At 41.1% G+C, this 72,089-nt stretch overlaps 1 protein-coding gene and 1 long non-coding RNA gene across 3 annotated transcripts in view; both read left to right on the top strand.

The window, feature by feature from the left end:
• Positions 1-28,769: 28,769 nt before the first annotated feature.
• On the top strand, positions 28,770-44,088 carry LOC116256407 (uncharacterized). Of its 2 annotated transcripts, none has more exons than XR_004173107.2 (6): positions 28,770-29,039; positions 31,394-31,455; positions 36,167-36,390; positions 36,477-36,653; positions 43,354-43,576; positions 43,676-44,088. It is a non-coding gene; the product is annotated as an uncharacterized LOC116256407 (long non-coding RNA). The 2 variants fall into 2 exon arrangements; XR_007573672.1 differs by having other exon boundaries at positions 43,354-43,504.
• A 25,566-nt stretch (positions 44,089-69,654) lies between these two features.
• LOC116256045 (sulfite reductase [ferredoxin], chloroplastic) overlaps positions 69,655-72,089 on the top strand; it is an 8,594-nt gene continuing 6,159 nt past the window's right edge. The window contains exons 1-2 of the mRNA XM_031632185.2: positions 69,655-70,108; positions 72,032-72,089. The exon at positions 72,032-72,089 is cut by the window's right edge and continues 725 nt beyond it. Of these exons, the coding sequence (XP_031488045.1) occupies positions 69,938-70,108; positions 72,032-72,089 (229 nt within the window). The 5' untranslated portion in view covers positions 69,655-69,937. The remainder of the gene's footprint in view (positions 70,109-72,031) is intronic.

A 72,089-nucleotide genomic window follows, 5' to 3' on the forward strand; every position in this document is an offset into this window, starting at 1 on the left:
ACGGCGTTGAGAGAGTTTAGGGAAGAGTTCGGCCAAGGGGAGTTCTTGCTGGAATCACAGCCAGCAAGCTAGCCTTTTCCCACGGTGTAAATCCTCCTTAAACTCGATTTTACGAGTCACGCACCTTCTTCTTGTTATTGTCGTTTAATTCTATGAGTTTCGTTCGATTGTTTGAGTTCGTTTGAGCAAAGAAAGACCAGATTTATCCACTGCCTTGTCCTCCCTCTTGCTGGCCAAAATCAGAAAGAAAAACAGAAAAGAAGGGCGAGAAAAATCAGAAAGAAAACAAAGAAAAAAGAAAGACGCCCGAATGAAAAATTGAAGCAAAAGAAAGAGAGAATTGGCAAGAGGAATAGGCGCGGTCAGTTCTGGAAATTGGCCGGAATTGTCCAATTCCGGCCACTGCTGCATTGTTTCCGGCATCACTCCAGCCAGGGCAGCAAGTGTTCGAGTTATTCGTGTGTGCATTTGGGAGATTCCGGCCTCAATTGGGGAAAATCCGGTCACATTTGGGGAAAGCACTCTTGCGTCGTCACATTTGGGGATTCCGCATTTGTCTCACCCAAATCGGTAAGTGATTGCTTGACTTGGGCCCTTCGCCATCTCCACCACACATCTGTACACGTGGCATGATCTGGAGCACTTGAGAGAGAACCTTGGAGTGAAATCCTCCACATCCCTAGCTTGTAGCTAGTTGATCACATTTGGAAGGGGCGAGTTCTCTTTTGAGAGATCTTCTCCTACTTCGTAGGTGGCTGCTCACCTTGTGATCTGCCACCTCATATCCCACTTTAGCTAGGATCATTCTCAGCCACACACCTCATCAGCCAAATTGCCACCTCACCCAGACACCTCACCAAGATCCCTAGCCTCTCTCCTACGAATTAGGGAGATAGCCCTTCTAGAACGCCACCTAGCCTAGAATCTTGGAGGACAATTCCATCAAGGAATATCCTCCACATTCTTAGCCAACTCTATCCCTACCCAATTACCCCAAGCTTACCCGAACTTACCTAGTTACCACTTGCATTTCCCATTTCCATTTTCTCATCTACCCTAAACCGAGCTACTCAAACCTACCCTAGCTACTTTGTAGGAACCCTCGCTTGAGACCCTTCCCTACACCCGGTCGACCTAAGACTTTGACCATAGGACCTACCTAGCCTACTCTACCAATGACCTAGCTCGCTGGCCGAACCTAGCCCGGGCCCACCTGGTCCCACCTGGTCCGAACCCACTCAGTCCAAGTCCCGCGCCTAGTTGGTTTCAACCTTAGCGCCAAGGAAGACCGCGGCGTTTCTAGCCGCATCCTTGAAGTCTTTGGAACCGGCGGGCCTTGTCCCAGCATATTCCGGCGACCGCCGGCCACCTCTGCTCTTTTTACGGTGACTCTCCGGCAAGGATTCCAGAAGGTCCCCCAGACATCCAGCAAGGCGTTGAAGTGCTCCTAGGCGATTCCGGCGAGGTGATCCTACTTCACGCGTCTCTTGGAGTGGCTTGTCTTCACGCCCGGCCTCTTCCTTTTGGAGTTCCAGCCCAGCGCCAGCCTTGTTCTCCGTGTTGCTGATAGTCCTCGAGTGTGGAATCTCACCTCGAGGCTTGTGATTGCTTAGCCAAGCTAGCCTTGGCCGGTACACTCTACTCCTCTCTTTAGACACGCGGGAGGTAGCACTTATTTCTGCATTTTGCTTTCAGCCCGACCGTGAGGTCGTAGTTGTGCATAGAGGGACCTCCGCGGCACTGCGCCAAGGACACGACCTCATGCCGGCACTAGCCTCATACGGGTGGGTGTGGTTTGTGCGTTTAGGCGTGGTTTGCGTGGTTTGTTTGAGTGAGTTTGAGTGATTTTTATCAAATGTATCGCTTCCGCTTGTATTAGCCTCACATCTCTTAGATTTGTGTAGTAGGTTTTGCTTGGGTTTGGGAATAACTTCTCTTGTATTCCGCTACCTATCCGGGATTTTTCTAAGTCAGGGTCATGTCCGACTGGGTAGTGTCTTTGTTTTATTTGTCCTAGGAAAGTCTTCTGGTTGGTCCAAGGTGATCGTGGGGGTAGGCACGGCCGTTGGTTTCAGACTTAGGTCGGCCACGGGCAAGACCCTACCAATTTGGTATCAGAGCCTCCTTGGAGCAGCAGTAAGCAAGTACAGTATCAGCATTTGGTTTTATACAGGGCAGAATACAGTTGGAATTCTCGTCAGTGTCAGTGTCAGAGTCAGTGGTTTTCAGCTAGTCGTGTGATTCTTTTAGACGTTTTTGGATTTCTGTTTTTGGACTTAACCATCTCAATGGTTAAGAAGAAGCAAGTCGTGCCCGAGGCACCAGATGTTGAGGCGGAGACCTCAGCCAATGAGGAATAGCCATCTACTGAGATAGAGGTATACGCGGTGGAAAGAATGGTTCACATCGAAAATGAGGTTTTGAAAATCCGCCACGAGATGAGCGATTACAAGAAACAACTTTCTAAGCTCAACGAGTTAGATGAGATCAAGGAAATGATGAGAGTCATGACGGCCAATCAAGAGGCCCTTAGAAGAAACAACCCGGATCCCCCACAGCCCCACGTTGATAAGGGCAAGGGCATACTCAATGGACCGCCCAATGTAGGTCCTAATCCCTTCCACTCGCAAGCCGGCCCTAGTAGACCACCACCGGGGGGGAATAACAGCAATAACGGAGGTTTCCAAGCCCAACCCACCAATCACAACAACTATCACGGTGGGCATCATAACTCCTCACCTGAGTGGGAAAACCGAGAGCCATATGGACCTCAGGCCAGCCAGTATAGGTCCAGATTTGGAGGCACACAGTGGGAGAATATTAATTCAGATCGAAGATGGGGTGATAGAGGAGATCGAGAACCACCTTCGTGGGAGCCATATAGAGAGCGTCAGGCAGCGCCAAGAAACCAACCGAGGATTCTTATGGTTCGCATTGACTTCCCTAGATTCAATGGCAAGGAACCCTTAGATTGGATTTTCCAAGTGGAAGAGTACTTCACATGTCAGATGATTCCAGATGAAGAATGGCTTCAAACGTCCATTCTACACTTCGATGGCGAAGCTAGGAGATGGTATCGTTGGCTCAAGCTCAAGGAGCCAGTCAATACGTGGGGAGAGTTCAAAGAAGCTCTCGTGCTCAGATTTGGCGAATCTTCCTATGTAGATTACGACATCGAGTTGCGTAATCTAAGACAAACCGCATCCGTTCAAGAGTACCAAGCCAAGTTTGAGAATTTAGCAAGCATGGTTGATTGGACACCCAAGTCCCTAATTGCCGCGTTTGTAGGAGGTTTGAAGGAGGAAATTCAGATTGATATCCGGGCTGAGCCTAACACCGAGTTAAGGAAGTGCTTTGCCAAGGCACGATCCATCGAGGATAGGCAAAGAAAGAAACAAGCCTTGTACCGCCAATGGAGAAACCCCGGAACCGTCCGTGTGAGGGAGATCCCTCAAACGCAAAAGCTCCTTCCAGCCCCTCCACGTAAAGAAGAACCTAAGCCAGCCTTCAAGGGCCGAGCACCTCCTCTACTAACTCGGGAAGAAAGGGAAGAGCTAATCAAGAACAAGCAGTGTTTCTGGTGTAAAGAGAAGTGGGACCCTACGCACAAGTGCAAGCACATTCGAGTCTACACGGTTTTGGATAGTGACGCCGACGAAGAAGGGGAAGAAGATCAATCCCCTATGATCGAAGAAATAGAGGAATTGGAGGCCCGAGAAGAGCCTCAAGAGCAGGAAGGACCACCTCCTGAGGGCGCTTGTCACACCATGACAGACCCTAACCGACCGGATGCTATGAGAGTTATAGGGCAAATTGGAAAGAGACGTGTTCTTGTTCTTTTAGATTCGGGGGCTACTCACAACTTCGTGGGTGACCACCTTGCTAAGGAATTAAAGTGTATCATCGAAGAGCACCCAACTCTTAAAGTACCTGTGGCCAATGATGAGTGCCTCCCTTGCACTCGCAAGTGTGCAAACGTAGAGCTCGTGCTTCAGAAGGTCCCTTATACAGTCGACTTACTAGTTGTCCCTCTACCCAGCGTGGATATCATTCTTGGAGTCAAATGGCTCAAGACCTTAGGGCGGATTTGGTGGGACTTCTCTACCATGGAGATGTGCCTGCCTAAGGAGGGTGGAGGAGAGGAAGTAGTGCTAAGGACAGTCGATCCTAGTTTGGCACCCAAAGCAGCGCTGAAGGCTATAGCAGTCCAGAGGCCAGCAGCTTGGTTAGTTTCAGTGGCAGAGGAAGTTGTCACTCAAGAAGGGTCAGAAGAGGAAGTACCCGAGCAGATTCAGGAAGTGTTGGATGAGTTCAAGGATATATTCGAGGAACCTAAAGGACTCCCTCCACCTTGAACATATGACCACAGGATAGTGTTGACCAACGGCACAGAGCCGGTTAACGTACGCCCATACCGCTATGGGTACACCCAAAAATCTGAAATTGAGCGATTGGTCAAAGAAATGCGAGAGAGCAATATTATTCGGCCTAGTTCTAGTCCCTTCTCATCGCCAGTCCTTCTCGTCAAGAAAAAGGACAACACATGGAGATTCTGTGTGGATTACAGGGCCTTGAACGAAGCTATAGTTAAGGATAGACATCCAATTCCTGTTATTGATGAACTCCTGGATGAACTATTTGGAGCTCGCATATTCTCCAAGTTGGATCTCAGGTCAGGGTACCACCAAATTAGAATGTATGAGGAAGACATCTCAAAGACATCATTTCGTACCCATGACGGCCATTATGAGTTTTTGGTCATGCCGTTTGGACTTACGAACACGCCCGCGACATTCCAACGATGTATGAATGACGTGTTTCGTCAGTTCCTGCGTGACTTCGTGTTAGTCTTCTTCGATGACATTCTTGTGTACAGCCAGAGCATTGACAGCATGTCGAGCACCTTCGTACACTATTGAGAGTATTAAGGGAGAATACCCTATTCGTGAAAATGTCCAAATGCAGCTTTGGGCAGACTTCTATTGGGTATTTGGGTCACATCGTGTCACATGAGGGGGTCAGAGCCGACCCTGAAAAACTCCAGGCCATGGAGCAATGGCCCTTGCCGAAGGACCCACGAGGCATGCGGGGATTTTTAGGCCTCACGGGATACTATCGCAGATTTATCAAGGGCTATGGTTTGATCGCTTCTCCCTTAACGCACATGTTAAAGAAAGAGGAGTTTACATGGTCTGAGAAAGCGAGAGAGGCCTTTGTCAAACTCAAGGCCGCTATGATGAGTGCCCCAGTACTTGCTCTCCCTGATTTCTCTAAGGATTTCGTGATTGAGACAGATGCTAGTGACGTTGGCGTCGGTGCAGTTCTGAGCCAAGAGGGTCATCCAATCGCGTTTATGTCGAAAGCCCTCACGGAGCGGGCCAAACCCTTTTCCACATATGAAAAGGAGCTTTTGGCAATAGTCTTGGCAGTAGACAAGTGGAGGCCCTATCTAATTGGGCGAAGATTTGTGGTGAGGACGGACCACAGCAGTTTGAGGTACATGGTGATGCAACGTGTCTTGACTCCTATCCAGCAGAGATGGTTAGCCAAACTCCTTGGCTACGATTTCACGATAGAGTACAAGAAGGGAACCGAAAACTCTGCTGCGGACTCCTTGTCACGCATGCCAGAGCAACTGAAAACTCTTTCTGTGATTGAGACCGACCTGTGGAATAGACTAACTCAGGAGCAAGATCAAGATCTAACTCTTAGGCTCCTCAAGCAGTCCATACGCCAGAATCCAGAGTCTATTCCCCACTATTCGTTAAGAGGAGAGATACTCTGCAAGAAGAGACGAGCCTTGGTACCTAAGAACTCGCCTCTCAAGGATGAACTACTCAAACATTTTCATGACTCGAGCATTGCTGGTCACGAAGGCGTGGCTAAAACTATGGGGCGCATTAAGACACAGTTTTGGTGGGAGGGAATGAAAGCAGACGTGAGGAGTTACGTGAAAGCATGCCCTACCTGCCAACGTGAAAAGTATGAGGCCATCAAGCCTCCAGGGCACTTGAACCCCTTGCCCATACCGGACAAGCCATGGGAAGATGTATCAATGGACTTCATTGATGCAATGCCCCGGGCCGAAGGGAAAGAGGCGGTGTTGGTCGTGGTAGATCGCTTAACCAAATACAGCCATTTTGTGGCCCTACCTAGAAACTACCATGGACCTATGGTTGCTAATGTTTACCAAGATCACGTTGGAAAGCTGCATGGTATGCCCAAGACCATTGTCTGCAATCGGGACTCGATCTTCCTCAGTGCTTTTTGGAGGGAGTATATGAAAATGGCGGGTACAGTGATCAACTTTAGCACCGCCCATCATCCTCAAACAGATGGGCAGAGTGAAGTAGTCAACAGGACACTGGAGACCTATATGAGGTGTTACGCCGGAGAGAGACCCAACACATGGGTCAAATATTTATCTTGGGCTGAGTGGTCCTATAACACCAGCCTCCATTCAGGAACCGGCATGACCCCCTATGAAGCCCTGTATGGTTACCCACCGAGTTATGTCCCGAGGTATGAGGTAGACACAACGAGAGAAGATGAGGTCGATGTTGCCTTGAGAAACAGGGATGACATTCTAGCCACGCTCAAACGAAACATCCAGAGGGCCCAGGCTAGAATGAAAAAGGCGCATGATAAGGGGCGTAGAGACAGAGAATTTGAGGTAGGCGACATGGTATGGTTAAAGAGGCTGCCCATGAAGCAGAAATCGTTGCTAGGACAGCCCTATTCGAAGCTTCTGCCAAGATACTATGGGCCGTTTCGAGTTCTCGAGAAGATTGGCAAGGCAGCCTATCGCATAGCTTTACCACCTACAGCCCTTGTCCATCCAGTATTTCATGTTTCTCGATTGAAGCCGCATCATGGGCCAGTACCAGAGCGAGAGGAACCGTTACCCGATGTTAGCCACCGCCCCTATCGAATCCTAAAGCACCGATGGGTCACAAGAGATGGAAGAGCCCGTCACGAGGTTTTGATTGAATGGGAAGGAATCGATGGTGGTACCTCCTGGGAGTTGTTTGACAAGATAAAACTCCAATTCCCTACAGGAGCTTGGGGACAAGCTCCATCTCAGGAGGGTGGATCTGATACGGGTTAACCTGCATAGTGGCCTAGGGTAGCCACAGATGTCGCTGAGAGCAGCCAAAGGGCGCGGGGCAAAGCCGCCCTTCATGCAATTAAGGCCCTTCAAGGCCAAGATGACTCAAGGCTGGGTCGAAAGGGAGGAGAGGGAGGCGTAGTGCAGCAGGTGCAGACCTTACAAACTGAACATATTCAGCTTAGAATCGATGCCGAGAGAGGAGCGGGAGGAGAGGCAACGGCTCTAAGCGAGGCTCTTGAGGACCAAGGCGAAAGGGGTCAAGTCCGAGTCCGGTCTAGTCCAGCCTAGGTCTTCGCTATACCCATGCACTTAGGGTCAGCCTAGGGCGAGCCTAGGCGAATCTCTGGTCTGAACCAAGGCCCACAGCGTGCGGGCTAAGGAGAGGACGAGTTAGGGTCGAGACACTGAGTCTCGAGTTTGAGTTTGCTTGCGTTTTCTTTGATTTTAGAGTGCGCATTTGCTTTGGTATTCAATTCCGTTTTGGATTTTGATTTTTGGGTTGGATCAATTGTTTGGATCCGCTTTTTAATTCAGTACTATAAATATTTAGAGTTCATTTGGATCTGTATGCAAAAATCGAGAAATAGAAGTCATTTGTGTGATTCGACTGTCTCTCTTCTCCTCTACTCGAGTTCTCTCCCTCTCACGCGCGCCTCCTCTCCAAGCCACGTTCTTCTTCCTCCGTCTTACATTTGGGGATTTTCGGTGGCCATTGCTGGATTTCCTCAAGCAGCAGCAGCTATACCCGACGGTATTCTTCTCTCTTAGCCTTGATTTCTTCTTCTCTTCTTCCCTAATCACTCAGCCGAAGGGTTAGCCAAATGACGAGCTTCCAAGCGTCCGGCGCAAGGTGCTTCTTTCCACGGATTTGTTCCCCACGTCTTCATCAACGATAGCGGTGCAGCCTCCACGTCTCCACCCGTGAAGGTTAGAGGCCTCTTCGTACTGGGAAGACTTCATCCTCTAGGCGACTAGAAGGGTGAAGTATCCACTCCATATTTGCGCTCTTAGAGGTAAGCGTCCATAACTCGATTGTAGGGGCGTGCAACGGCGTTGAGAGAGTTTAGGGAAGAGTTCGGCGAAGGGGAGTTCTTGCTGGAATCACAGCCAGCAAGCTAGCCTTTTCCCACGGTGTAAATCCTCCTTAAACTCGATTTTACGAGTCACGCACCTTCTTCTTGTTATTGTCGTTTAATTCTATGAGTTTCGTTCGATTGTTTGAGTTCGTTTGAGCAAAGAAAGACCAGATTTATCCACTGCCTTGTCCTCCCTCTTGCTGGCCGAAATCAGAAAGAAAAACAGAAAAGAAGGGCGAGAAAAATCAGAAAGAAAACAAAGAAAAAAGAAAGACGCCCGAATGAAAAATTGAAGCAAAAGAAAGAGAGAATCGGCAACAGGAATAGGCGCGGTCAGTTCTGGAAATTGGCCGGAATTGTCCAATTCCGGCCACTGCTGCATTGTTTCCGGCATCACTCCAGCCAGGGCAGCAAGTGTTCGAGTTATTCGTGTGTGCATTTGGGAGATTCCGGCCTCAATTGGGGAAAATCCGGTCACATTTGGGGAAAGCACTATTGCGTCGTCACATTTGGGGATTCCGCATTTGTCTCACCCAAATCGGTAAGTGATTGCTTGACTTGGGCCCTTCGCCATCTCCACCACACATCTGTACACGTGGCATGATCTGGAGCACTTGAGAGAGAACCTTGGAGTGAAATCCTCCACATCCCTAGCTTGTAGCTAGTTGATCACATTTGGAAGGGGCGAGTTCTCTTTTGAGAGATCTTCTCCTACTTCGTAGGTGGCTGCTCACCTTGTGATCTGCCACCTCATATCCCACTTTAGCTAGGATCATTCTCAGCCACACACCTCATCAGCCAAATTGCCACCTCACCCAGACACCTCACCAAGATCCCTAGCCTCTCTCCTACGAATTAGGGAGATAGCCCTTCTAGAACGCCACCTAGCCTAGAATCTTGGAGGACAATTCCATCAAGGAATATCCTCCACATTCTTAGCCAACTCTATCCCTACCCAATTACCCCAAGCTTACCCGAACTTACCTAGTTACCACTTGCATTTCCCATTTCCATTTTCTCATCTACCCTAAACCGAGCTACTCAAACCTACCCTAGCTACTTTGTAGGAACCCTCGCTTGAGACCCTTCCCTACACCCGGTCGACCTAAGACTTTGACAATAGGACCTACCTAGCCTACTCTACCAATGACCTAGCTCGCTGGCCGAACCTAGCCCGGGCCCACCTGGTCACACCTGGTCCGAACCCACTCAGTCCAAGTCCCGCGCCTAGTTGGTTTCAACCTTAGCGCCAAGGAAGACCGCGGCGTTTCTAGCCGCATCCTTGAAGTCTTTGGAACCGGCGGGCCTTGTCCCAGCATATTCCGGCGACCTCCGGCCACCGCCGGCCACCTCTGCTCTTTTTACGGCGACTCTCCGGCAAGGATTCCAGAAGGTCCCCCAGACATCCAGCAAGGCGTTGAAGTGCACCTAGGCAATTCCGGCGAGGTGATCCTACTTCACGCGTCTCTTGGAGTGGCTTGTCTTCATGCCCGGCCTCTTCCTTTTGGAGTTCCAGCCCAGCGCCAGCCTTGTTCTCCGTGTTGCTGATAGTCCTCGAGTGTGGAATCTCACCTCGAGGCTTGTGATTGCTTAGCCAAGCTAGCCTTGGCCGGTACACTCTACTCCTCTCTTTAGACACGCGGGAGGTAGCACTTATTTCTGCATTTTGCTTTCAGCCCGACCGTGAGGTCGTAGTTGTGCATAGAGGGACCTCTGCGGCACTGCGCCAAGGACACGACCTCGTGCCGGCACTAGCCTCCTACGGGTGGGTGTGGTTTGTGCGTTTAGGCGTGGTTTGCGTGGTTTGCTTGAGTGAGTTTGAGTGATTTTTATCAAATGTATCGCTTCCGCTTGTATTAGCCTCACATCTCTTAGATTTGTGTAGTAGGTTTTGCTTGGGTTTGGGAATAACCTCTCTTGTATTCCGCTACCTATCTGGGATTTTTCTAAGTCGGGGTCCTGTCCGACTGGGTAGTGTCTTTGTTTTATTTGTCCTAGGAAAGTCTTCTGGTTGGTCCAAGGTGATCGTGGGGGTAGGCACGGCCGTTGGTTTCAGACTTAGGTCGGCCACGGGCAAGACCCTACCAATTTGGTATATGAGAGCAGCCAAAGGGCGCGGGGCAAAGCCGCCCTTCATGCAATTAAGGCCCTTCAAGGCCAAGATGACTCAAGGCTGGGTCGAAAGGGAGGAGAGGGAGGCGTAGTGCAGCAGGTGCAGACCTTACAAACTGAACATATTCAGCTTAGAATCGATGCCGAGGGAGGAGCGGGAGGAGAGGCAACGGCTCTAAGCGAGGCTCTTGAGGACCAAGGCGAAAGGGGTCAAGTCCGAGTCCGGTCTAGTCCAGCCTAGGTCTTCGCTATACCCATGCACTTGTGGCCAATGGTGAGTGCCTCCCTTGCACTCGCAAGTGTGCAAACGTAGAGCTCGTGCTTCAGAAGATCCCTTATACAGTCGACTTACTAGTTGTCCCTCTACCCAGCGTGGATATCATTCTTGGAGTCAAATGGCTCAAGACCTTAGGGCGGATTTGGTGGGACTTCTCTACCATGGAGATGTGCCTGCCTAAGGAGGGTGGAGGAGAGGAAGTAGTGCTAAGGGCAGTCGATCCTAGTTTGGCACCCAAAGCAGCGCTGAAGGCTATAGCAGTCCAGAGGCCAGCAGCTTGGTTAGTTTCAGTGGCAGAGGAAGTTGTCACTCAAGAAGGGTCAGAAGAGGAAGTACCCGAGCAGATTCAGGAAGTGTTGGATGAGTTCAAGGATATATTCGAGGAACCTAAAGGACTCCCTCCACCTCGATCATATGACCACAGGATAGTGTTGACCAACGGCACAGAGCCGGTTAACGTATGCCCATACCGCTATGGGTACGCCCAAAAATCTGAAATTGAGCGATTGGTCAAAGAAATGCGAGAGAGCAATATTATTCGGCCTAGTTCTAGTCCCTTCTCATCGCCAGTCCTTCTCGTCAAGAAAAATGACAACACATGGAGATTCTGTGTGGATTACAGGGCCTTGAACGAAGCTACAGATAGACATCCAATTTCTGTTATTGATGAACTCCTGGATGAACTATCTGGAGCTCGCATATTCTCCAAGTTGGATCTCAGGTCAGGGTACCACCAAATTAGAATGTATGAGGAAGACATCTCAAAGACAACATTTCGTACCCATGACGGCCATTATGAGTTTTTGGTCATGCCGTTTGGACTTACGAACGCGCCCGCGACATTCCAACGATGTATGAATGACGTGTTTCGTCAGTTCCTGCGTGACTTCGTGTTAGTCTTCTTCGATGACATTCTTTTGTACAGCCAGAGCATTGAGCAGCATGTCGAGCACCTTCGTACAGTGTTGAGAGTATTAAGGGAGAATACCCTATTCGCGAAAATGTCCAAATGCAGCTTTGGGCAGACTTCTATTGGGTATTTGGGTCACATCGTGTCACATGAGGGGGTTAGAGCCGACCCTGAAAAACTCCAGGCCATGGAGCAATGGCCCTTGCCGAAGGACCCACGAGGCATGCGGGGATTTTTAGGCCTCACGGGATACTATCGCAGATTTATCAAGGGCTATGGTTTGATCGCTTCTCTCTTAACGCACATGTTAAAGAAAGGGGAGTTTACATGGTCTGAGAAAGCGAGAGAGGCCTTTGTCAAACTCAAGGCCGCTATGATGAGTGCCCCAGTACTTGCTCTCCCTGATTTCTCTAAGGATTTCATGATCGAGACAGATGCTAGTGACGTTGGCGTCGGTGCAGTTCTGAGCAAAGAGGGTCATCCAATCGCGTTTATGTCGAAAGCCCTCATGGAGCGGGCCAAACCCTTTTCCACATACTTAGGAGAGAGGCTAGGGATTTTGGTGAGGTGTCTAGGTGAGGTGGCGTCCAGATTGGTGAGGTTAGTGGCTATGATCTTGGGGGTAGGCACGGCCGTCGGCTTCAGACTTAGGTCGGCCACGGGCAAGACCCTACCAATTTGGTATCAGAGCAAGCTTGGAGTACAGCCGTGAAGTGTGGGACAGATTTCTGGTTTTGGTGTTTTCAACAGATTTCAGGACTTCGTTTTCAGAAATAGGCGAACTGCGGATTTCTGGTCTGTAACAGTTAGCAAGAGTGTATCAGCGATTTCAGGGGGCAAACGAAGTCGGATTTGCCTCAAATTTGGTGGGCAGACTCGTAATCATCTGTGCTACAAAAGTTGTTTAGGGCTTCCGAATAAATTCTGCCCTTAACCAGACGATTTTGGCCTTGCAACGTGTTAAAAGCCTGAACGGACAGAACCTGTCCGCGAGAGCAGTTCGGCCAGAAGATTACGTAGTTTCAGTGACTTCCCGAGGTCGAAACTAGCTGAAATTTTCAACATAGTCAGATAACTATATCCTCTGAGTGCTGACAAAATTTGAAGTCAAAACTCCACCATTTGACATTTCTGTGTGTAAGTCCTTGGACTGCCTAAAAACAGTCTGGACTAAGGGTGTGCACATCGCACTACCCTAGGGTGCTTGAGCTCGAGGTGCGCTGTCGAGGCGTCAGGTGGACGCGACAGTTTAGGCCCCACTCTTGGGCCCGGCTGAGAGCGAGAGTTAGCCACCGAGGCACCAGGCGGGCGCGGTGACAGGCGGAACTTGTTTCCTCCTCCCTTAGCGCACACAAGGCAGAAGTGTGGCTGATAGACAAGGGCAGAACAACAGTTTACAGCATGTTCTTCGCAACATAGGATTTTTTTCTTTAAGAGTGGCAGTGTGTCAGTGTGTTTTGGTTTCAGCAGTAGCATAGGATTTGTTTTGGCAGTTTGTTTGCTAGAATAGATGACGGATATAGGTGCCCGTTTGGAAGGATCCAAAATGGACCTGTTTCTAAGCGCCTATGAGAATGGGAAGTACATAGGGAGACTTTGGTTAGTCCGAGGGAAGACTTGGAACCAAGGGCCAAGATATATATACATCAAGGCTGGTAGTTCGCCCTACTGTGATTGGGTTATACAACACCCTAGTGTGCATGAGTGCCATTTTCAATTGGCAATCGATAAGGTTGCTTGTAAAGTTTGGATCATCAATGACATAGACACGGGCAGACTTAGTGTTGTTGGGATCAAATTGAGTGTGATGTTTCATTGCAGATGCTGCTTCTATTTGCCTAAAGTGCAACAAGAGAAAAAGAAATTAACAAATTTTTAAAATATATATTATAATTTGCAATTTTGCATAACAAATGTATTTAATTTGCCTTCTTGGTGTTAGAAACCAAAACTCGCTCTTTCTCCAAGCTTCCTACTATTCCCACTATGAGAAAGCTTCTCCACTGGCTAGTAGGCTCCCCCAACTCGATGATTTCTCGGTTTTTGTTTTGGTAAAAATGAACAAAATCTCTCCCTCCAAGTTTAGAAAGAAGGAGAGAGAGAGGAGTGTTTAAAATCATAACACAAAAAGGGGTCTGGCTCCCCTTTTTGTGTTTTTCCCCGTATCGTACGATATGGGTGTGTATCACCTATATCGAATGATACAGTGTATGTATCATACGATACAGGTGATATGCTTACAATACACGAACGTATCGTGTATCGTAAGCATACCAAATAGGTTTTCTAAACCTATACATTATGTATGCGTATGGTATGATACACACATTAGTATGATGTAGAAGTCCAGTCTTCTTCTAAAGATGATAATCTATTGACTCCAAATTCGAGCATAAAAGGGCCTCTAAGGGGATAAGATCTTCATGAGCTATTCTTGGTACATCATACTTGCAATCTTCTAACTTCCTGCTAAGAGTAAGAGGATGTTAGGTTTTCCAGCATGACAACAATCAAAAAGTCATCCTTCTTGAAAAGTTTCACAATAGTTGCTGCCTTGTATTGAGTTCACTTTGTAAGAAATATACTTGACATTCTTATTCAGGAAAATCAAATAGTCTGACCTTCTGGGCTGCTGCACTGAATCTGGTCTGGTGAGATGCCGGACAGCAGAATATCTAGCTCTTAAGAAAATATATCCATTATCCAAAGGAGAAAGATAGCAGCTAAGATAAAAAAGGATTGTGAGAAAGAAGCAAGAGCTATACTCGTCCAAATTGCACCAGCAATGAATCATGCTCTATTACTATATAATAAAATTAAATAATCTAACCTGCCGGGCTGCTTGGTGGAATCTGGTCTATGGGGATGATGGGGGACAGACTGTCTAATCTAGCCCTTGAGTGCTGCAACTGCGTTTATCACATGGAAGAGCTCTTCTTTGTAACACAAAACAGATTAGGTCATGAAAGGTCTAAAATGCCATTGAGTATATACAATTGGATAAGATCCATATGAGGACCATACCAAAATCACCAAATGTATAAAGCGCCTCAAGTTATCAACAATATAGGGAAGGCCGCCAAATCTTCAATATAGGATATGAGGTATCACAATACTATATAACATTCTAAGTGACTAACAGTACATACATATATAGCAGTATACATATAACAACATAATCAATATAGAAATACATAAAAATATGTAATCAGTACAAAATAAAGTACATAACAATATATACTCAATTTAAAAATTTTAATTGAAAGGGAAGGAGACTTTTCACTTTCTTACGGACTAGGCATGTTGGTGCCAGCTTAGGTGCCAAAACATATCCAGTTGCCTAAGTGGTGGACTTAGGCGATGGGTGTGGAGTCAGGCTTAGTCCATGCCTAGGCCTAGGCGAGGCCTTAACAACATAGAGTGGAACCAACTCAGTTCATCAGTGGGACAATTTCTTTCATCAATCCTTGATTCCCTAGATACATATCTTACAATTTTATACTTTAAAACAGCATATCTAGCCTAGCTCTAGAGGCATGAGTACAAACCATGAACCCCTTTTCACCTAAAGGTGAATTCACACAAGAGCAGTTGGGACTTGGGCTTCATTTCGTACGCTCTTGGAAATCACCTTTATGTGACTGTGTTTACATAAATTTTGTTAGTTTTTCTTGAGACCTTAGTGATTTGACTATGGTATGAGATAAATCTCGACCAGAACATGTACTACTGCCAAGGTGAGGAAGCTTTGCACCTCTGAAACATTCTTTCGTGTTCCCCAAGGTAAAGTATTCATTTTCTAGTGATCAAATCATTGGTCTTCATTCTTAGATAGACTTAAATTCATATATAACTTCAACCAAAATGAGGAAATAGCTGAAATATCTGGTTCATAAAGACCATAAAATGTCTGAGAAGCATCTTCAACCAAATTGCAGTACTAGAAACTCATGGTGGGCATACCTTGACTGAAATGGTATCCAACATTGAAGCAAAGTGGTTGCTGCCAACAACTGAGGTTACATGGGTTCAACATTTCTTGCTCTTTTGCCATGTCATAACCAAAGTGCCATAAACATGTCTTTTTATTCAGTTCTTCACAATCGTCCTAAACACATTGAGATTGACTAACATTTTATAAGGCAGAAGTCAAAAATAATGCACCTGAGTTTATCAAAGCTGAAGAACTGGTTGCAAATTTATTTACAAATGACGTAATGACAGGTCTTGAATGCTCATTTAATGTGTTCAAAACCATTTACAACTTGAGGAGGAGTGAAAATAAGGTGTGCATATCTTGCTTTGATCTGGTTCCAATTCAGATAATGTTATTGTAAGGTCCCCATGGTTCAATGCTTAATTTGAGGGAGGTTAATAAGGTATCATTTAATGAATCTGATAAGGATATACCGCAGATCATTGTGTATTTGGTGTAAATGGAAGCATCTAATATTGTTTGTATAATAGGGCATTTTTGTCTACCAAAATATTGTAAAATCCTATTGTAATGACGAGGATGAGGTCACATCTAATTATGAGAAGGATGTGACCTGTTTCAGACCATCATCAAGGTTCTTCCTATTTCTTCTCTTGTTTACTAACTTTTGGTTTTCTCCTCATAATTCTGACAATCAAGTCATGCCAGAAACAAGACAATTATCCTAGTCACACGGGTGCGGATGCGATACGGGTGCGGATACGGGGATATGGGTGCGGATACGGCAATTTTCAAAATTTTCGGGTATGCAGACACGACTACATTAAATATTCTAAAAAATGATAAGATTAAAAAAAAGATTAAATTAATAGTTCACTCTTACAATCTTGTGAGAAAATGTGCTTTATCAGAAAAGTACTGAATATTTGAAAGGATTGTTCATGAAAATAATTGGATGCATCACAAAAAATTGATAAAATGAAAAAAAAAACATTAATTTTTTATTTTTTATTTTTTGTCGTGCCTAGCCGAGTCCCGTGTCGGTGAGTCGACACGGGTATGCGGCCTCTTTAGCTGCGTCCGTGTGACATAGCAATTATCACATGCAAATTAAGCACATGAAGGAGAATTAGCTTTGATAAAAAAATTTGTGGTTGGAGGAGGAAGACTCAAGGTTGCTGCAAAACAGGCAGAGAGAAACTAACATGCCGGACTAGTATCAAACAATACACTAGCCATAACAAAATCACCAAAATGAATACCTTTGTGCCGTCGGCTAACAGAAGTCGAGAGGGAGGAAGGAGAAGGGAGAAAGGAACGAAAAAGAGAAAGGCAATCAACAAGCATGCTTAATTAGGGTAAATCTCAAGCTTAAGTACAATTAATAACGGGTCCAGACTGGACCGACTCATACTGAAATCAGATCCATACTGAAAACATCAAATAGCAAGACCTAGTAGAAATAAACTACTACTGCTCCCCACGATCCCTATATGGATCGTAACAAATACTCCCCCCTTGAATAACACCTTGTCCTCAAGTTGTGAACTATGGAAACCGCTTCTGTATGTCCTCCGAGTCTTCCCATGACATGGATAACTCCTCCTCAGAGAGCCACTCAATCAGCCACTGTACCGTCCATTTTCCATTCACTTTGAGTCGTCGTACTCCTACTTGACGTAGGGGTTGGATGCCAGAGGAGATCGCCAAGGCAGGGGCGGCTACAACTTCACTTTTTGTCGGTGGCTTGAGACATGCTTTGCGTTTGGAAACATGAAAGACCGGGTGTATGGTGCTACCCAATGGTAACTGTAATTCGTAGGCGAGATTCCCAATCCTCTTTAAAATATGATAAGGACCAACATACCTTGACAACAGCTTACTTTGGCCTGCCCCTCGCATACCTAGCAACCGTTGGGGGGGTCGTCTTAGGAAAACCCAATCCCCCTCTTGAAATTGAAGTGCCCGATGGCGACGGTTGTACTGGATCACCATGCGATTCCGTGTAGCTGACAGGTGTTCCTTAAGATCCTTAAGAATCAAATCGCGACACCTCAACTCTGTATCAACCAGCTCATCACGTGCTGTCCCCAATTGATATCGGCGAATAGTCGGAGGAGGGCGCCCATAGACTACCTCAAAAGGGGTGGTGTTCGTGGATGTATGCCAACTGGTATTGTAAGCGAACTCTGCCCATGATAGATAGTTGACCCAGGTTTTGGGTCGCTCCCCCACAAAGCATCTCAAATAAGTCTCAAGACTTTGGTTTACGAGCTCTGTCTGCCCATCCGTTTGCGGGTGATATGCGGTACTCATATTAAGCTGAGTCTCCTGCAGTTTGAAATACTCCTGCCAAAAAGCACTAAGGAAAATCGAGTCACGGCCACTTACAATGGAGCGTGGCATACCGTGAAGCTTCCCACGTGCTCTTGAAAGGTCTCTGCTACTGTTTTGGCTGAAAAGGGGTGTGAGAGCGCTATAAAGTGCGCATATTTGTAGAGCCTGTCTACTACCACCAATATAACAAATTTTCCCTGAGAGCAGGGTAATCCCTCTATGAAGTCCATGGATATGTCTTCCCAAATTTGCTCAGGAAGAGGAAGTGGCTGTAAGAAGCTAGTAGGTGGCGTGGTCTTGTATTTATTGCATTGACATACATCACATTGTCGCACATAATCCCGCACAGCGCGCTTCATTCCCGGCCAGAAAAATGCCGTCCTTAAACGCCGATAAGTCCCTTCCACTCCTTCATGGCCTGCGTTCTTCGAGTCATGATAATGTGAGATTAAAATACTTGGCAGGCTTGTCTCGGGTGGGATAAATACGCGGCTACAGAAGTAGAGGTAAGGAGGGCGCCACTCGTAACCATATCATCTCGTCGGATTCTGTAGGTCAGTTTATATTCTCTGAACTGACGCTGCTGACTGATGGGCCTGTTGAATGTCTGTCCAAATGTTGCACTGAATGGCTGATAGAGTCCAGAAGCCGTGCCCCTCCTGCCCCTGTCGAGAGAGACCGTCTACTGCTGGGTTTTCTTTCTCGATGCGATGCCTAATCTCAAAATCAAAACTGAGCAGTTTCATCACCCAACGCTGCACCGCCGTACCAATGTTTTCTGTTGTAGGCAGTAGCGCAGGCTGTGATGATTTGTGAGCACCACAAATTTCGTACCCAACAAATAATGCCGCCATCAAAGAACCGCCAATACCATAGCAATGAGTTCGCACTCGTAGGCTGACTTGCTGCTGAACGTGGGTCCCATGGCGCGACTAAAAACTGCGCCCACTCCTGTGTCAGATGCATCTATCTCCACTTCAAACTGCATGTTGAAATCGGGCATGCGTAGAACTGGTGTTGTGGTGATGACCTCCATGAGTTGGTCGAATGCCACCTTGACCTGGTCATTCCATCGAAACTGATCCCTTTTTGTGAGGTAGGTCAAGGGCACTGCGATACTCCCGAAGTTGCGCACGAACTTATGATAGTATCCTGCCAGTCCTAGGAACCCGCGTAGTTCCCAAACGGACTGAGGAAGGGTCCAATTACGCACTGCCAGTACCTTAGCCTCTTCCATCTTCACGCTACCGTTGCCAATCACGTGGCCGAGATACGTGACTTCACTCATGTCTAATGAACACTTAGAGAGTTTGGCGTGAAGGGAGTGTTGTCGCAACGTAGAGAGCACCACCCGTAGATGATTTAAATGCGCCTCTTTGTCTGCACTAAATACAAGGATGTCATCAAAGAAGACCACTATGAAATCTATTTGACCAATGTTTTAGAGTTGGAGGCCAAATTCGATTGAGCCAAATAACGAGTACCTACGCCTTTTTGATGGCCCAAATCAAACTTTCCAAAACATCTTTTCAGGAGTTTTATGCTGGAAATAAATAAAAAATAAATGAAACAAATGTTTTAGAAACCTGGTTGTGTTTGAAAAAGAAAACATCTTGATCCTGAATTTAGTTTTCATGGAAAAAAGTTTCGTGGTTTGATGGCATAAAGAGGTAGAAACGAAGAGTTTTGGAAATAATTAGTCGTTTTATAAATTATAAAATATTATAGGCCGTCCAAATAAATTTTTTCAAATGGGCCACACTGCGTCGGCCACATCGATACGGAGGGTTTCTCGTTGCTGTATCGAGGCGTCTGTATAGGCCGGCTATCTATCTAGCGTAAGGATTTTTATACCTTATTTTCATGTTTGTTTTTGCTTCTCTTTGTATATTTAAAAATAACCATCGCTTAGCCATCGATCGCCGTCTCCCTCTACCGGCTAACGAGCGTAAGGATTTCTATATTTTATTTTGTACTCGAGCGAGAAGTGACAAATAACTTCTTTTCATCCTAGAATTGTCGTCTCACCCCAATAAAACGGCTCAATGGATAGGTTTTTTTAATCCCATGTTTGATACATATGAAATTTTTAAAAATTTGCTCATCCATAGTATATTTCTGGCCCATCAAATGCCCCCCCTCAATGTGAAACCTTTTTCAAATTAATTTTTCCTCCATATTTCCTCATTTGCAGTTTTGCATGCTTGGGTAATAAAATATTCTTCAAGAGTAAAAAAAAAAAAAAGTAACAGTTACTGTCTCCCGAGCCATAAACATTGAAACATATTCATTAAACAATAAGTTACGGTGGTCCAAGAGTTTTTCATACTTTTTTGGTATATCCATAAACCAATAACAACTTGTTAATATTTTCAAATAAACTCTTTGGTGCAGATCACAATAAAGACACTACGTAAGTGTATAATGCATCTATTCAAAAAATTGAGTATTCATAAGTGTATGATAAATTTACCCCAATCTTTATAACGAGATCATTAAATATCTTCATAATGTCCTGCTGCCAATTGTAAAATGACCACTTAATGACATCATAAGAAAATGTGTTTCTTCCCTTGACTTATATCAATGCCCAAATATGATAAACTATATTTTAGCTCAAATGAGACGCTTGGTAACAAGATATTAGCACAATTGCACAATTTTTTTATAAATATACATCAACTTTTTGACACAATTTGAAATACTGTTGGTGTCAGCTACTATTGCCGAACACCCTAAGAGTCGCTTGTTAGCAATAATGCGCCTGGCGCCCAAATATTTAAACTGAATTATTGAAATTCTTAGGTAACACACAAAACACGGACATTAATTGTGTCCAAAAGATAGACATTAATTAGCCACTACAATCAACGTGGCCGGTAACGGGAAAACTCTTACTGAAGATCCAAGCTTTTATCGGTGGCTGTTGGTTGTGTTTTGAAGATTGCTCCAAGAAACGTGTCAAGACATGATATATATATATATATATATATATATATATATATATATATATATATATACTGCGGCCAAATATTCAGGCCTTTCCCAGTTTCTTGCTGCTGCAGAGAGTCCTCGAGTTTCCGTCCTTCCACCAGAGTGTTGATTTCATCGACATGGCCGATATTGATTGGAAATGCAAGTTCTAAGTCCGATTCATCCGACAGACGAATGCGATACCAGAATCACGCTTATTTTAGAGGAAAGCAGGCGATAAATCTTCCAGTTTCTGAAGAAAGAGATTATGAATTATATTCTCCAGTATCTTGGCGAATGCTTGACCGTGTACTTGCTACAGTGTATCGACATCTTGTCCAAGTATCCTCCTACTTTGTGTTGCTGAAGTAGCACAACGCCACTCCCTGATTGCCAAGACGAGTTGTTAAAGTACTCCGGTGACTTATGAGTTATGACAGAAGCGGGTCCCTTGACGAATATGCTACTAGCATGTGCGTTTCATTTCCCACGTTGAAACACTTTTCGATCCGATTATTTATCAATCTGCACTTGTTAGGTGTCTGTGTTTGTTAATTATTTGGTTTGTGTAACAGCTTAGGAGCGTATTTTGTAATAGACGTGCTTCTTGGCTGCCTAGTTAGTAATCTTAAGTTTTATCCATATAGGTAGGGACGAGGAAGCAAGAGTGGCTTCTGTTAATTTTTTGTTGTTTTTTTTTGGACATTTCTTTTTGGTTTCTTTTCTGTGTTTTATAATGCTACCTGCAGATATGGTTCATTTTGGATTTGGTTGTTTTAAGGAACTTGATTTAGATTTGCACGTTCTAGATTAATGACATTCTTTGTGTTTGGGTACAAACATAGGTGGATCTGCAGTTACCCGTAAAGATGTGCTGGAGCACATAAATGACAAAGATCTTGCTGCAGTTGCATCACAGTTGAGGGAGGTCATAATGCATTCTACTGCAACGGGGTGCACACGATGGATTGGAGCAAGCAGTTGGGGATCCCTCCAACTATTCCTGCAGATATTGCAGATCAAGTTTTGAGTTAGTGCTTTCATTGTGGTTCATGGAGCAGGTTTGAAATTGTTAGAATATAGTGTAATAGGGAACCGGGTCCGGATATGGACCCGATACCCATAGGTGCGGGAACCGAGGACGGGCTTGGTTCCCTAGGCGGTTCTCTCTTCCTCCTTCTTTTATTCTAATCACTTATTGTAATTGTTGATTAAGTGAATTAAGTTTTCTCTCTCCTAGGGTTGCGGTTTTGCCCCTAGGTTAGAGCTTCCCCGTGGTTTTTCACTTCATTTCGAGGTTTTCCACGTATATCTTGTGTTGGCTTTTCTTTCGTGTTGTTTGGCTTCTTTGTTCGTTTGTGATTTAGGGTTTTCGTGGAACCCTAAGTCCTGCCGTCGACGCAGCCCGTCGTCTCATCCCCGCCTGTCGTGGTCTGGCGTGCGCCGCTGTCGTCGCCTGGACCGCCGTCACCTGGACCACCATCGCCTGGACCGCTGTCACCTGGACCGCCGCCGACGCAGCTTGCTGTTTTGCCGCTGCCCGTCCTCGCCCTGTGTTTTTTTTTTTGGTATTCTCTGAAGACCGATGTTACCTTTGACACGGGCAACAATACCAAGAGCGAAAATTTTCCTGTTCAAGTCACCTCTATTCGGCTGAACAAAAACAATTATCTCTCTTGGTCTGCTGCGCTTGAAATTGGGATCACTAGTCGCGGTCGTCTGCCCTATATCACTGGGGAGAAACCTACGCCTAGTAAAACTGATCCTAGATGGGCGGCTTGGGCATTGGAAGATAGTCAAGTTAAGGTTTGGATTATTAGTTCTGTTTCTGCTGATATTCAGCCTCTTATTTTGCGAAAGTTGACCTCATATGACATGTGGACTGTGCTTGCGAGGATGTATGGCCGTAAAAAGAGAGTCCTGCGTACATACCAGATTAAACACAACATCTATTCTCTTAAACAGGGTGACTTGCCTGTGGCATCCTTCTATGCAGTTCTGAAGACCAAATGGGAGGAACTGGATTATCATGTGAATGATGACTGGAATTGTGGTTCTGATCATGAACTGTACTGGCAAAAAGAATGGATGGACCACACTTTTATTTTTCTGGTAGGCCTGCGTGATGAGTTTGAATCCATTAGGAGTCAAATTCTCAATTGTGATGAGACCCCTGGAATTGAGGAGGTGTATGCCCGAGTGGAATCTGAGGAACAACGCCGTCAAGTGATGCATATTGACTCTAGTCATGGTAGTTCACCCTCTGCTTTTGTTAGCCGTGCTACAGGGGCAGCGTACTATTCGGCGGTGCAATCATTGTAACAAGTTGGGACACTGTTGATTTTTGTTGGGATCTTCATCCTGAGAACAGGCACACCCGTGGTCGTCCTCCCTCTGGTAGGCGGGGTCCTCCTGTGCCCGATACTAGCTCTCCCAGTGTTGACAAACAGAAGCTTTCCTCTGATCAAATCAAGGAATTACAAGCTTACATCAGCCGATTATATACTACTAAGGAGGAAGCCTCCACGTCTGAGGGAGCTCAGTTAGCCCAAGCTCTCGTTGCCACAAGTGATCAAGGTAATTCCTTACTTGGTGATTGGGTTGTGGACAGTGAAGCTACTCATCATATGACAAGGAACCCTAAAATGTTTCAAGAGTACACATTGTCTTCAAGGCAGCAACAAATATCTATGGCTGATGGGTCCTCGATCTCTGTGGCTGGAAAATGGAGTTTGTCCTTATTAAATAAATATCTTCTGCATAATGCTCTTCGTGTTCCCAATATTCTTGTGAATTTGTTATCTGTCAGTAGTATCACCAAAGAACTCAATTGTAATCTAATTTTCTCTACTGATCATTGTACCTTGCAGGACTTGGTGACGGGGAAGAAGATTGTGATTGGTTCGGTTATTGATGGCCTCTACAGACTGCCCGTACAGGTTTGCCTCTACTCTCATCTCAGCCACTAGCAGACAGTTGACGGGCGTGGAGGACAGGTCTAGCATTATGAGATGGCACGAGCGCCTTGGACATCTCCCATTCCAGTTGATTAAGAAGTTGTTTCCTAGGTTGTTTACTTTTGTTTCCATGGACTCCTTCACATGTGAAGTGTGTCAGCTTGCTAAGCATGTTAGGGCTTCGTACTTTATTTCTATCAATAAAACCACTCATCCTTTTGCCTTGGTTCACTCTGATGTTTGGGGTCCTTCGGGAGTACCCACTTGTCGTGGTTTCCATTACTTTATGACTCTGATTGATGACTACTCTCGTTGTACGTTCGTGTACTTGTTGAAAGAACGCAATGAGGTTCCTGTCGTTGTCAAAAATTTTGTTGCCTTTGTCGAGAATCAATTTCAGACCTCTGTTCAGACTTTCCGTACTGATAATGCCAGGGAGTATGTCTCCCAATCCCTGGATGACTTCCTGCGGGGCAAGGGTATTGTTCATGAGACATCCTGTAGTTATACTCCTCTTCAAAATGGCGTGGCCGAACGTAAAAATTACCATTTTCTAGATGTCACCCGAGCTATTATGTTCTACAGGCACGTTCCTAAGCGCTACTGGGGCGATGCTCTCCTCACTAGTGCCCACCTCATCAACCGTATGCCCACTCGTGTGTTGAATGGCCGTACTCATTACTCTATGCTCAGTCCTACTCATAACCCCTGGCCTCTTACTCCTCAGGTGTGTGTGCTTTGTCCATAACCATAGTCCCACCATCAAGAAACTTGACCCTCGGTCTGTCAAAGCTATCTTATTGGGGTATTCATCCACTCAGAAGGGATATAAATGTATGACCCTACTACCTCCAAAATCTATGTCTCTCGGGATGTTACCTTTCATGAACATGAGGCATATTTTCCTGTGAATCCTCTTCAGGGGGAGTGTATAGGGGACAGTATGGAAGAGTATTCTCCAAATCAGCTTATTCAGTTTACGGACTTCTTGGACTACAAACTTAGTTACAGTGTGGAAGATACAGTCAGAGATGATAAAGATAGTCATGTGGAAGGGGGCCCTGTGGTTGATCAGCCCACATCCCGTGATCATTTGTTTGGGCAGGTTTACACTAGAAAGGAGAAAGATGTTGTTGAGACTGTTGATGTAACCAATCTCAATCCTGTGAGTTCCCCGAATGAACCAAGTCCAATGAATGAAGAGCTTCCCATAGCCCTGCGCAAGGGGACCAGGTCATGTACTTCTCACCCTATCTAGAGATTTGTCTCATATTCAAAACTCAGTAAAGAATACAAATGCTTTATTACCACTCTGTCTATGTCTGTGATTCCCAGGTGTGTGGAAGATGCTAGAGAGGATCTTAAATGGCTTCAGGCTATGACAGAGGAGATGGATGCCTTGGCAAATAACAACACGTGGGAAGTGGTCGATATTCCCAAAGGAAATCACTTAGTTGGTTTCAAGTGAGTGTTTAGTGTGAAGTATAAACCTGATGGCACTGTGGAATGGTATAAATCTCGTCTGGGTGCAAAGGGGTTCAGTCAAAAATACAGAATTGACTATCTTGAAACCTTTGCTCCTATTGCAAAACTGAAGACTGTGAGGGCCATTTTGGCACTAGTAGTGCAAAAGAAGTGGGGCATGGACCAGCTTGATGTCAAGAACACCTTCTTGAATGGTCATCTAGAGGAGGAGGTCTATATGACTCCAGGATATGCTCAAAGTGGAAAATGCTGTCATCTAAAAAAGGCCCTGTACGGCCTGAAGCAGCCCCCTAGAGCATGGTTTGAAAGACTGAGGGTGGTAATGAAGACAAATGGATACAAACAAGGAAATGGTGATCATACCCTGTTCATTAAGCACAGAAGTGGCCTGGTGAGCATTCTTCTTGTGTATGTTGATGATATGATTGTCACAGGTGATGATGAAGAAGAGAAAAGGAAGATGAAGGAGAGGTTAGCTGCTGAATTTGACCTTAAAGATATGGGAAAATTAAGGTACTTTCTGGGAATAGAGATTGCACGATCAGAGACATGGCTTGTTATGAGCCAAATGAAGTACACTCTGGACCTCCTGAAAGAGACAGGTAAACTGGGATGCAGGCCCTTTCTAACTCCAATGGAGTCAGGTATAAAGATAAGTATCAAAACTGGTAACATCCTGGATGAGGAAGAAAAAAGACGGTATCAGAGGCTTGTTGGTAAGCTTATTTATTTTACTCTTACTCGTCCTGATATTACTTGTAAATGTGCTGAGTCAGTTTATGCATGCTCCTACTGATTGTCACTGGAAGAGTGCAGAAAGAGTGTTGGGATATCTGAAGAATAACCCAGGTAAAGGGTTACTGTATACACAGCAGGACAAACTTAATATTGAAGGATACTCTAATGCTGATTGGGCTGGTTGCACGAATACCAGAAGGTCTACCACAGGGTACTTACATCTTTTTAGGGGGAAACCTGGTGGTATGGAGGAGTAAAAGGCAGGAGGTCTGTTCTAGATCCAGTGCTGAGGCTGAATATAGGGCTGTTGCTATGGGGTTACAGAGATGTTATGGCTAAAGATTCTTCTGGCAGATATTGGAATTGAAATTGAAGAGAAGATGAAAATGTATTGTGACAATAAGTCTGCGATTAACCTGACAAATAATCTCATCCTGCATGACAGAACCAAACATGTGGAGATAGATCGCCACTTCATACGGGAGCGCATAGATTCAAAGGAGTTGATCATTCCTTATATAAAGTCTGAAGATCAAATTGCAGATGTTCTAACTAAGGCCTTATGTACATCTCAATTTGAAAAGAATGTTAGCAAGCTTGGCATGTTTCACATGTATGCCAAGCTTGAGGGGGAGTGTTAGAATACAGTGTAATAGGGAACTGGGTCCGGATATGGACCCAGTACCCATGGGCGTGGGAACCGAGGACAGGCTCGGTTCCCTAGGTAGTTCTCTCTTCCTCCCTCTTTTATTCTAATCACTTATTGTAATTGTTGATTACATGAATTAAGTTTTCTCTCTCCTAGGGTTGCGGTTTTGCCCCTAGGTTAGAGCTTTCCCGTGGTTTTTCACCTCGTTCCGAGGTTTTCCACGTATATCCTGTGTTGGATTTTCTTTCTCTCCTTCCACCGCGTGTTTCTACAGAAATTTCACGTTGTGTTTGATTTGTATGCCCACAGATTGTAAAAATTTTTGGAGTAAAATTTTGCGATAAGTAGGAGAAAGATTTATGTAAGAATGTAAGCAACCAAGTTGACCAATGCACCAATTTTACATTTTTGGTATAGTATCCATATGCACGTAGGAGAATGTTACTTTTTTCCTTTCTTTCGTGAAAAAGGGAAAGCTGAATTTAAATTAGCTTCCTGAAAATTGCTAGGGGATTACTGAGAGATGATTTTATAACAGAAAAACCAAGCACCAAAGCTATGGTGAAACACTGTCTATCTAAAACCCTGCACGAAGAACTTTTCCATGATGTACCAATCTGGCTCTTGTTTTTCCGCACACAATTGATCCCTGACCAATTTGGCAACATAGAAAGTATCAAACCTCAGACTCACACTGTTTGTGCAAGCCTCACATTGTCCTTTATCATCTGACATGCACCCAACTCCAACCTAATCTTACACCTTCCATTGGTGAACATTGTGACTGCTGTTGTCTGGGCCACCATTTCAAGGATGTCCTCCAGCACCAGCATTTAAGGTGATATGGGGTCAGAAGAATCACACTTGGAACTTGCAATTCCGTGAAACACCTACTGTTCTGCATTGTGAAACTAATTTGTTTAAGCTTAGCTTTTAATCAGTACATTGGCTCTAGAGTTGTCACCTCATGTACCCAGCATCTAAGCATGCTTTTCTCTTGTCCTCCCACTTGAACTTCCAGAAATTTTATCGCCAAATAGGCCCCTGTGTATACCTGTAAGTTATTTCATGAGAGTGTTCATCTTCATCAGATACTGCCACCGTCCTTAACTGTCAGAAGATGCAACACCCTTAGGTTAGAGACCTGAGGCCTGCTTTTCTTGGTCCATGAGAACTTAAGTGCCAAAACCTAGTGTTCGTTTTTTCCTTTTTCCTGCGGAGATGAGCTTCATGTTGCATGTGAAGCTGAATTTCTTCAGAAAAAATTATAAGTTCTACTATGAGGAGGTCCCAATTTGGTTCCTTAGCCATTTTTTTGCACAAAGGGCATCTCTTAAGTAAAGTTGGATAGTTGCTCCATTCCATTAACAATGAATATATTGTAACAGGTACGAGATAGTTGCTCCATTCCATTAACAATGAATATATTGTAACAGGTACGATGGTGTCCCAAAAGAATTACATAATGAAATGACAGCCAAACGAGCATAATCTTGAAATATAGATACCTTTATTCATCATGCGGCCAATGCATTACAAAGTGCAGTCTTTTGATAACCTCCTAGAGGGACCTAGAAGATAATGTTGTTAGGAAACATGTAAAGACATGTATATATGCTGTACTTATACATACATATATATTTAATCACAGCTGTATATGTTTTATACATGTACAATAATGGTTATACATGTATGAATGTATAATTCTGATATATGTGCTTATATATAGGTTTAAGTCTTTATTTTTAGTGTTTTTTTTCTATTTTTGTTTTATTTTTACATCTGGACATTTTTGGAATTTGGCCAGATTGGAGCTGGTTGGATAACAAGCTCCAATGGCTCTTTTTAGAGCTGTTGGAGCTAACCAATGGCTAGTTTTCTTTGAGTTCTTTCTTTTTGTTTTCGTGTTGTTTGGTCTATAAATAAGGGAGAAATCCTGTTTGCAATAGCACTGTTTTAAACAGTAATTTTACTGTTTATTCATAAAGTTTTTGTCCATTGCCGTTTAGCATCCCTGTTATTATTTGTGCTCTTTTGATTGAAGATCATTTTAGCTATTATTAGTCCTTTTATCAGAGATATTTTAGGATGTTTCAATTGTTGTGCAGCTGGCCTTTCTTACTAAATGACAAAAAAACCCTTGTCAGAGGAAAAAAATTAAAATAAAAAATCCCAACAACCACTGGAGGAGAAATATAATTCTGGAATGGTGGAAACCTAGATAAGAGGCTAAATGAAAAGGATTTTGAATATGTGAAAAATGTACACATCCATCTCCTAACAACATTTATAATGCATGTTGGTATGTTACTAATCTCATTGTTATAACAGAAGCTTATCATGAAATCATTTTAATATCTCATTTAAAAATGTTTATAGGGTCCTTTGGGCACTTCCAGGCAAGTAGAGCTGGAGTTCACAGAGATGGATTGCATTTACCTCTTGTAACTGCTGGTTTTGTGGCAACAAGAATATCTGTAAGATGCCCAGCTGGTTTTTGTGAAATTTCTTTACCTTGCTCTTTATATGCATATATCTTGATATTAGATTCCATGGTCTACCTTCCAAAGTTCTGAATACTATCTATAGTGTAGGTTTATTTGGTTCACTGTCACAAAAAGCGTGTACTATTGAAAAAAAAAACACGTATAATATGCGAAAACAGGGTCAGCCATATTAAACGTGAAAAAATGTGTCTTTTTAAAAAATGCCAAAAAATAAAAAACGTGAAAAATGTGTCTTTTTTAAAAAAGCCAAAAAATAAAAAACGTGAAAAAAAAACGCGTATTATATAAGTTTTTTTTCATATTTTTATGATTTTTTTAATTTTTTATAATTTTCAGCATTTATTAAATGTTTTATTTTTTTTAAATTTGCCGAGATTTTTCCATTTTATTTCTCGAGATATACAACTTTGTTGTATTATACCCGAGAAATTCCTCGCCGTATAATACCCTTGCATGTTTTCTGTGACAATGATTTGGTTATACCTCGGTGTCTCATTGATGAACTGAATCTTCAATTTTTCCTTGTTTAATGCAGGTTTATTTAATCATGCCTCTGGTATCACATTGATGCCACTGAATCTTCTAATTTTATATTAATAGATAGTATGTAAGGTTACCACCCATTAGTTTAAAATAATTTGTAATGACCTCTCAGCATAAATTTCTCTTTGCTGTCCTCAATTTTCTAGAAGCTGTTGCAAAGCGTCAAGTTCATAGACATATGCACTTCAATGTATGTTTATGTGTAATTGGAAATGTACATATGCATATAATTTTTTTATATGTATGGTATCCTTTGCTTGTTCTTTTCTGTTTCTATATTTTATTATTCTCTGTATTTGTCTTTTTGCGAAGGGCTTTTTGGTCATGGAGCCTATAAATAAAATAGCTGTTGGGCTGATAACAACAGCCAGAGTCTATCCATTGGAACTGCCAGTAACAGCTAGTTCCCCATGTCAATGTATATATTTGGGCCTTGAACCTAGTATTCAGTGCCCTTTGATTGAGAGGTTAAATTTGTGTTTTCTCAAGAATGTAATCTAGTTGGAGATGAACTAGATAACTTTGCTGTATTGCGATTTCCAAGTCTCTTATGAGAAACTTTTATATCTATTATTGGGAAGATTACAAAAGAATATGTGGGTTTTTATATTAAAATTGTCTTTCCCTAGAGCCTTCCCAAATCAACTTCTCATAAAGCATACAAAATTTTATCTATTCAGGGGCCGGGCTAACTATATCATAATATTTTTGACGATAAATATGTGCTAACAATATCACATTAAGACTGAAGAGCCTGATGTTTTCAATTATTGTGTTTTATGTATCTTGTGAAGTGCCTTTTGTTATGTAACATTTGTTATTTTTAGATACTTCTGATACAAGACTTAAGCACCAAAATTTTCCAAGATTGATTGAAAAACCTACACTATCCCCATATTTAACCTTATCTAAAATTCCAAATATCACTGCACCAGAGATTTGTAGCTATGGTGGATTAAATATAGTACCCTTTTGTTTCCTCCTAATGGTTGCTCGTCCAGGCTTCATGGCTGATGCTGTAGGTATGTCATTTGGACCTGGTGATCCAGTTATTTGCTTATTTACTATTTAAATAAATAACCACTTTCTCCTTTCTGTTTATTTTTGTTTCTTTTGGTGTGGTTGAGTCAGCTATTGGGAATTTCCGTCTAGAGTTGATGATGTTCAGAAATATTTGCTTCCTTTAATCACTACTGTTCTTTGTACATAAAACAGTGTCACTATCTTGTGCAAGTTTTTATGGTGGCACGTAATTTCCAAACGAACGGCTGTTGAAATGGTGCTTGCTGTCTTTTTGCGTTTATATGATCTAATCAATTTCTTGCTAGCTTATGGTGCCAGACTACTCTAATCTATCTACAATCTTTTGCTAGACCTGCGATGGAGTTCAGATCTTACCAAATTATGTTTCTTGAATTGTATATAATACAAAAGTGCTTGTAAAGCAATGTCACTTACATGTTTTTAAGGGCCAATTTCAAGTTAATGGCAGTTATATGTTTCATTTCTTGTTTGAGCATAGTTATTTTGCTTTAGCATTTCTCCAATTTGACCCATGAATTGCCTGGATTTTTTGGGGGAAAGCCTCTAGTTTATGCAATTTATGCATAAATAGAATAAATTGGAGTAATCCAGTTACATCAAAACCAGTTACAATTCCAATTAATATTTCTACAATTAAAAATCTTAATTATCTTAATGGATCTTTTATATCTGCTTGCACTTTGAGTTCACTGTATTTCTAATATTCCTAATATTCCACTTTGGTTTTGAACTTGCAGAAGGTATTCCATCTGTTGGAATTTCTCCATTTTCTTGTGGTTGGTCAACTTGTGAAAAAAAGGTTAGATGCCTGCAGAAACCCGTGCATTCATTATATTGTATCAGATTAGGATATGCTGCTCCTTGTCCAAATTCTAGTTCCTTTCTGGTTGTTCCTTAAAAAAGTATGGTTCATGGAATCTTGGATCATTTTTCCTTTTATCCTTTTCTTTACTATGGACATTCCAAGGTGCTTCTTAGTTTATTATTATTATTATTATTTTGCTTCTAAATTTTAATGTTGATGGCTGGAAATAAAAGTGGGTTCACATTCTCTAATGCTTAATATTCGTATCCCCAGCTAGACATTTAGACCCTGACATTAGGCTTGAAATTCATATGGCATTTATCACATTACAGGCTTCGGTGTCTAGCATGCTTGGTGCTTGTCCATATTGCTTACAAAATGAGGCATTAGATGTGTATGGATGATACTGTTAAATGTAGTTGAATTATGCCTCATGACAAATTAAAATGATGCGAAATGCAAACCAAGTGTTTAATAGATGGAAAGGCTAGTGCATGGGCTGTGTAGGTAGATGGTCTACCTTAGTTCTGTTTTTGTCACTCAATATGGAAGAAAAATACTTGTATGTCATCTAAATCAGGCATGGTAATTGGGTTCACTTCATGCTAGTAATTTGTACTATTACTTGGTTTTCATGTAGCAATTTTTTTGCTAAATCTCATGTTTAATTAAGAAATCTTCATTTGCTTTTGATTTCTAGAGGAACACAACTTCAATACTTAATTCAGATAAAATCAAAGTCAGAGTCACATTTACGTACAATTATGAGAATGATTGATGATAATGATGGTACATGTCAAAACACCTAAAGCGTTTAACTTGAGATTTTTAGGGAAGAAGATCAGCAAAGCTGATTTTAGCTAATTGTCGAAACCTTTATGGTCAAAACACCAACTAGTCAGTCGAATTGTATGTCTGGTTGGCTGTGGGTGTTAACTCAACCAGTCTTTAGGCCAAAATCATGGCTCTAAAATTAGCCACTAGTCACCGGGCCTTTGATCAAGTAGTCAGCATTCCCAAAAAATTAAAAAAAGAAAAGAAAAGAAAAACTGAGTCAAAACACTTGACCCTCTTTTTTCTATATCTACTGATGAGTATGTTTCTTGCTATCTTCCTTTTTTATTTTTTTCTGCCTGCATTGTCTTTTCATACTCTTTTTTTCTTTTTTATCTTTTCCTTCTTCTTTGTTTTTTTGTCTCCCTGAATTTTATTGAGTTGCTGCCATGCTGTCTACCCCTTCTCGTACTGTTGATGCTTCTTTTTCTTTCTTCTATGAGGCAAGTGCTGAAGGTTTTTGCTCACTGCCTTTTATTACGCCAGTGACTTTATTTGGAACCTTTAGTAGCGTTGGATTGTTACAATGTAGTTTATAACTTTATCATCATCAGGTACTATGCATAATAGGTGAACTATGTATAATACTTGATTTACAGTGATTGTTGATATTGTATGTATTCTTCTGATCATTTAATTGTTGTGTTTCTATATTCTTTTATTGATTTTTCTAAAAGACTGAATCGTCTATTCTCAAGTAGTCTGGGTTGGTCTTCTCAGGGGCTTAACTAACATATGGCCTATGTTTGTCTAGCGGTGGGAAAACCTAGGGATTATGTTTAAGATCTCAAGTGTTAAAGCTCATCTAACAATAGAAAAACCTAAGTATTTGTGTGACATCTCAAGTGTAAAAGAGGAAGGAAGGTCCAATGCCTGTGATTTGGAAAAAGAGCTAATGGACATATATACTTGGGTCTAACACTACCTTGTGCCTTTGTTCAGAGTCAGTTGTGAACAAAAGCAAGCTAAGGGAAACACTAGAATCCAACAGACCAAATGTTGTAGACAGTTCTCATTGAATTGTTATAATGGAAAAAGAGCTAATGGTCAGGTATACGGGTCTGACACTACCTTGTGCCCTTGTTCAGAGTCAGTTGTGAACAAAAGTAGGCTAAGGGGAACGATAGAATCCAACAGACCAAATGTTGGGGATAGTTTTCATTGAGTTGTTATAATTGGTTTAGAATCATGTTCTATACTCACACTTGGGGCTCACGATGGGAGTTTCAGCCTACAAAAGCAAACTAGAAATGCGCTATTTAAGGTGGTTAAAAAATTAAGTGTGGCATGAATTTGTCAAAAGGCTTGTATGGGAGATATTCAAGATTTACTTAAGGAAGGAAGTCTAGAGGGTATAGGCTGTAGATGGATTTACAAAATTAAAACTAAAAGTTGACAATACTTTAGAAAGGTAAATCCACAAGAGTATAAACTGGATTATGAAGAAACTTTTGTTCTTGTTGCTAGAATGACCATTGTAGAATCCTAACTGCAACAGCTTCAATTTAAAAGTATTTGTCAAATACATGTTATATGTACCTTTTGAAATCTCAAATTAAATGAAAAAGTTCCAATGGATTTTCCTCTTGGTACGAAGGTTCATTAAGGTTAGATGCTTAACTTAATGAAGGCTCTATATGGACTCAAACAAGCAACAAAAGTTTTGATTGATTTAGTGGCTCATGAGTAATTGTGGTTTTTAGATCAGCCTTTTGAGAAGAATATATATGCAGGTATTGCTATCCTTATTTTTGAATGTTTTTGATCTGCGAGTTATTAGAAGTTACAAAAAGAATCAGACCAAATGTCTGTTGAAAAACCAATTTGACATGATCGATTTTGGTTGCTTGACATCTTTCTTAGGTACTGAAGTTGCTTATTCTGATAGAGGTTATCTTTAAGCTCTAATAAGTTTGCCTCACATATCATTGTCAGATCTTGATGGTAAAAAAAATAATAATAAAAATAAAAATAAAAATAAAAAAAACTAAGACATCAAATGTTATCGGTTTAAAAATGAAGATTGATGAGTACCTTTGAAGAATCCAACACCATATAAAAATTGGTTAGAGAACTCATGTATTTAAATTTTAAGCATATCCTGACCAGAGGTAGCACATGCTATATATGTGGCTAGTCAAATTCAATATAATCCTACATAACCTGACCAGAGGTAGCACATGCTACACATGTGGCTAGTCAAATTCAATATAATCCTATATCTGTAAATGTGAGTACAGTTATCTGTAATTAGATGTGTTTAATTTACACCATTAAGAGATTATTTTCATTGTCATGATGTTTTCCAAATTTAATTGCATATGTATGTTTAAGTAATGTACTTATATATGCTACATATGTTAGTAATATTCTACAGAATCTACACTCCAGTTTTGTACTGCTTCTTGTATTGTTTGTTTTGTATTTCTCCTGGTTTTATATTTGAATTCTTTTTGGCCTAAGTCCCGAGTTTGAACAAGTTAGAGCTTCAATTATTTATTAATGGAAACAGACCTGAACTCCTTTCCTTGTTATTAATCAGTGAGGTAAGGTTTGGCATGTCTAGCTTGATGAGCCTAAGTGTCCTCCACTTTTTGTTTTCAAATGGAAAAATTTAAGCTGGACATGTGTGGATTGACTTGCTGCCAATGTAACTAATCCATTTATTTATGCAATAGAAAGTACTGTACTTATCCAAGGCTTCTTGGTGAGTGCAGAAAATCTGCAATATTTCTGTAGACAAAATTCACAATCAGAACCATCCACCCTACCATCACTCCTTGTAGTATTCACAGTCAGAAAGATCCACCTTAGCATCACTCCTTGTAGTGTTGTAGTGTAAAACAGCTCTGGCCATCATCAGTATCCTTACATTTAAATTGATGTCATTCAAATTCTACCAGACGTAACCTTAGTAATTGAAACTTGAAAGTGCTAGGCGGAACCAGGCTGCAAATGAATACTGCATATCATCCACAATCGGATGGTCAAGTGGAGGTTCTAAATCAGGTATTGGAAACATATCTGAGGTGCTACGCAGAGTACCAGCCTCATAACTGGATGGAGTATCTCTCTTGGGCTAAGTATTTCTATAACACAGCCGTACATTCTGCCCTAGGAAAATCCCCTTTTGAAGTGGTGTATGGGCGGCCACCACCTGACCTACGTCGCTTCCATCCTCAAGGGGAATGACAAGGTAGTACAATAAAAAGCATCGTTCCCAAGAATATGAGACAGGCCAGTGGGTCTACTTGAAGAATTTTCCTGCAGGAAGGGTCCAGCATCGGTCAGCAGGAACCCATACATATTACTTGAAGAATATGAGACAGGCCAGTGGGTCTACATTTTATTATATAGTATACACATATGCTATGAATATATACATATATGTTACACTTGTATATATTCATAGTATGTAACTATGTTATATAGTATGCATCTATGTCACATGGGTGTGGGTGCGGCTAGAGCATATATATATATACACGTTATTTGGAGCATCCAATGGAGCAATCATAATCTTCTCAGAAATTTCTTGAGCTTAGTTCCTGGGTGCAAAATAGACGTAGTGTTTCCAATCAATAGTGGTCGTCAATTTTGTGTTATGTTTTAACAAGTTACAAAAGAATTCAGTCAATTTGATTGGTCTTTGATCTTGCACTTTGCATGTTCTGAAAAGAAGGGAGAAGAGTATTCATAAGTTTCAGTAGTATTCATTGGTAATATACATGTCGTAGAAGTAAAAGAATATAGTATTAAATTTTTGAGAAACTATTTTTTGTAACCTAACTGGGAAAATTCAAGTTTCTTCTCTGAATGTATGAGTAGATGACATGCCATCATTGATTATCATATATTTTCCTGTTCCCAGCTGCAAGCTGCAGAAAGCGAAGTCAAGCAGATTTTAGTTCGCTGCTCAACGCCAAAGCATCATCGCTTTGACAGCACTGGTAGTGCAAATTCCTCACACGGTAACCTTCTTCGGGACGAAAAAATTAGCATACACAGCAAGTTCGAAGCCAACTGCTTGAAAGTCATCTTGCTAAGATTTTAAAGCAAAAAATGGAGATCTTCACAAAAATTGAGTTTACACAGGTAATATGTAACTGATTTCTGGATATGTTATTGAATATAGGCATGTCCATGTAAAAAATATAAATGTTTCTGCTCCTTGTTTACAGGAGTCCGTGATCTCAACCATTGTGAAACTCTGCTTGAAAAGCTTTGTACAGTTTGGGAGAGTCCAGACTTTTAACCACAGTGGATTTCAGCAAATCTAGTTGGACATGCAGTTCCTTCGAGCGCCTCTTAAAGAAATTGCCGATGATGATGCAGCTATTGATTTCCTACTTGATGAGGTACTTTATTGAAATTTTAAGCTTCACAAACTATAAGCTTAAGATCCACCTAAGCAACGCTTCTGGCAAGGGTACATAGTGTACTGGTTTAGAGGTTGGCCATTGCATTCATAAAAAGATAAATACATTTTCCCAGTATGCTGCAACTGTTATCATTGTTTCATGTTGGAGTTCTGCCTTTTAGCAAAGATGAAGGTGATTTTGAGGGAAAGCATTCACTATACCATAGATGCCAACAGCTGGCTGCTAGCAGTTATGTTTTGCAGCTAAAGCCTAAAACTATTGAATAAATGATTTCCCTTCTGAAAATAAGATGAATACATTGCCCTATGTGGACTCCCGAGTGTTAGATTTATCTGTAAGATCATTTGGTGGGCCGGCTTATGTCTATGAGGAATTTCAGACATTATGGCTATCTTAACGTAAATATCCGCTTAAGTGATTGCATTTTGGGATATTACGTCATTTTAGATGGTATGAGGTAATTTTGAAATGTATAGATACCAGTACGCAATTACGGACTCTTTGATGGGTTGAATCCGTAATTGTCCTCATTATATAATGGTAGTGGTCCCTGGGGTCGTGCGAACAGTTGCTTTTGGTTTCTAGGGTTTTCTCTTCCCCATCTGAGAGAGACCTCACGCGCACCGCACGTACCCTGGAAGACCCTGCTGCGATCTTCCCGTGCACCAGATCAGATGGATTCAGGTACGCTTCCGCTTCAGTTTAAGGTTTCGTTTATTTCAATGATTTAGCGTGAGCATGATCCTGTTTTAGGGTATATACATTTGGTTTTGTATATGCGTTATGGGGAGAAATCCCAACAATTGGTATCAGAGCCTATGCTCATTGTTGAACCGTTGATTTTTTAATGATTTTTGTGAAAAAAAAAAAATTGGGTTGAGGGCGTGCGACGGAAGCCGTCGGGCTTCCGTTGCAGCCATCAGGAGGATCGGAGAAGGGACGAAAGGATCGGCTGGTGTCAGTCGCTGTTGGGCGATGGCGGGCCTCCTGCCATTGGGGCGCGTCCCTGCCTGCGGCCACCCACGCCGTTGGGTGGCCTGTCGGTGCTCTCCGCGTATCCGTTGCAGCCATATGAAGCTGACGCATAAGGAAAGGGGACGCCGGGTTCCGCCGTTTTGGCGGGCGACGAACGACCGTTAGGCGACGGTCGGCTTCTGCCGTCCTGGCGGGACTCGCCGGCAGTGGCTCCCTTGCGTCGGGCGTTGCAGCCATTGAAGAAGAACGGGAAAGGGGCAGTGGGAAGGCGACAGCAGGGAGAGGTGATGGCCGGCAGAGGGCGACCGCTGGCGACTCAGCTGTCGCCGGACGGGCCCGTGCGACCCGCCGCCATCCACCCATAGTCACCGGCGACCCACCGGTGGCCTCCTCGCCGCTTCAGCAACCGCCCAAATCTTAGAAAAGGGCAGATTTGCAAAACAGGAGAAAACCAGCCGAAAAAGGCCGGTTTTTGGTGGGCGACAGCCGGCCATCGCGGCGGGCGACGACCGGCCGTCCTGGCGGCACCCACCGGCGGCCACCCACGGAGTTGGGTGGCCTGCCGGTGGAAGGCCACCGCCCGCCTGCCGTTCGGCAGGCGAGCGGTGGAGACGACGCCTGCGACCGCTCGCGCGGTCGAGCGGGCGGGTCAGACCGGGTTGAGTCTTGACATACCCGATCCGGATCCATCAGCTTTAAAAAAAAAAAAATTTGTTTGCCCTCCCGCCAGCCCGCTTTAAGTTTTTCGGACCGGGTCGGGTCCTACCGGACTGGGTCCGGTACCCATACGGTTTGTTTTGAAACAGAACCGATTCATTAAGTTTAGAACAGATTCCGTTTGATTTAGAACCGGTTCGCACCTTTCTGAACCGATTCGTACCCTTTTTTAGACCGGTTCAGTTGTTTTTCAGATCGGTTCAATTGATTTTCAAACCGGTTCATGATTTTCAAAACCGGTTTAGTTGGTTTTCAAACCGTTTCATGGCTTCCAAGACCGGTTCATTCAGTTTTAGAACCGATTCGGACCATTTTCAGACCGGTTCAGTTGTTTTCAGTCCGGTTCAGTGGATTTAAGACTGGTTCAGTTGATTTTCTGACCGATACCGGACATTTTAGACCGGTTCATTCAGTTTTTGGACCGATTTTAGCCATTTTTTTACCCGGTACAGTGGGTTTCGGAACCGATACAGTCTAATTTTGAACGGTTTGTCCAATTTTTGGACCGGTTCAGTCCTGTTTAGGGCTATGTGGGTGCTTTAGTTGTGGTTTAAGACCGATACGGGCCATTTTGAGGCCGATTCAGTGGTTCTTGACTCACTTAAGCACAATTATGGTATCGGTTTATAAAATTTTGGACACTTTTGGGCCTCTTTTATTGGATCATTTTGGTTTGGAATCAATATAGGGCAAATTTGTATGTAAATTTTAATTCATGTATCATGCTTTGCATGTTTTAAATTTGTGGGTGTACATTAGAAGAATATTTGGATTATGAATTTAATCTTTGGCAATGTCTATTGTTTGAAATGAGTACGTTTGTACTTTATGTCGCCAAAGTGACCTCTGTTGTACGAATTTACTTGTTTTGAACATTAGATGATAGTATACTTGATCCATGCAGGCAATAATCAACCCAAAGGAGGATTGTTGTTTGGTCAGGTTTAAGTATACAGGGCAATGAATGTGTGATAATTTTTCAGGTTTCCATATGAATAGCGAGTCAATCCAAAGATAGGTTCGTTGTTTGACAGTGTTAATTATCTATATTCATTGTTGACCAAGAATGTCACTTGCAGTTAATATTTCAATCCAAAGATTGGATATTAGCGTTGCACCGGTACCTTGTGATGGGTTTTGGGCCATTGTGTTTAAATTCATTTATATTTGTTATTTCATCTTTGTACATGTATTGATTGTGAGCATGCTTTGGTTTGTTTTTTGTACAGTGAGTTCTGCTTATATGACATTTGCAAATGTTGAGTATTATTCCTGAGTTAAATGATTCGATTTTTATAAGTAAGAAAAGAAAGACTGTTAAGGAAGTTGCAGTTGACCAATCATCTGTTAAGAAACAAAAGAAGCATAAGGAATGCCTATCAGGCTGCTTCTTTTGCAAGGTGAAGGTCATATGAAGGAGGATTGTACTGAGTATCACGCATGGCGTGAAATGAAGGGTACATTTCTCACTTTGGTTTGTTCTGAAGTTAATTTAACTTCAGTACCCAGAAACACTTGGTGGGTAGATTCAGGTACTACTACTCACATAAGTGTCTTTATGCAAGGCAGCCTAAATTGTCAAATGCCAATTGATGCTGAAAGATTCATCTATGTGGGCGATGACAAGAAGGCGAAGGTTGAAGCCATAGCAGATTTTCGGTTATTGTTAAAGATTGGTTGCTACTTGAATTTGACAAAAACTTATGTGGTACCGTCTTTTAGACGGAATTTGGTTCCTATTTCCTCATTGAACAAGTTTGGTTATTATTGTTCATTTGGAGGAAGTAAACTTAAGTTGTTTCTGTACTTAAATTTGATTGTCACTGGTTCTTTGTCTAGTAGCGATAACCTTTATTTGCTTGATATGGTTGCTTCATATAATGAAACCTTGCATGTTAAGTCTAGTGGTACTAAAAGAAAATTAGCCAAAGAGAATTCTGCTATGTTATGGCATTGGCGCTTAGGACATATCTCTGAAAAGAGAATATAAAGGCTTATGTCGAAAGGAATTCTTGAGTCCCTTGATTTTGCAAACTTTAATGTTTGCATTGATTGTATAAAGGGAAAATGAACAAACATTAAGGGGTTATAAGTTTTATAATCCATTTAGTAAGTCTTTCTTTGAAAAGGAAAATACCCATTTCTTTGAGGATATTGAGTTTGGGGGAGGTGATTAGGTTAAACACATTGCCTTTGAAGAGGGACCTGAGTCCACTCTATTCGGAAGAAGGCAATGATGTCGATCTCCCTACTGGAGAACAAACTCAACAACCTCAAGAAAATCAAGTAGAGGTGCCACTGAGGAGATCCACTAGAGAGATGAGAAATACAATTTCAAATGATTTTGCCTATCTCCAAGAACATGATGTTGATATGGGCTTAATGGAGGATGATCTTGTCAACCTCCAGCAAGCAATAAAGAGTTCTAAATCTCTTAAGTGGATAGATGCCATGAATGAGGAAATAATGTCCATGATGGACAATGACATATGGGAAGTTGTTCTTTTGCCTGAAGGTGTGAAACTCATTGGTTGTAAATGGATATTTAAAACCAAGAGGGATTCATTAGGTAACATCGAAAGGTATAAGGTACGTCTTGTCGCTAAGGGCTTTACTCAAAAGGAAGGCATTGATTATACAGAGACTTTCCCTCCAGTTTCATTGAAAGACTCTTTCAGGACTATAATGACACTTGTAGCTCATTTTGACTTAGAGCTGCATCAGATGGATGTAAAGACAACGTTTCTAAATGGAGACATTGATGAAACGATATATATAATGCAACTAGAAAACTTTGCTTTAGGTGATGCAAAGAAAATGGTCTGCAAACTCAAGAAATCCATCTATGGGCTAAAGCAAGCTTCCCGTCAGTGGTATTACAAGTTTCATCAAGTTATAGTTTCATTTGGCTTTGAAACTAATATGGTTGATGAATGTGTATACCAAAAGTTCAGTGGGGGTAAATTTATCTTTCTGGTTTTATATGTCGATGATATATTCCTGGCAAGTAATGATGTGGGCATATTGCATGAAACTAAGATTTTTTGTCAACAAAGTTTGACATGAAGGATCTTGGTTGTGCATCTTTTGTATTGGGGATCCAAATATTTCGAGATCGTTCTCGGGGTATTATTGGATTATCACAAAAGGCCTACATTGATAAGGTGCTTCAGCGATATGACATGAATGATTGTAAACCATGAAAGACTCCAGTTACTAAAGGAGACAAGTTTAGTCTCAAATAGTGCCCTAAAAGTAAAATCGAATCTAAGGAAATGGAAATGATTCCCTATTTGTTTGTTGTGAGAAGCCTTATGTATGCTCAGGTTTGTACTCGTTTGGATATTACATTTATCATTGGAATGTTAGGCAGATACTTAAGTGATCTTGGTATGGATCATTGGGAAGCAGCCAAAAGGGTATTGAGGTACTTACAAAGAACAAAAGGTTTTATGCTCACATACAGGAAGTCAGACCAGTGAGAGATCATTGGGTATTCAGATTCTGACTTTACTGGGTGCCAAGATAATAGCATTCAATCAGGTTTTGTGATTGCAGAATTTTGTCACGAGGCTGCGCATTATGTATGGTATAGAAAGACCACTAAGGTTGTTGTGTGACAATAATTCAGCAGTCATGTACTCTTATAACAGCCACAGTTTGTCAAAGTCGAAGCACATCGACATTAAGTTTTTGGGCTGTTAAAGAGGGGATACAGAATGGTCAGGTGTCTTTAGAGCATATTGGGACAAACTCTATGTTTGCAGATCCGCTTACCAAGGGTTTAACACATAAGGTCTTTCACGAACATGTTGTTCATATGGAGTGTTATCCTTGGATGATGTGCTAGTTTAGTGGGAGTTTATATTTTGTTTGCTCTAATGTATGGACACATATTCAGTTTTCTGCAGAATAAAGTTTAAAGTTCTTTGGTTCCATTCTGTGTTTATGTTTTGATCTCCATAAGGTTTTAAAGTTGAACCAGTTGAGAATAGACATGTTGTAATCACATTGCATGTAATTCTCATGCTATACATCCATATCAGATCTATGTCATTGATTATGTTAACATTTGTGATCATTGAAGGTTTAGCTAATTTTATTATAGCGAAAGCCGCTTTGGTTCTGTGTTGATATGATCATGGACGAGATTGGTGAAATGACATTTAATAAGATAGCAGTTATGAGCTCTTAAGGTTTTATGTAATGTCTGAATGTACAAAGACATATTTGGCCCAAGTGGGAGATTGTAAGATCATTTGGTGGGCCGGCTTATGTCTATGAGGAATTTCAGACATTATGGCTATCTTAACGTAAATATCCGCTTAAGTGATTGCATTTTGGGATATTACGTCATTTTAGATGGTATGAGGTAATTTTAAAATGTATAGATACCAGTACGCAATTACGGACTCTTTGATGGGTTGAATCCGTAATTGTCCTCATTATATAATGGTAGTGGTCCCTAGGGTCGTGCGAACAGTTGCTTTTGGTTTCTAGGGTTTTCTCTTCTCCATTTGAGAGAGACCTCACGCGCACCGCACGTACCCTGGAAGACCCTGCTGTGATCTTCCCGTGCACCAGATCAGATGGATTCAGGTACGCTTCCGCTTCAGTTTAAGGTTTCGTTTATTTCAATGATTTAGCGTGAGCATGATCCTGTTTTAGGGTATATACATTTGGTTTTGTATATGCGTTATGGGGAGAAATCCCAACATTATCTACTTTAGTTCTCATGGAAATGGTATGGTACAATATAAAAAAAAGACAGGTGTTGTGTCATGGAAATTAGTTCTATTTAGATGTTAGATACATTTTGATGAGAACCTTTTAGTTTTGTTATTTTGACTTGATTTTGAATGAAATCTCTATCCCTAGGTGATTGTTGGTGTGCATCCTTTGGATGGTTGGCTGAAAGCCTGAATCAGTTATGAATGTTTGTTGTGCTATGTTTGTCAACTACTTTCTTGTTTCAAATTTGCAGGTCTGTGTGGCAGCTGCAGAACGTTGTCTTGATTCAATTCCTCTAGAGCCAGCTATTTTGGAGAAACTGATCCAGGCAAAATTGCCCAAGAGTTGATCAATGGAGCTGATGGTTTGAAAAATATCCGATGCATTATTCTGCGGGCCAACAGGTGGTCATTCGCACACTGGCCTGTGCATGCTTCACTGTCACCACTTTTTTTTTGTATTTCCCAAGATCATGGGTACGGAATTTTGTTAGGGATAGAAGTCTTTCACAAAAATTTTAGACATTTTCTAAGTTTTCCTTTTACTTAACGTAAATCATGCCTTGCTGTATGCAGCTTGTGTGGGCCACTGTCAGAGGAGTTTGGCAGTTCGTTTGCGTTCTCTTGGGTAATGCGGCACTGAAAACTGAACTATTTCCATCACATGCTCATGGTCTTACCGTGCGCAGACCTTGCAGGCAGGTTCTTCTAGAAATTCATGAATAAAATGTAACTGCCACGTTGTGTTGGGACAGTCCCAACTTTCTTCTCAAAATTGAATTGAGAAGGCTTTTGTTGCTTAAAGGGAGATACTGCTCAAGGATCTGTTGTACGTAATACCTTACTCTGGTTGTCTTTTCATATATACTTGTATAGTGCACGCAGCGCTGGTTGGTTGTTCCCGGTTTATATAGTTACCGGCTTAGGTTTTTGACATTGTACATTCGGGTTATGGAGCTTGTTAGAAACTTCCAAGGCAGTTCAACACTATCTTTCTGCGGTGAGTACATGGCATTTTCTTTCTTTTTTCCTTTCTTTCTTTCTTTGTATAAACAAGCTATGGTAGCAGATCCGACCAAATGGCAGTGGCATATTGAATTTCTTCAGATTGAAGTTCTCAAGTCCAGCCCCCGGTTGGTGATTGAAACTCTTGTTGACAAAAGGTATGTTATTTTTGTCAATCTACATAATTTCAGTTGCTTTCTCAAAAACATTGCCGTCCAGGCTGTGCTTGCAATTGAACAGTTGGAGTGGGAATAGTGCGTTTAGAAGATGGCAGCTGCTAATTTGTGTTTGCCCAGTGTGTGGCAGTAAAGATCTCAGTTTGTGGTGATACGTTCTCTTTTCATTTTCAAAATCTACACAAATACCCCCTTAATTAAGGATGGGCAGTGGGCTTACGATTTGACATTGGAGCTGGCCCAAAATTTTTTATTTCAACTCCATCAACATAAGCAGTACATGCATGAACAGTGTGTGGACATGATACTCCCTTTTTACTAGTGGACCGCCGACGTGATGCAAGCCTTATTTAGACGTGATGCAAGCCTTATTTGGCCCTGCTTTTAGGATTCCATGGTGACGTTCGGCCAGGGGGCAGTAGGACTGCCTTGCAGCCATGGTTGGTGTGGTGGTCGCGCTCACGAAAGTGGCGACTTTGGTTGGCCATGCTTTTGAAATTCTATCTGATGCACAATCAACCAAATTTTAAAAAATTGTAACTCTTTTGTCTGCTGGTTGAGTCATACGACATTATATAACACTATATAACACTATATAACCCTATCAAACACTATAACACTATAATGCTATAATACTATATAGGACTATAACGATATATAACACAATAACACTATAACACTGTGTAACATTATACAACACTATATAACACCATAACACAATGACATTATAAAATTCTATATAACACTATAACACTATATAACTCTATATAACACCATAACACTATGACATTATATAACTCTATATAACACTACAACACTATGACATTATATAACTCTATATAGCACTATAACATCATATAACATTACAACTCTATAACACTATAAAACTATATAATTCTATATCATTCATACGACTATGTAGCACTATATAACACTATAATACTATAACATTATAACCCAATATAACTTTATAACACTATATAACACTATAACATTATAACACTATATAACATTATAATACTATATAACTCTATAACCTATATAACACTATATAATACTATTAACATTATGTAACACTATATAATACTATAACATCATGTGATACTATATAACACTCTATGACACTATATAACACAATATGACACTATATAACGCAACATGACACTATATGACAGTACATAACACCATATAACACTATATGACATTACATAACACCATATAACACTATATGGTAACATCATAAGACACTATATAGTACTATAACAGTACCCTATTGAACACTATAATACTATATAACACTATAACAGTATATAACACTATATTATAATACTATATAAGATTATAATGCTATATAGTGTACACTGATGCATCAGGAATCGGTTATGGATGTGTAGTGATGCAACATGGCCATGTAGTGGCTTATGAATCAAGATAGTTGAATGTACTTGAGCAACACTATCTCACTCATGATTTGGAGTTGGGAGCGGTGGTGTTTGCACTAAAAATATGGAGACACTATCTCTATGGGGCAATATTTGAAGTGTTTACAGACCACAAGTCATTGAAGTACATATTCTCCCAGAAGGATCTCAACCTGAGGCAAACAAGATGAACTGAGTACTACTTAAAGGATTATGATTTCACAATATCATATCATACAGGAAAAGCGAATGTGGTGGCCGATGCTTTGAGCAAACAGGCTAACGCAATGATGTGCAGTTTGTTGACTCGTTCATGGACACTGTTGCAAGATGTGACAGCATGGCAGCCTCACCTAGGTGACGAGAACAGAGTGGCAACAACTGCCTTGTTACGACATCCTCTTTTAGAAGAGTTTGACTTGAAGCAAAAGGAAGATCACAATTTTGCTAAGAACATGGAAGAAAGTAGGAAGGAAGATGATTCATTGTGGTTTTGATAAAGATTGTGGGTCCCTAGAGATGAAGGGGTGAAGCAACAGTTGCTTGATGAAACTCATAAATTTAAGTTTTCTATACACTCTGGTAGTACAAAGATGTTTCAAGAAAGAATTTTTGATGACCTGGAATGAAGCGTGAAATTGTAGAATATGTAGCAAAGTGCTTAGTTTGCCAACGGGTCAAAGCAGAGCATCAACAGTCATGAGGCTTGTTGCAAAGAATTGATATTCCAGTGTGGAAATGGGAAGACATTATGATGGATTTTGTTGTTGGTTTGCTTCACACCAGAAGTCAGCATGATGCCATATGGGTGATTGTTGATCGACTTACGAAGTCCGCTCATTTTCTGCCCATAAGAATCAATCAGCCCTTATAAAGTCTTGTAGAGTTATATATTGGCGAGTTAGTGAAATTGCATGGAGTGCCAAAGTCTATCATCTCAGATCGAGATCCACGTTTTACCTCTAGATTTGGGGGCAATTGCAAAAGGCATTGGGTACCAAGCTTAAGTTGAGCACAGCGTTCCACCCCTAAACTGATGGGCAATCTAAGAGGACCATTCAGACCTTAGAGGACATGTTGCGTGCATGTGTCTTAGAGTGTAAAGGAGAATGAGACAAACATGTGAAATTGGCAGAATTTGCATATAATAATAGTTACCACTCTAGTATCGAGATGGTACCTTTTGAGGTCTTGTATGGAAGGCCTTGCCAATCGCCAACTTGTTGGACCGAAATGAGTGATGACAAGATCAAAAATCCTTTGATATTGTAACATTACACCGACCTAGTACAATTGATAAGGAAAAAGTCGTTGACTGCACAAAGTAGACAGAAAAGTTATGCCAACAATCGACACAGAGAATTGGCCTTTGAGGTTGGTGATCATGTGTTCTTAAAGGTTTCACCTAGTAAAAGCGTTTTTCGATTTGGTGTTAAAGGAAAGTTGAACCTGAGGTTTATAGGACCTTTTGAGATATGAGAGAAGATCGGAGAGGTGGTGTACAGATTGGCACTACCACCTAATTTGAGTCATGTTCATGATGTTTTCCTTGTTTTCATGCTTTGAAAGTACGTACCGGATCCTACACATGTGATTGATTTTCAAGATATTCAAATGCAAGATGATTTGACAATAGAAGAGAAACCTATTAGAATTGTGGATCAAAGAGAGCAAGTGTTTCGCACGAAGAGAATTCCATTAGTGAAAGTAGAATGGCAACACCATGGGTTGAAGGAGAGAACATGGGAACTTGAGGAGGATATGCAAAAGAAGTATCCACACTTGTTATCGCATTGATGTATAATCTAAATTTCGAGGACGAAATTTTATTTAAGGAGGGTAGGGTGTAACACTCGTTTTCTTGGCAGGTTGGGTTGGAGCGGGTCCAGACCCGGACCCGCAACTTACCCGCGTGAGAGCTTGACACGAGGGCTCTTCTCCATCGTTTTCCTTAGCGTCTCCCTCTCCTTCCTCTTCTTCCTCTTCGTCTCTTCCTTTCAACGAACACAGCACATGATAAGAAGGAGGCGGAAGAGATGGCAGCAGCGGAGAAGGTGACGGGCGACGGCTGTGGTGGCGCGTAGGTAAGCCACTGGTTCCCCTCTCTTCTTTCTTCTCCTCCTCCCTCTCCCACTGTTTTGCCGTCTCCCCTCTCTGCCGCACGGCCTCCTCTTGCATAGTCTCTCCCCTTCCGTTTTTTTTGTTGTTTCTCTCCCTCTCCTCTTCTGCTCGAGCTCTCACTCCCACACTCTCTTGTCCTCTCTGCTGCACACTCTCCCTTTTTCCCCCGCTAGTTTTTTTTGCTGTTTTTGACTATTTTGGGGTTGCTGGTTTCGATTTCAATTGAGAACACATCATTTTCCCCTCATACCAGTGAAGTGAAAGCATTGGTGGTAGAGGCAGCGATCAATCATTGACGTTGGAGCTCAATCGAACTCTTGAAGTGGCTGCCAAGAGCACTACGACAGTTTGAATTCTAAGATTGAGGTGAGAAAGGCCTAATCGAGCTTAGATTGTTGTAAATTTTCTGTTGGAGTACGTATAATTATTGTTTGAGCATGCTACAATTAGAAATTGATGATTTAGAAGGCATGCTAGAGATGTCGCTATTTTGGAGAAGTTTATGCCCATTTTGAGATGGACGAGAATCTATGTGTATAAGTGTTTTTCTAGCATGATGTATTGATTTTCGAAGCAATAGGGAAGCATGGTAGAGATTGTGATGTTGTGGTGAAGGTTTAGAACCGTTTTAGCAAGCTTTGGAAATAAGCTTCTATTGATGTACATATGCATTGTATGTTGAGAATCTTAATTGGCGGGAAGACGTCTCAACTAAAGAAAAATAATGAAAAATGTGTTAGTGATGGATTAAGTGAAGCATTGAGTTTTGACGTTTGGTGACAACGTCAAGAAGTTAGGAAGAGGCCTATTGGAGGCTTGTAGGTTGACACTACCCGTCGACACCCATTTGAGGCGAAGACATGCCTCGATGTTGGTATTTTCATATTTGTATCGATTGTATAGCGATGCGATTAGAGAACTTATCGTTTGACTGTGGTTGCAGGTACACCAGGCACGTCAAGTAGACCTTGAGCAATGCGGGTTGTAGTTTTGAAGTGTTTTGTGGACGCGCGACAGGTATGGCGGCATTCCAGGTAAATCCTTGCCTGGGACCAATTTGTGAATGTGTGTTCTAGGATCGTTGGATCCTCATATTGCGATGAGATTGAATGACTGTAATGTGTTTGAATGAATGTAAGATTGAATGTATGTGATTAGTTTTGTTTTTTGTTAAATGACTACGCAATTGCATGTGCATGCTAGAATTGATAACTGCGTAGGACAGATGAGGTGGGGTATCAAGTCGAGTGTCCCCTCGACCCCAAGTGTGCATTAGAAAGCATCTTAGAATGATAATTGCCTAGGACAGCTACGAGCCACTCACGGATCGAGACTACCCTTCGTGGTTTGGCTATGTTTTGAAAGATGTGACTGACGGGTGTGATTGTGAATGTTGTGATTTGTTGCATATGCATTGCCATGGGCAATGTTGCAATTGAATGAATTGAAGGGTAATTGTACCCGTATTGTTATGACGGCTAGTTAAGACTGTTAATGTTATGTGTAGCCCTCGTGTGGAGGCAATTGGAGGTGTGGGTGCACTTGTGAAGTGAACCAACCTCATGAGATAGCCAGTCATGTTATGAATGATTTGTTATGTGACAAGTTTTATTTTGGAAAGCTATTAGAAGCTAGTTTTGAAAATTGTTACGCATTTATATGTGCATGCTAGAATTGATAACTGTTTAGGACAGATGAGGTGGGGTATCGAGTCGAGTGTCTCCTCGACCTCGATTGTGCATTAGAGAGCATCATAGAATGATAATTGCATAGGACAGCTACGAGCCATCACGGATCGAGATTACTCTCTGGGATTTGGCTAAGTTTTGAAAGATGTGAATGATGTATTTGATAAAATGTGAGTGCTTATAAATGTAAATACTGTGAATTGTTACATATGCATTGCTGCGGGCAATGATGTAAATGAATGAATTTGAGGGTAGTTGTACTCGTACTGTATAATAGCTAGCTAAGAATGTAATGTTATGTGTGGCCCTCATGTGAAGGCAATTGGAGGTGTGGGTGCACTCGTGAAGTGTACCAACCTCATGAGCTAGCCGGTCATTTTGTGAATGTGCTATTATAATGATAATAATGAAAGAATAAGAGATGAGAGGACAGTGGGATGTGGCTATGTGTTTGGGAGACGTCCTGCTTTTGCCACTAGTCTCGCCTGTTCGGAGCTTACGCGGTGCAAGGTCTCAGGGTACTGTTGTGTGATGTGCTTGGAGCATTGGGCTCCCGCCTTTCTAACCTGGGTGTCCTAGGGAAGGCTGAGTATCTCTCCTTGAAATTCACATATCCATGGATGAGTGCTCTACCGCTGCAACGGGTGAATGGATCCATACTATTCTAAACCACCATGGGGGTTGTCTCTCGGCTATGAGCCGCCCGCGGTGTGCACGTGCATGTATTTGCGCCCACAGGAACTGTCAATTCACTAAAGCTAATGAAATGAAAGTATATGATTGAAGTGTATGTGATTGATGTGTGTGTAAATCGAAATGGTGTTATCTTGGCTATTGAGTGGCCTTTACATGTCCTAGTCTATGTGAGGGGCCTTCTTGGCAAATGATATGACTATGCCTTGACACGACATGATGATGATTTGTTTTATGATTGTATATTCTCATATTTGAGCCCCACCTTAGAGAGTTTGGGATTTTCCTGACTTGTTGCCATACTGTGAAGGCTAAGCCTTCAGTTGTTTCTTTTTTTTCAGGTTTCGGTGGACCCGGGGCAGCAGGTTGATCAGATGGCTTCACTCACATCCTACTGGGGAGGTTTTGGGTCTTTGGTAGTGTCGACGCGTCATGGTTTGGTCTCTTTAATGTCTTATTTTTGTTAGGCATCACAATTATGGTTTGGGGCATTTTTGTCATACACATATATATGACTTTGTATGAATTGAAATTTTTATATAAATGAGAGTTTGCCCCATTGTTTCGAATGACATAGTTCCCTCCTTTTTGAATTGTTGTGTAGTCGCACCTCAATGCTTTATGTTTAGAAAAAAAAAAATTTGTTTAAGGGTCAGAAGGTTGGGGTGTGACACGGTGATTGTGTTATAAGTGGCATTATGACACTAAAGTGGGTGCCCAGAGGACTTCATGCACCTCTGTTCTTATATATGTATAATCATTTTTCTCATGTATTCAACTTACATATATTACTATACTGTATACAACTTACTATACTATGTTCACTGAACAAACAGTAAGTGTATATATGTATGTACTTGGTAGTTGTTTTCTGTTCAACTACTGGGGGCCACATTTTTCCATCAACTCCTGAATTTTGAACAAGGTCTTTTTCCATTGCCTGGCTTGAAAAAGTCGTATTTGGCGATAGGAGCCATTAAGAATAGTTCGTGTAGTTGCTACCAGATTTTATATGAGCGTCATGTATAATGTATATTTTACCGAGGTGCAAAGTTATGGGTTGCGTCCTGGCTAATGATAGATGATTCATAAACCGAAATGTTGGTTGCTCCAAAAGTGCATCTCGATACATGAATGATGAAGAGGTCTCTATAATTTTAATTTTGTTGCTAGGTAATATGAAGGAATAAAGCAATGATTTCATAATTATTTGGATAGTTTTTTAACAAATTAATACTCTAAAAAGTGATACTTCATATGAATGTGTTATGCGCAAGAATACCTTGACACTCTAAATGTTTATGTTTCATACTTGCAAGCAAGTATAGCTCTTGAATTTCTTATTTCATGCAGGTTACATGCATTTAGCACTTCTGGAATAGTCAAGAACAAGGCAGATGAATGTTCAGATTGTGGATGCATTACGCTTTGGGGATGAGGGAAAGGCTTCTGGTTTGCTTTGGAATAGTGACTGCAAACAGTTATCTGCTGAGGATCTTCTCCCCATTCTTGGGTACTGTACAACGGCCCCTAAGCCACTGGTAGGTTATTAACTTCTCTCATTCTTGCCCCTTATTACTAAACATTTTTCCTGATATTGACTAAATCTTTATATGATTCTTCTCATTACTATTCATAAATTTATCATGCATCCACCTTCTATTGATCTTATTCCAGAAAAATTGTTCCGGTTCAAAGTGGGTAGAAAAATAATTCAGGTGCAAAACTTTTGGTGTGTTTTGCGGCCTGGAATTTTGTTTTTGCTATTTGATAAAACAGGAAAAACATTCTGGGTTAAAATGTTAGTGTTGGGCTGCTTGTGTTATCTTACATTTTTGTCAGAATAACAAGCTTTACAAACTTAAGTAAACAAATAAATCACAAACCTTGGGCTTAAAATTTTTCACAACAGTATTTTTCAGTTTAATGACTAATATATCCTGTCAGCACTAAAATAAATTAGGTAGTGTTAAATATATTTTATGTTGTTAGGGGGAGTTCAAAATGTCCCAAGCCACAAAGAAATATGTACCTTTTCTTCTGAGTTTCCAATTACTGATCTTCCTTCTTCATCTCCTCCAATTGTTCTTTAGGGCTCGTTTGATTGTCGGTTGAAATTTAACGTGGTTAATTTACCATGGTAAATTTTCTGAAAAAATTTACAAGATGAAATTTCTCCTTCTTCCAATCCGAGGGCCTGTTTGATTGTCGGGTTAAATTTAACGTGGTAAATTTAACCTTGTTTGTTGCATAGGAAGAAAGAAGCGGCTGAAAATGGGGAGGCAATTGGAGAGAGGTGCAACAGTGGCGTCGCTTGTCGATTCTGGCTGAAGCCGATGGACATGGGCAATGGACAATGAAGCAAGCGAGCAGTGAAGCAGGGATGGCATCGACGAATGATGCTGGGGCCAGAGCTGAATGACACCGAGGTTTCAAATGGTTGAGGTTTCAAATGGTTACTAGTGTGAGCTCGACCACTGGGAGAGGGAAAATAACTATGAATGATGCATTGCAGGGCAGAAGCCAATAATAGCAGTCAGATAGGGGAGGACTTACCAGAACAAAGGAATCACACAGGGATGCTGGTTTAACAAGCACAGCTCGAATGCTTCACAATCATGGGATGGTGGGGGAACAATCGATGTTGGGTTCAGGCGGGAGGCGGTGGAGTTTCGGTGAGGGTGGATGCTGGGAAGAACTTGAACAGGATTCTATTCCATTCTTATCTCTAGAATAGCCGTCGTACTGCTCCAAGCCAACCCCCAAGATCGGGAAGTCTGCCTGGAGGTCGATCTTCATCCCACGCAAAGCCCTAGTTCTTCTTTTCATTGTTGAGCATCTCTAGAACTCATGACGCGACGAGCATCTTTGAAACTCATGAGGTGACGAAACAACAGCTTCTGAACTTCATCGATGATGCGCGGCCAAGAGAGAAACGGAGATGTGGAGATGATAGATTGGAAGAGATGAGGGAAACAGAGATGTGGAGATGATAGATTGGAAGAGATGGAGAGAAACGGCGATTGCCGCCACCGACTCAAATGCGACAGTGAAAAAGCATGTCGAGCGGGTGAAATTTCACCCGCTCCATTTTACAACAAACAGGTGAAATTCCAACCTGTTTGTTGTGTTTTTAGTCGGGCGGGTGAAATTTACCCGCCCATACAAATTTCACCTCCTCTGCTCATTTTACCCCGATTGTCAAACGGGGCCTTAGCTATTTTAGATTACAAATGCTCTTCGTATTTAGGCAGATCTTCCTTTCAGATGCTCAAGCATGCACAGAGAAGGTCACAACCAATGTTATCACTGGCATATCGTATCACGTATCGGTCGGGCCGACCTATACGTCGTATCGTAACGTATCGTAATGTATCATATAATTAATTTTAAATTTGTAAAAAATATTTTAAAAAATTATAAAAAATACAAAAAAAAATCAGAAAAGTTCTAAAAAAATCCGAAAAAACAACCAAAAATAAAGAAAAATAAAGAAAAATGTATTTAAAGGAACATTCATCATTCATGTATGTAAAGTATGAACTATGAAAGTATGAAGTATGAATATGAACAACAAATTCTAAAATAAGAAATCAGACATTCAAAAATTCAGAAGTCAAAACATATAGACATAGTTATCATCTTTCATGATTCAACAAAAAGCCTGGTCAATTGTCATCTGCATCATCATCTTCATTTTCTTCATTAAGTGTTTCTTCTATCCCCTCTGTTGCAAATGGAATGTCACCAAAAAACCTAAAAACCCTCTTTCTCCAAGCTTCCCTCCGTGCCTTCTACAAGAAAGAAACCTTTTTCTCACGGGCAAAACTTGATGCAAATGAGGAAAATCTCTCCCTCTCACATCTCTTGAAGTATTTAGAAACAAGAAAAGAGAGAGAGAGAAGAGCATATATACAAGAAGATGCAAAAAGGGGACATTGGGGCCCTTTTCTTACAAATTTCCCCATATTGCACGATACGGGCGATGCACCTACGATACACGGCTGTATCGTGTATCGTAGGCATATCGTACGACATGTGTCCGTATCATACGATACGGATAACATTGAAAGAAAGTACATTCTTGACTTGTTGAAAGAGATGGGGAAACTTGGCTGACCTGACAATATCCTACTCCAATGGATTTCATAAGATCAGTATTAAAATGGGAAGCTGCTTCATGATGAAGCTAAAGGGAAACATCAGAGCGGTTAGTTGGGATTATCTAACTCTCCCTAGACCCGACATCACCTTTACCGCGAATGTGATGAGTCAATTCATGCATGTTGCTACTAATGCTCAATGGGAAGCTGCTGAAAGAATCTTGTGCTATCTGAAGAAGAATCCTAGTATAGGCCTTCTATATGTGAGACAAGATCAGCTGAACATTGAAGGATATTTTGATGCTAACTGGGTTGACTGCATTGATATAAGGTCTACCACTAGTTATTGTGTCTATTTGGGAGGTAACTTGGTGGTGTGGAGAAGTAAAAGGAAAAATGTTTGTTCCCATTCGGGTGTCGAGGCTGAGTACCGTGTTGTAGCCATGGAAGTTTCTAAAATTATTGTGGCTAAAAGTATTGATAGTTGATACCTATGAAGATATACTGTGATAATAAGTCAGATATAAATCTTGCAAACAATCCAGTGTTACATGATAGGACCAAGCATGTGGAGATTGATCGACGTTTCATTCGTGAGAGAATTGACTCCGAAGAGCTTGTCTTACCATATATGAAGTTTGATGATCAAGTTGCAAATGTGTGAACAAAAGCTTTGTTGTCTACTCAGTTTGAGAAGAATGTAAGCAAGTTGGGCATGTTTGACCCCAACTTGAGGGAGAATGTTAACGAGTTTGTATCTAGACGGGTCGCTGGTCCAAACCCGACCTATCCAACTCTTAAGTGTGGTGACCATCGTCTCTTAAGAGGGGTGTTTTTAACCCTAATTTGTTTTTTAATGAAATTAAGAGAGTGAGAGGACTGCAGCTAGTGAGCGTTGTTCATTCACCTCTGTCGTGTTTTTCCTTCAGTTTTGAAGGGTTTTCCATATTAAATCAATGTTTCTCCTCTTCTTTGATATCCATAATTCTACACCTATAAATTGGAATTGATCATTTTCATTCACCCTTTTGCACCATTGCCATGCTTGCAAAACAATATAATTCTATCATAATCTTTAGAAAAAATGGAAACCTAAGGTGACAAGGAGAGACCTCATATCGCAATCTCCCAAATACAACATTCATGAAGAGCTTCAATCTAATCATTCATAAATTCAAACCACTTCCTGGAATTGGTAGTTTGATAAAATGTAATTGACCCATCACTCCTCATTCATAGCAGCTAAGAATGATTGAAATTCTATGGGAACATTGTCATCCCACCCATTTTTCAATTGGATGACGAGAACATATAGAACAACAAAAATCGAGGATATGAGACAAAGTTGAAGAAGTAGGTGTTGAACAGGAACTGTTGGCAAGATCAAGGTTTCTCTCCCTCAACAAGTGTGAGTGATACCCTTGAATCTACTTAATGCTAATGGGCTTTCTTGGGAGACCAACTCCGGAACTTATGTAGCATGTCCTTGTTGTTGTAGGCACCTGTAGTAACAACCCCCCTCAATACTAGCAAAGGGTTTTGCATTCAGCCATGGTTAATAGACCCTAACCATTGGTCTTGATCCATGACTCTCTTCATAGCACTAACCAAATTTCAGTTCATCAAAAACAACATTATGCAACATTTTCACCGATTTGCAAATAGGGTTGTATCATTGGCACCATCTTCCTTTATACTCATCAGCATAACCCACAAGCCTATACATGAAAGCTCTGTCTTGAAATTTAGGTGTCTAGGATCCATCAATATGTACATAACGAGCACTTCCAAAAACATGCAAGTAATAAAAAGTTTGATGGATGCCAAACAATGTACAATATTGAGTTTTATCTTCAAACTACATCATACGTAATTTGATGATCAAATATACGACAATATGAAATGCTTCTACGTTATAAGGAGATGAGGAGATCAGTCTCATGCATGCTCTTTGCACTTTCAAGTTCAACAATGTGCTTATGTTTCTGCTTAATAATCTCATGTTGTTAAGGTGTATGCATATAAGATACCATCTCTACAACACAAACACTTCTAAAAGATAGAAGTACCATGTTCAGATGACACGACACTGGTGCTAATACTGCACACTGCTTGGACATGACAGGCTTAATTTTTTGTAATTTTTTTGATATATTTTTTTAGTTTTTGATCTATTTTATAGCATTTTTTTAGTAGTATATATTTTATAAATGTAAACAATGAATTTATATGTTTATTGGCTTAAAATTTTATTTTATATGTACACACACACAAACACACATAATATATATATATAGGCAAATTGAATGGTAACTCTAGCTTTTTAGAGTCACCCCGCCATCTAACCAGGACCATCTGATCTAGCAGGATGGATGGTTAAGAAAAAAAAAAAAGAAAAAGATGATGAGCATTTTCACCATCTAGTATTAATTCTCACTTTTTTCTCCATGCTTTTCTCTCAACTATCCATTTACATCAAATGGATAACCCTATAACTCTAAATAGCCAAAGTCATCATTTATATATATATAGTGTGTGTGTGTGTGTCTTTGTGTGTGTGTACAAGTAGTACCCGTACTAGTACCTGGACTACGTATCTATACCCATGTGACATAGGACACCATTCTCCCTTATTTCTTTACTGAAAATATATTATACGAAGTCACTAGATATAAATTCACCCCATCCATCATATTGGGAAAATTGGGCAGACTTGGAGAATTGATTTTTCGACCAAAGAGACAAAAAAGGTGAGACGAGAAAAAATTTTGGATTCATTTTCATGAAACATATCCAGGTATAACAAAAATAATTATCAACATAAATCATACTATATTGACTTCCAGAGACATGAACAATGAGATATGGCCCCACATCAAAATATACAGTCTAACAAGGCCTTGAACATATTTTAATTGCTAAAGGGATGATGTGGCATCCGAATGAGACGTTGACAAGCATGAGGCCATGGGTGAAGCCCTTCTAGCAAGCATAGGAGAGCAATGCTTTGAGAGATGCTGGTGACAGCTAGAAGAGCTCTATTGCAAAGTTGTGATACATGATAAACAAAACACCTCTCTGGAGAGCTCACAGGGTGAGTTGCACCTCATTGGCCAATGAAGGATCTAGTGAGACTGGCTGTATGATTGTTTCACATTGGATTTGACAAGAAGAAGAAAAAGGTGCTAAAGATGGAAATACACCACTAAGAAGAAGAAAGACAAAGCTTAATGGTAAGTTATTGGGCTTAATTATGGAGGGCACCCAATTACAATGAAAAGCAACAATAAGAAGGCGAGTATTTAGAACAAAATAACAAGAAATCTCAAGAGTGCAAGTTCAAAGAGGGCTTTCCCATTGGTCGAGCTAGGTGTTGGCGGCAAAAAAGGAGTTTCCTTCTTGGCATGATCACATTGGCTCAAACAAGGGAGAGCACATACAATCTAGGAACTTTCCAAGTTGGCTAACTGGGCTCACAATCCTACGCACTACAATATGTGGGAGTGGGTCCCACACCTTGCTGAGGTTGGGTGCAGCTGGGCCTAGGAATGTATGGATCGACTCAGCTCGGGTTCGACTTGAACTTACTCATTTATGCTCAACTTGAGCTTGTAAACAAGTTGAGTTCTAGTTATAGGAACTTCACTTGTTTGACTCGACACCATTTCTCCATCCTGGGTTATTGACACCAAGCAGTCAATGTAGATTAGGAGAAGAATAGTGACACCACACTTACTATAAATAAACAACCAATGATCTAGTTGTGATCATTGAAAGTCATGCTTTTGGATATCAATGGAAAACTGTCAAACCAAAACCTAGAGGCTTGTATGAGACCGTTAGGTGGTCGCTCCACGTACACTTTTTCTTTCAACAAAAAAATGCATCTTTGACATCAATTTTGACTAATTTCCTAGTCATGCTTCAAGTGCCAAAATGACCTGAATTGTCTCCATTCAAAAAGTCAATTTGAAAAAAAAAATAATTTATAACAAATAAATAAAACCTAGAGGCTTCTTCGAGAACGTTAGGTGGTTGCTCCATGTACAGTTTTTTTTTAATGAAAAAATGCATTTTTGACATCAATTTTGACTAATTTCCTAGTCATGCTTACAACAAGTGCCAAAATGACCTGAATTGTCTCCATTCGAAAAGTCAATTTGGAAAAAAATAAATAATGTATAAAAACTAAATAAAACAAAAATATTGAAAATTACTTTGGACTTGATATGTGGCACTATTGAATGAAGCAGGGATGAATTGCCCAATTTAGGAAAATATATTTTGCCCTCAATCTTTATCATAGGGTGCTTTGGGAGAATATTTAAAATAAGACGACAAAGGTTTTCTAAATTGAAGATTAAAAATGTGTTTATCGAAAACAATATTCCCATGTTTTTAGAGAATATTTGGAAGTAATAAATCATGGAAAAGAAATCAACCTCGTTTTGTAGGCTAGGTTGATAAGCAGAGTGCATCTCCTAAGAAGACTCTTGGTGGCCAATCCTAATGGATGATTTCCTCCCCACTTAGGGACGGTAAAGCAATAATCAGAATACTATGTGGGGCAATGTTGCAAAATATGTTGCATGAGCCGTATCAGTCCAGCCAATAGATACGATGTTTCGCAAAGTATCGTATCATATCGTAAAATTGTTTTTAATTTAAAAAATAAAAAAATAGAAAACATAGAGAAAATTTTTAAAAAATCAGGAAAATCAAGAAAAATATGTTCTATATAAAAAAACATGTTATACAAAATTATAGGCTTACTATAGCTATGAAGTTACTTCACAAACAAGTCATAGTATCATATGATAACACAACATATCTAAGACACCAAGAAACATAATTTGTAACATTGATCTACATGATAAGTCATAAGATCCATAACACATCAAAAAACAAGTTTTAATTGTTATTTATGTCACATGGGTGCAGGTACGGCAGTACGGGTACAGACACAGCAATTTTGAAAATTTTGGGTACACAGATACGGCAAATTTTATATTCTTAAAAATGATAAAATGAAAAAAAAAACATTAATAGTTCACTCTTACAATCTCGTAAGAAAGTCTCAAACAAAACATTGTAAAACAATACACAATAGTTCAACGAAATCAATACTAAGCTAAGTCACATGGGTACTTCAGTAAGGTCCACGTACCCGTGTCGCCGTACATGTACCCAAAATGGGTGCTTTGACACTTGGGTACCTATAGATCCAAACTGTTTAACTTTACTTTGATTTAATTTCTTCCATCTGACTTTTTATTCTATTCTTTAGATGTGAAAATTCGATTGATGTTCATATTTGACTAAGGGGCTGCTTCGTTGTCCATATGTTTAAAGTTTTTCATAGGTTTCTTAAACACACTGCTGCAAGAGCCGTTGATATATATTTTTTATGTTATTTATTTGTTTATGTTGATGTATATTCTTTATTTTGATACATATTTTTTAAGTATTTCTTATTGATTATATATATATACGGTTGTATTCATGCACCCAAGTTTTTTTAAAATGACCAGCACCTGTACCTGCACCGGCACCCGTACCTATGTGACATAGATACTAAGAAACAAAAGAATAAGTTACCAAACAGTTTTTGGGAAACATCTCAACATTATAAGTGCATAAGAAAGCATACCAACTTAGAATATCTGCAAAGCTTATATAAATGTAAAACCAGCATATATGTCATTCCAATTATATTACAGACATTTCCTAAGGTTCATTGTATCTTGTTCTATAATAAGTGATAGTCTAAACACACACAAAAATGAAATTGGAACTCCAAATATCACTTGTATTTTTAAAAACGATATGCTTTTACAGTTCACTTTTAGAATTGTAAATTACAGTAGAATAGCTGGAGATTGCGATAGACTCCGAAGGCTGACTACATATAAACTCTGATAGAAAAATCATAAAAAGTTACAAACAAAGCCGTCATCCAAGCACCACACCTTATAACAATCAAAGCCACTGCAGATACAAAACCCAAACATGAATTCAGTGAACAAATGCATACACACTCAAAAAGGGGTAAAAGCAAGCCTTAGGAGAGCATGGTTTTCAACAACATTCAACTAACATTTGTGTTGATTATATGGAAGATCACGGAAAACTCAAGAGCCGCAAGACTATAACTTGCACGTCCACAAAAATAAATTTGCTAAATCCATCATCCATAGCATTGAACAATAGTTAAGGCTCAAGATCAACAAATTAACCGTCCAATCTTCAAACAAAAACATCCATAAATCAGCAAATCCAAAAAAAAAAACCCCAAATCAAGAAAATGAAACCCTAAGTTCTAATATCGAAAAGAAAAAAAAAACACTTACCTGCCTGCCACCGGCTACCGCTGGACACCACTGGACATCGTCACCGATGAAATTGTTCAATTTGAATGCAAATAATAAACGATCTCATTCATTACCTTCATCATCATCATTATCATCTTCATCTTTTGTAGAAGAAATTGGAAAACCCTCTTTCTCCAAACCAATGTTGTAAAAAGCGTTTCGTAAGCCGTATCGGCCTGACTTTAAGATATGCCGTATCGTAAAATATCGTAACGTATCGTAATCTATCGTTTTTTTTAATAAATCAGAAAAAAATCAAAAAATTCATAAAAAATCAGTAAAAATCAAGAATAATATGTTCTTCATAAAAAACACATAGATTCATAAGTCATAAGGTCCATAAGTCATAAGGTCCATAAGTATAGGTCATGAATTTCTTATTTCATGCAGGTTACAGGCATTTAGCATTCCTGGAACAGTCAAGAACAAGGCAGATGAATGTTCAAATTGTGGATGCATTATGCTTTGGGGATGAGGGGAAGGCTTCTGGTTTGCTTTGGAATAGTGACTGCAAACAGTTATCTGCTGAGGATCTTCTCCCCATTCTTGGGTAATGTTCAACGGCCCCTAAGCCATTGGTAGGTTATTAACTTCTCTGATTCTTGCCCCTTATTACTAAACATTTTTCCTGATATTGACTAAAGTTTTATATGATTCTTCTCATTACTATTCATAAATTTGTCACGCATCCACCTTCTATTGATCTTATTCCAGAAAAATTGTTCCGGTTCAAAGTGGGTAGAAAAATAATTCAGGTGCAAAACTTTTGGTGTGTTTTGCAGCCTGGAATTTTGTTTTTGCTATTTGATAAAACAGGAAAAACATTATGGGTTAAAATGTTAGTGTTGGGCTGCTTGTGTTATCTTACATTTCTGTCTGAATAACAAGCTTTACAAACTTAAGTAAACAAATAAATCACAAACCTTGGGCTTAAAATTTTTCACAACAGTATTTTTCAGTTTAATGACTAATATATCCTATTAGCACTAAAATAAACTAGGTGGTGTTAAATATATTTTATGATGTTAGGGGGAGTTCGGATGTCCCAAGCCACAAAGAAATATGTACCTTTTCTTCTAAGTTTCAAATTACTGATCTTCCTTCTTCATCTCCTCCAATTGTTCTTTAGCTATTTTAGATTACAAATGCTCTTCGTATTTAGGGAGATCTTCCTTTCGGATGCGAAGTCTAATTGACAAGCATGCACAAAGAATGTCACAACCAATGTTATCACTGGCGTATCGTATCGGTCGGGCCGACCTATATGCCGTATCGTAATATATCGTAAATGTATCGTAACGTATCGTATAATTAATTTTTTACTTTGTAAATAATATTTAAAAAATTAATAAAATAGTTTTTTAAATATCAAATATATTTTAATAATAAGATATATATTATGAATCAAATAAAAATAATATTAAAAAACTTATCTAAATGAATCGAGCACGATCGAACTGACCCAGATTGGATTTTTTGCGTCTGAACTCGGGCCCGATCGAGTCAAGTACCATGTACTCAGGTACCTCAGCCCGATGCCCAAGCTCTCTCTTTCTCTTCCTTGCTCGATTGGTTTCCAAAAGAAGAAGCCTGGGAGCTCTCATCTTCTAGCGAGCAAATGACACATGCTCACTATTTTTTTTGTTGTGATTTCTTTTTTTGGCCTCAGTTGCCTTTCATCTCTTGTAACATTGCAAAAAGCGTTTTTTTTTTAAGCATTTGATAGGTGAAGGAGAGAGCTTCAAGCCCTTTTTAATAGAGGGCTTTGAACCCTCCGTCTTCAACGGGTGAGAATAAGGGCTTGATCTATCTCCTTTTCCTTTATACCATGAAAATTTATACCATGAAAAGAGGGGTTTCTCCACCTTCTTTCCACTATTCCTATAACACAAATCAAATGCCCTTTAAAAGAAATGTAGCGTAGAATGATTAGAATGATGTTGAGTATGAAGTCTTGAAATTCCAAAACACAAAGATATGTAGTCTAATAATAAAGTATATATCTATACTAACTTCTAGCATGCCATGTCTATACGATCAAGAATTTTTTATTATTCTTTCAACTTCTTTTACTTATAGCACTGTGCCCACACAAGTTGTTAATGTGATCGAATTCTAATGACAATTTATGTGCAAATGTTTGTTATCCTGTTCTATATCATTTTGATTTTTTCTTTTTGGCTCCTCTCATCAATCCCGATATGATGACGATGCATGTTAAATATTGTTTATTGTTTCAAGATGTTGGAAATCGTGCAACTTGTATTGTCCTGTATCAATGTCTATAAAAGGGTTCTCGATGAGGCAAGACACATGACAAAAGGACATACAAAAGGACATATAGTTTATGACAAGACCCACCCCCGCATTTTTATGCAATTAGGGAATAACCATTATAAATCTTGAAACTTGCCATCAAGAGTGGATCTTGTCAATAATAAAGTTGATGATGGAGAAGCTGATGATTAATTATTGATGTGCCAATTTGAATATTTGGTCTTCTGCATTTTACTTTGATAGTGACACTTTTAGTGACTCCTTGAACTAAATACATGAAATTACCAATCAGACAAGTGACTTAGTCTATTTATCAAATAGCTCAACTTGTTTGCTCGCTAATAACTAATCAGACCTTCTTGTTGTCTTTTATTCTTTTTTAACTTGCCTTGTTCACAAGAGTTAACTGCAGTGCATAAAGTATAGAACTCGAACAATAATTTTTTTTCCAAGTCAGAGAGATGATTAAAAGTCAATTGATTAAGGGCCCGTTTGATTGTCGAGTGAAATTTAACGTGGTAAATTTACCATGGTAAATTTTTTTGGAAAAAATTACAGGATGAAATTTCTCCCTCTTTCAATCTGAGGCCTTGTTTGATGGACAAGAAGAATTTAACGTGGTAAACTTAACTATGTTTGATGCACATGAAGAATTTAGCGTGGTAAATTTAACTATGTTTGATGCACAAGAATAATTTAAAGTGGTAAATGTTGTTTTTTTTTCGTGGGAAGAAATTAAAAGATGATCTTCCAAAACAACAAAATGTTGAGGGTATACAGATCCCAGAAAAGAAGACAGTGAAAGCATCAATGTAGTCATTCCATACTTGGGGGTCAACCTCCATACATTTGTTAATTGGGTCGTAGCCAAACCCAGTGCACAGGACGCCCACGTTCCTGAACACAACATTTGGCAATTACTTTTTTAGTATCAGGAATCGCTTTTTCCATTACTTACAAAAGAAACCAAACCTGGGTTGGGATGATCCTTAGTGTCATAAATACTATAGGAATCATTCAGCCTGATTGTGGCATTTTTCTGAATGCCAAGTAGCACAAAGCACAAAAGAGAAGACAGTGAAAGCATGAAACAGAGTGAGGGGAACCATAGTGAGGGGAACCATGAAAGATCAAACCACAATCTCGTACAGCAACAAATTACACAGGTGATTAGGTTGATGGTAGGGGAAGGGGCTTAGTTAGGAAGATAGTGAACCATTTTGTCTTCACAAAGGAGAGCAACATTATCTCTTTTATCAAAAAGAAACAAAAGAAGCTGCACAATCATTCCACCCAATGAGGTAGACTATCATTAGGAGCAATCAAATCCAACAGTATGAAGTTGGTGTGAGAAACAATAGAAAATTTGGAGCGACCAAGAAATCTGTCAGTAAACTTCAGCATGAAACGTTGCCACAAGAAAGCAAATGAAAACAGGAATTGATTCTACTGCTATAAACATCAATAGATCTGAATAAGCTTCTGTTTTACCTAATTGTATCTTCAGCGTTCGTCATATGAAAATTAACGACACACCACAAAAATATACAGTAAAATATTCCAAGAAATGGAGCTTCGGCATCTACCACTCCAGTTTGCAAACATGTAATTGGTTAGGAATGAAGACATGGTCGTTATTGAAAGTTTGATTTCCTGCAAAGAGAGAGCAACCTTCTTATAAACATCCGGATGCACGACAGAAGTGCATAGATCAACGATCAGAATATTGTGAGGTCTTAAAAAGTTTCTGATAATCATGTGCCACTAAATTAGGAAAATTAGAATGATAAATAGAAGGATTTGGCTGAAACAACGTACAAAGGAACTAATTTGAATCCAATATCAAGAAATAGAATTAACCATTCAAGGATTTCGGAACAATAAGAGGAACAAGTATGGAACAATAAGAGGAACAAGTATACGCAGAAAATCAACAAGAATTCAGAGAAACTATATGAACCAAAACGTTTTCATTTCTTCAAAAAGAAAATTATACAATAACACTTAACAAATGTGTGAGCTTGAGTGAATGTACAAATACTATATACAAGACGTGAAAACCAGACAAGAAGATTCATAATTCGTCCAAATTAAGTATATCAACAAAGAATCATTAAAGTTCGTGTCACACCCCGACCTTTTAACCCTCAAACTCTTTTTTTTTTCTAAACATAAAGCATCGAGGTGTGACTACCCAACAATTCAAAAAGACAATGAGCCAAGCAATTCAAAACAATAGGGCGAACTTTCATTTATATAACCATTTTGTTTCATACAAATTCACATCTATGTGCATGACCAAAATGCCCCAAAATCATAACGTTGATGCCTAACAAAAAGAGGACATCAATAAAACCAAAACATGACGTGCCGGCACTACAACGACAATTCCAAAACCTCCCCAATAGGACGTGAGTGAAGCCATCTGCTCAACCTATTGCCCCAGGTCCGCCAAAACCTGAAAAAGAAAACAACTGAAGGCTCAGCCTTCGCAGTATGGCAACAAGCCAGGAAAATGCCAAACCCTCTCAAGTAAGGCTCAAATAAAAGAACAAATATCAACTCATCTATCGTCATGTCGTGTCAGAGTACGACACGTAAAAGCCACTTGATGGCCATACTAACACAACATCAGTCACATGCGAAGCATGCTTAAACATAACACTTGTATTCATATCATTCACATATGCGTTAGTCACATGCATTCTATCAAACACATTACATTTTCATTAACTTTAGTGCATTAACAGTTCCTGTGGGTGCAACACAGACACGTGCACACCGCGGGCGGCCTACAGCCGAGAGACAACCCCCGTGGTGGCCCATAACAGTATGGATCCATTTCACCCACTGCAGCGGTAGAGCACTCATCCCTGGATGTGTGAAGTCCAATGTGAGATACTCTACCTTCCCTAGGACACCCAGGTTGGGAAGGCGGGAGCCCAACGCTCCAAGCACAACATACAACAGAACCCTGGGGCCTTGCACCGCCTGCGCTCCGACAGGTGAGACCAGTGGCGAGAACGGGACGTCTCCCAAACACACAGCCACATCCCACTGGTCTCTCATCTCTTAATCATTCATTATTATCATTAGAATAATGCATTCACAAACTGACTGGCTAGCTCATGAGGTTGGTACACTCCACGAGTGCATTCACACCTCCAGTTGCCTCCACACGATGTCTACACATAACACTAACAGTCATAGCTAGCCGTCAAACAATGTGGGTACAATTACCCTCTATTTCATCCATTTGCATCGTTGTCTATGGCAATGCATATGCAACAACTTACACATTCATATCAATCATCACATCAATCCTCACATCAATCACGTCAATCACCTCTTTGAAAAACTTAGCCAATCCACAGAGAGTAGTCTCGATCTACGGTTGGCTCGTAGCTGTCCTATGCAGTTATCATTCTATGATGCTTTCTAATGTATAATGGGGGTTGAGGAGACACTCGACTCGATACCCCGCCTCATCTGTCCTAAACAGATATCAATTTTAGCATGCACATGCCAATGCGTAACATTTTCAAAACAAAAGACTAATAATCTTTCTAACTCATTCATATCATATAAGCAACATACATATACTCATTCACAAAGCAGTCAATCAATTTAACATCACAATCCTAGGATCCCTTGATCCTACGAGCACACCATCACACATTTGCCCCAGGCAGGGATTTGCCTGAAATGTCGCCATACCTGTGGCGCGCTCACCGAATTCTTCAAAATGCCTCAAGCTTCGAACTCAAGGTCGACGGGATGTGCCCGGTGCACCTGCAAACATAAACAAGAATAAGGTTTCTACTAGATACCTACACCATTCAAACAGAAACGAACAGATACAAAAATAAAATCCTTGAGGCACATGTCGTCGCCTCAAGAGGGTGTCGACAGGTAGTGTCGACTAACAAGCTCTCCAATAGGCCTCCTCCTTTACATCTTGACATTGCCTCGAAAAATCAAAGCCTTCAACCTTCAATCAATCCATCACTAATTCTTTCCTCAATAACGTTCTTTAAGTAAGACATCAACCCCAAGTCACATCACAATACGTATATTTCCCTAATTAACTTCATGATACACCCGTTCACCGAAGTCTGCGCTACACTCCCTAAGACGGTTCCAAAACTTCCCCACAACCTCACAATCTCTACCATGCTTCCCTAAAGCTTCGAAAATTAAACCAACATGCTTAAACGATCATTAAATGCATGAATCATTACTTCCCAACGAAAATCCTAAGTTTCCCCAAAAAACAAAATCACTAACATGCGTCCCAAAATCATCAATTCTAAGCTCTAACATGCTCGAACAATAATTATACATGCTTTAGAAGATAATATTCATTACTTTGAGTTTGATTAGGTATCGTTCACCCCAAAACAAGCGTCCAAACTGCTACAACCCTTCTAGCAACCACTTAACACGTCCGATCAAGTGCCAATGCTCGAGATTTCTTGCTGCCATTGCTCACTACACGCCCTACTAGCTGGTGAGGGGGGAAAACGTCCCTAAACCGCAATCCAACCCCAAAACGCCATGGAAAGAGTCAACACACGTCCAATAAAGTTCAACACAAAATCTGTTGCTAGGAGAGACCCATGATAGTAGTGGGAAAAGCTGAAATGAACAAGAGAAAAGGGACGCTGACAGAGAGGAGAGACAGAGAGAGGAGGGGTTCGATCAAGGGGGAAAACGGCAGTGGGGGTGAGAAAAGAGAGAAAGAGCAGGTGGGGGAGTGCGGGTGAGTGAGAAGAGGGATCGGGTGGGAGAGAGCTAGCAGAAAGGGCAAAGAGGGTGGCGAGGGGGAGGAAGAGAGGACGTGCGGCAGAGAGGGCAGGAGCAAGAGAGAGGTAGAGAGGGGTAAATCGCACAAAAGAGAGGGAGAGTGTTTACCCAAGGCGTCGCCGCCGCCGCTGCCGCTGCCCCCTTCCGTCACCTTCACCGCTGCTCCACCCACCGCCCTCGAGCTTCACCAAGCTATAGTCGTAGCAGACGAAGAGGGGAAAGACGGAGAAGAAGGAAAGACGAGGGAGGGGAGGCGGAGTCGGGCTCGCTCACGTGTGAGGGGCTCGGGTCCGGGTCTGGACCCTGACCCGACCCGTCCTGCCAAACAACGAGCGTTACAGTTCGACCCGTCAGAGAGGGGATGAAGGCTATCCTGGACGCCCAAGGTGGAGAGTAATGTGCTCGCCTTGCTTCTGGCCCTCTCGCTCCCAACATTAACGAGATCGGTGACGGCGGCAATAGTAGGCAGCGGTGATGATGGATGCGGCCATTTTAGGAAGCCACCCATCCCCAAATTTTTTAGCTTGGAGAGATGGAGAGGGGAAGAGACGACGAAGGGGAAAGAGCCAGCGAGAAAGGAGGGGAATGAGAGAGCAAGAGAAAGAGGCTCTGAGAGAGGAGGGGAAGGAGAGAGCAAGAGAGGAGAAGGGAAGTGGCGACGAAGGGGAACAGGTTAGCGAGAGAGGAGGGGAAGGAGAGAGCAAGAGAAGAGAGGCTCTGAGAGAGGAGGGGAAGGAGGGACCAAGAGAGGAGGGGAAGGAGGGAGCAAGAGAAAAAAGGCTCTGAGAGAGGAGAGGGGTGAAACGAGGAGGAGATGGCGTCCAAAAGGTCGAAAGGGGAGCAAGAGAAGAAAGGGTCGAGCGGGTGAAATTTCACCCGCTCGAAAGTCTGAGCAAATTTCACCCCGTTTGATACATCGTGAGACGGGCAGGTGAAATTTCAAGGAGGGAGCAAGAGAGGAGGGGAAGGAAAGAGCAAGAGAAAAGAGGCTCTGAGAGAGGAGAAGGGTGAAACGAGGAGGAGATGGCGTCCAAAAGGTCGAAAGGGGAGCAAGAGAAGAAAGGGTCGAGCGGGTGAAATTTCACCCACTCGAAAGTCTGAGCAAATTTCACCCCGTTTGATACATCGTGAGACGGGCAAGTGAAATTTCATCTGTTCCTATAGATTTCACCCACCCCACGAAATTTAACTCGACCATCAAAGGGCCCTAACGCCCTGTTTGGTTGGAGGGAAAGGGAGGGAAAGGAAAGGAAAGGAAAGGGAAGAGAAAGGAAAGGGAATGGAATGGAATGGAAAGAGGTGATTATAAAAGATTGTTTGGATAAAAGTGAATGAAATGGAAAGGAAACGATACAATTTATAATAATACCCTCAATAGTCAAAAGGTTGGGAGGCATGGAGAAAAAAAACGTGGAGGGGTATTGTGGGCAGTCTATTTTTACACTTACTCCATTTCCTTTCCCTCCCAATCCGTCTTATCTCTCTTTTCCTTTTTTTTCCTCCCCTCTCATCCAAACAGACTTTCTCTCTTTCCCTTTCTTTCCCTCCTTTCTAATTAGCCAACCAAGAGGGATTGTTCAATTCCTCTCTTTCCTTCCAACCAAAGCCGTAAATTCATTAAAATAGCAATTGAATTGATCTTTCCTTTTGTGCAAAACCTGCCGAAAATAAAATCATAAAAAAATGTGTGCATGCCGAGACGCCCATCTCGAGACGCTTTTATCTAGTCCCCTTGGGACATTTCAACTCAGGAGACGGGAATACCCCTGAGAGTGAAAGTATCTCAATTGGAACAAGTTGATAAGTTTCTGTAAATAAAGCAAAAGAAAACGTCCATTCGGTAATTGACGGCTCTTCAGGTAGACCACAAAAAAGGCGACCAGGTTCATTGTTTCTGGCAAGGGCTTCCGCTAATACGGGCCTCACACTCGTGAGTCGTGCCGCCTCCTCTAACTGGAGATCGCTGGTGCTTCTGCGTTCGCCGCCCACGACTCTCAGGCAAAAACGAAGATCGAAAGGGACCCTGAAGGCTGAGCGTGAGACCAAAAGAGGTCACGATTGTTGTTTTTTTGGGGGTTGCTTTTGTTTTTCTCAAGTCGGCGCTCTTCCCTCGAGCTAACTCGGCCGTTAGGATATTGGCCGAGTTCTTCAGGGAGAAGGCTTTTGCATTTCTCAGCATGGCCGCGATGATCGGAGCTGCGAGCGCCGGAATTTCGATCGATTCTATGCTCCATATTCCGGCCTTTCACGGCCTCAGAACCGTTAGTCCGTCCCCGCTACCAGGAGCATTCGTGGCGCCGCATGCCGCCATGCAGGGACGTCCGTCGGTTATCACGGCTGTGGCGATGGTGAGTTTTTTTTTCGTACTTTTTGAATATCATTGGGCTAGTTCTCATGTGGAGCTTTTGTTTTCCTTTTCGTTTCCACAGTCGTCTGTCATTGTTTTCTCTTTTCGCTGTTTTCCCATGAAATTTGGCTTCTTCATGAGCGGATGACCATTTCTTAGTCACCTATCTCAGATTGTCAGTTTCTTATGTATTGATTTTTTCTTTCTGGGGGATACGCCGCGGTACTGAAGAAATTATCCGGTTATGCATTGGTGAGCGTACTGATTTGAGTATTTTTAGATGTAACGTTTGAGGTTCGTTGGATACCAGGAAATAGCTTACCTGACATGTTCATCGCCTTCATTTTCCTTTATCATAATCTTCCATATATGTCGATGATAGGCTGAACGACTGTCGCTCCTGCATTTTCACCTTAATATTCAGATAGTAAAGCCGTTTTGATGTCATCAGCGCATTAGGCTCTCTTGTTATTTGTTGCTTTTTCGGGACAATGTAACCTGTAAACCTGTGACGGCTATGTGGCCCTCAATCGGTTTAATTTTAGGTCTACCTGCGAATCTCTTGCTTCCTTATCTTTTAGCCGCGCTGAGTGGATTGTTTGGAAGACCGGTTCGCTGTATAAATCCACTGAACTTTTTCGGAGATTGGGGTCAGTCGTCTGTAAAAAGTAAATTTATAAGTTTTTGTTCATTGTGACATATATTTATTTCTGTGGAGACTAGGTAAGAACGCACCAAGGATTCAGGGCCAAAATAGCTATTGGTCGTTCGGCAAGAATGCTCATAGAAAATAGGTAATATTGCCATTGAAGCTGCCATAGATAAATTTCTGTTAGAAGGGACGTCAATTACGCAAACACCATTCTAAATATTCAGGATTTGTGGGATGTTTTTTTTTTCTTTTTTTTTGGGTTTTGTTGTTTGAAACTTTGAAATACAAAGCAGATATGGCATACTTGAGCAATTTTATTTATAATTTTAAACTTGTAGACTCTCTCTCTCTCTTTCTTTTGATCATCTTGGGTCTTGCACTCTCTAAAGACATCATTCGAGACCAGTGAATAGTACTCAACTTGGTGAATATGAGAATATGCAAGATTTGGTTACTCGAGTCTTGAGATTGTTCAAAGATGGCGTCATAATATATATTGTCACAGGCCAAACTCTTCTTTGTCTTTTTGTTTTCTTTTTGCTTTGGTTACTCTAGAATGTTCTAACCTGGAAAGGAAGCAGAGCACCATGATGTGAATGTCCATATGCAAAATGCCAACCTGCCTATTCATAAATTTCTTTTGATTTTTTGTTGTTTGATATGATACTTGGTGCTGCTTGAATGGTGTTTGGCGATAATTCTGTTTCTGTGTGCTTTTCTTCTTCCTGGCTGTGCACATTGTCGCCATGTCACTTTTCCTATGCTTAAGCTTAAATGAAAAAAAAATTATAAGATTTTAATTGGAAAATGTCCAAGATTGATAGACGATTATGTCAATCAAGGTTATTGATGATGTGAGATTTGCATGGAAGAAACAAATGTACATAGCAATTGGTTTGAATGCACAACTATAGTTTACAGAGATTCCCAACTTCGTTAAGTAATACTGCAACCAGAAAAAGGAAGGCAGAAAAGAAGAGAAGTTATTCTGCAATCAGAAAAAGAAAGGCAGTTGGGATTTGCTTTTACTTTTTTTTTTTTTTTTTCTCTGGCTAATATGATGTCTTTTAAATCCAAAAGCAACCTCTTGAACACAAGCAGAAGTATGAGCGGGATATAATTTAATATGCATCTATTTAAGAATGTCTTTTTCTCCTCCATTATAATCCACCTGTCTAACCTTTCCTTGATACTAAAGTCTGTAGCCAGATCTGCTGTTTATGATAGCACTTGATAAAGCATCTGACTCAATTTTCATCTTTTGTTTTGCAGCCTCTGAAACCTGGAACTACAACTGAACCTAAACGTAGCAAGGTAGAGATATTTAAGG

This window comes from Nymphaea colorata, chromosome 6, assembly GCF_008831285.2.
Source record: "Nymphaea colorata isolate Beijing-Zhang1983 chromosome 6, ASM883128v2, whole genome shotgun sequence".
NCBI classification, from domain to species: domain Eukaryota; kingdom Viridiplantae; phylum Streptophyta; class Magnoliopsida; order Nymphaeales; family Nymphaeaceae; genus Nymphaea; species Nymphaea colorata.